The sequence below is a fragment of the Mandrillus leucophaeus genome, unplaced genomic scaffold (genome assembly GCF_000951045.1).
Source record: "Mandrillus leucophaeus isolate KB7577 unplaced genomic scaffold, Mleu.le_1.0 Scaffold205, whole genome shotgun sequence".
In the NCBI taxonomy this organism is placed as follows: Eukaryota; Metazoa; Chordata; class Mammalia; order Primates; family Cercopithecidae; genus Mandrillus; species Mandrillus leucophaeus.
In genome coordinates this window covers 1,466-73,554 of record NW_012102088.1, presented here as the reverse complement: position 1 = coordinate 73,554, position 72,089 = coordinate 1,466, and the positions used below count along the sequence as shown (strand labels likewise).

General features: G+C 43.1%; 1 protein-coding gene and 1 long non-coding RNA gene across 2 annotated transcripts; one reads left to right on the top strand and one right to left on the bottom strand.

The window, feature by feature from the left end:
- Positions 1–14,981: 14,981 nt before the first annotated feature.
- On the bottom strand, positions 14,982–22,432 carry LOC105539391. The gene is made up of 2 exons (XR_001006039.1): positions 21,642–22,432; positions 14,982–15,585 (listed from the first exon to the last, which is right to left on the bottom strand). It is a non-coding gene; the product is annotated as an uncharacterized LOC105539391 (long non-coding RNA).
- Positions 22,433–22,521: 89 nt separating this feature from the next.
- Positions 22,522–52,967, top strand: PEG3 (paternally expressed 3). The gene is given in 9 exon segments (XM_011979637.1): positions 22,522–22,648; positions 27,568–27,654; positions 38,939–39,415; positions 39,999–40,088; positions 40,840–40,923; positions 42,230–42,333; positions 45,287–45,389; positions 46,466–46,558; positions 46,726–52,967. Coding segments are annotated over 7 exon segments (4,767 nt in total). The 5' UTR covers positions 22,522–22,648; positions 27,568–27,654; positions 38,939–39,024; the 3' UTR covers positions 50,628–52,967.
- Positions 52,968–72,089: the final 19,122 nt, after the last annotated feature.

Here is a 72,089-nt window from a genome sequence, read left to right as displayed (position 1 = left end):
AGGTCAGCCAGGTTCGTGGGCTCGCGCCCCGCGCCTCTTCGACACACAGACTTCCCCTCTCTTGGGGAGCTACCTCCGATGTCCTCCAGACGGAAGTGCTGGGGGTTCCAGTCCGCGCCAGGCTGCAGGCCTCGCGCTGAGACCCAGCCCGTCGTGATGAGGCGTTACCCAGGTGACCTGACCATCACAGGCCTCATTCGCCAGACGTGGTCTCTTCTCTGCCGATCCCCACCAACGGCTTCCAGCTTCGCCGCTAGAGGCTTCGAGAAAGGCGAGCAACTTCCGGGAACGGCTGCTGAAGTCTGGGGCCCATTCCCTGACCCCCAGTGCGCCCATTCTACGCTAGCGTTTCTCAGAACTTGCTATGTCCGATTATTAGCATTGATTTGACTGGGAAAAAACCTGTGAGACGCCTAGCACGGAGTATGGGAAATGGCTTTCGACAAGACGCGGTAGCTGGGGTACCCAGCCTCTGTTAGACAGTTTTGTGGAGATGCAGTTTACGTCAAAATGTACCCAGTATACAACTGAGTATTTTTTAGTAAATTTGTGAGTTGTGCAGCCATCACCGCAGTCCACTTTTAGAATGTTTACGTCAACCAATCCCACCATCCCCAGTTCCCTCGAGCCCATTTGAGGATCGGCCCCAGGCAAGCACTCATCCACTTGATGCCTCTTGAGATTTCCCTTTTCTGGACGTTCCATGAAAACGGAATTGTACAATTTATGATCTTTTGCGGCTGGCTTCTTACCTTTAGCGTAACACTTCTGAAGTTCATCCATATTGTAACGTTTATGTGGAGTTTGGTCTTGCCTCTTTTAGAGGAAGATAGTTTTGGTTCAGAACTGCTTTGCTGAGTGAATCGTGGAGACTGTTGACGTTGTTTGAAAGCTGTAGGTATACCACGCACCCCTTTATCCCCTTAAGTTTGACTGAGTTTTGTCAATTTCTTTTTTCCCTGGATTGAGCATGTATAATTAGGATTTTCAGACTTATTAGCTGAAAGTCTGTTACGGATGCCGGGTTTGTTCCCTTGCTAGCTTGGATTTGGATCCAGGCCCTCTTGCTTGTGTGATTTTGGACAACCGTTCAACCTCCTTATGGTCTTAGTCTACAGGGGATACTTATTCCTAGTTTAAATGAGTTATTGCATGGGAAATGTTTAGTGTCTGGCACATAGTTCAGCTAAAAATGTTAGCTATCATTATCTTGCATGGTTTTTTTATTTTTAATGGTGTGTTTTTTGTTTTTTTTTAATGGTGATGAGTTAGAGATGAGTGCTATTGCAACCCAGTGGGCTAGGGTATTAAAACTTGCTAAGTCTGTTTTCTTATGACCCAGATCAATTTGTGGCACATATTTATTTGCTTCCTGGGAGTTGGTAGGAAATTTATACAGCTCACCAAGATTATTTTGATAGTTAACTTTTGGTACTTTATATATTTTCAGTAAATTATGTATTTCCTTATATTTGCAGATTTATTAGATAAAAGTAAATGGTGTGGTGTTAAGACTAATCTCTGGAGGGCAGAAATGAGGGTTAGAATGCTGAGCTCTATGTGGAGCATTGGGCAATTTGTTTAACATCCCGAGGACCCAGTTTCATCCGTGGAATTGGAAAACAATGGCACCCTACCTTCCTGGTTGTCAGGAAGATTAAATAGAAATCTTCTACTTAACCACAGCACCTGGCAGCATAGGGAAAGTTCCATAACTGCCAGCTGTTGTTATTTCCATTCTGCAGAGTTCTTTCCAATTAAAACAGCTTAGGGATTGTAAACCTCTGTGAACCAGTTAATTAAAATGAACTGGGAAGCCCTCCACTGTTTTCTAGGCCTTGGAACACTTTATGGAACGGAGACATTATTTGTTCCTTGAAAGTTGGAGGTTAGTTTCCATTCCTACTCCAGTCACCTTTTGAGGCCATGCTTTCTCTTGCTTTTTCCCGGGGAGGGAGTGGAGGGGGGGACGGTACTTTCTGTGTACTACTCCTCCATTTTAATAAGAGTTTTAAATATGATAACAAAGAGGGTCAGCAAATCTTTTCTGTAAAGAGCCAAACAGCAAATATATCAGGCTTTGTGCGATATACTGATGTCTTGTCAAAATTACTCAGCTCTGTCCTTGTAGTGTGAAAGCGGCTGTAAATAAATGGGTGTGTCTGGGTCCAATAAAATGCAGCCAGTGTTATTTATGAACATTGAAATTTAGGTTTCATTTAATTTGCTCATGAAATATTTTTTTTCAACCATCCATTTTTTTTTGAAACGGAGTCTCGCTCTGTCGCCCAGGCTGGAGTGCAGTGGCGCCATGTCGGCTCACTGCAACCTCCGCCTCCCAGGTTCATGTGATTCTCCTGCCTCAGCCTCATGAGTACCTGGGACTATAGGTGTGGGCCACCACGCCTGGCTAATTTTTTGTATTTTTAGTAGAGACAGTGTTTCACCATCTTAGCCAGGATGGTCTCGATCTCCTGACCTCGTGATCCACCCACCTCGGCCTCCCAAAATGCTGGGATTACAGGCGTGAGCCACTGCGCCCGGCCCATCTATTTTTGATTCAACCGAATTTTTGTATGTAGGCTGTGTGAACTGTATAGAAATACAGCAGACTGGACTTGGCCTGCTTGCTGTAGTTTGCTGACCCCTACCATAGTATTTCATGACATAGTGACTAGTGGTGTGATGTAGAGTCAGAAAGACATGGGTTTAATACAATTTTGGCTCTGATATGTGTTAATTGGGTGTATTTGGGCAAATTAGCACATCACTCAGCCTCATGGTCTTCATCTTACAATAGGCAGTAAACTTACCTACCTTTTTGGTTGTCAGTTGGAATAATACATATGAAGGGAGTCAGTGTGATAATCCACAGTGCTAGGAGTCCAGTGAATCATATATTAGCTATAGCATATTCTTTTTTGAGAGTTGGTTGTGTAGATTTAAGTGCTGGAGAGTAGAGCTAGATGACTTGGTTTTTAATCCTGGCCACTTTCTAGCCATGTGACTTTGTGCCAGTCATCTACCCTCTCTGTGCCTCCCCTTCCTCATCTGTAAAATAGGGATTATTAATAGTACCTACCTTAGATAGTTGTCATGAAGATTTAAGAAGCTAACAATTACAAAGTGCTCAGACACATTCCTGGTACATACACATTCTTATGTCAAAATAAAGTACATTTGGGGTTGAAAATCCATGTGCTTTCTTCAAATGAAACACTTTTGTCTCTTTTTGCGGAAATTACACAATTTATAAAGCATAAGAATTATTTGTTCTTTGGAAATGTGAAGAAAGTTGCCTATAAATGGCAAAGGCTTGGAGAACTTTTTGAGGAAAGTACTCCCCTGACATTTGCCAAGTTTTTATTATCTCCCTTCCTTTCAAGAATGATCCATTTCATTATGGCTTTCAAATGTAATAGCCTAGAAATGTACCTAGTGGTGGTTGAGGGCCGAGGCTCAGGAATCTAACAGATTTGGGCTTGATTTCTAGCTCTGCCACCCTTTAGCTTGTAACCTGGGAAAAGATACCTCTTAAGGCTTGCCTCTCATCTGTAAAACCTGGATGATAATAGCATCTACCTTATTAAGTTGTTATGATAATTAAACATAATAATTCACATAAAGTGCTTGGTGCCAGGCCTTACCCACTGTAAAAGTTTAATCAATTATAGCTATTATTTTTATTATTCTCCGGGGCACTCTTGAATTCAGATGCACTTGGAAGCCATCTGCTAGCTTCTTAAATGGACAGCTTCCCTCTTACTTTAGGTTTGAAATGCTTAATAGCATTATAGGTTGAGTATTCCTTATCTGAAATGCTTGACACCAGAAATGTTTGGGATTTCTGATTTTTTTGGATTTAGGATTTTCAACTATATATGAATTATTTGTTCTTAGGAGGCTGCCTTCATGAACCTGTTAGTCATAAGTTTGTTTTCTAAGAAAAAAGGGGGCCATTTATTGAAGATTTTCAGTGTATTTGCATAGGATTGTGTTGGGAGATAGTAAGCAATATAGACAGAAAAACTCATATTTGAATTCTGGCTTTCTCAACTACTTAGATTATGACCGTGAGTAGATAGTGTCCTCTCTGAGCTGCAGATTTCTCGTCTACAAAATAAGTATATTAGTTTCAGTTTCATTAAGGTTGTTGGGACAATACACCTAGATACATATTTTTAATAACAGCCTTATCAAGATATAATTCATCTGCCTTACAATTCACCTGTTTACAGTGTATACAGTTCAGTGGTATTTAGTATATTCAGAGTTGTATGGCCATCACTGCCATCAATCTGAGAACATTTTCATTACCCTAAAAAAAAACCTTCACTCCTCATTCCCCTCTTCCTCCAACCGTAGGGAGCCATTCACCTATTTTCTGCCTATAGATTTGCCTGTTCTGGACATTTCATGTAAATGGAATCATACAAGATGTGAACTTTTGTGACTGACTTTTTTTACTTAGCATACTGTTTTCAAAGTTCATCTATGCTGTAGCATGTATTAGAACGTTGTTCTTTTCTATTGCCAAATAATATTCTGTTGTTTGGATATACATAATTTATCCATTCAGCTAATGACCGTTTGGGTTTTTTCCCCTTTTTGACTATATTATGAATAATGGTGTTAAGAACATTGATGTGCAAGGTTTTGTGTGAACATGTGCAAGTTTTCTACCTACTAGTAGAATTACTGGGTCATGTGGTAACTCTAACGTTTTGAAGAACTGCCAGATTGTTTTCTAAGTGGCACCCAGATCTTTTATAAAGCACTTACTCCAGTGCCTGGCACAGGGTGAGTGTCCCATACAAGATAGCTATTCTTGTAACACATTTTCATTGTAAGAAATATGTTCTTGAAAGCCACTCTTCTAATTTAGTTCAATGAATTGGCAAGCACTTGTCTTTTTCTTCTTAATGTCCTGGGAACTATCTGTGCAGACTAAGAATAATTTGTTCCTTAGGCATTGGAAGAACACTGCCGGTCAAATAGATTTCAAGTAATTTCTGTTTCCCTAGAAAATGATGCATTTCTTTAAAGTTTTCCAGCTTATTAATACAGAATTAGTGTAGGATAGTGGTTGCAGAGTCTGACTTCTGGAGTTACTTACTGGGTATGCTTCAGTTTCCTTATATGTAAAATAGAGGTGATGAGGTCACCTATCTCAGGAATTGTGAGGATGAGCTGCAAATACATGTAATGCTTGATGCAGTATATAGCACACAGGAAATATTCAATAAATATTAGTTTTATCTCATGGAGCCTGTAGGGGCTAGATTATTAAAATGTACTAGAAAGTTTTAACATACAGGATTCTTTGTAAGAAGGCTTTTCTTACCTTTTTTCCCCCCCATTCCTTTGGCAGTCAGTTTGCTAATTTTTATTTTCCTTGAAAATGTTCCTTTTCATTAAAATTTTCATAAGTACTCATCTAAAATCATACTGAATATTAACTTTTTAAAACTTTTAATAGGTAATATATTTGTGTGGTTTGAAATTCAAAAAGGAGAAAATTCCTGCTCCCCACATCCCATCTTCTAGCCATCAGTTTCCTTCTCTATACATAACCAGTGTCTCAGATGTGTTTGAGTCAGAAAAAGAAAAAAAAAAAAAGATAACCAATGTCAATAGTTTTGTGAATATCTTTCCAGTGTTATTCCATGCATATAGAAGCAAATATGTATACAGTGTGTTTCTCTTTTTATTTAATAAATGAAGTATACTGTGTTTACTGTTTAACACCTTGGCTTTTCATTTAACAGTGTATCTTGGCGGTTGTTCCATAAGATTTTTTGCATGCTTTTTTATCATTGTAGATTTTTCTGTTAAATGTATGTGCCATAATTTATTCATCCAGTCTCCTCTTTGTGAACATTTTACTTATTGTTAGACTTTGTTAAATCTGTATCTCTTACCTCCAGCTGTTTTTCTGCTTTCTGATTCATGTTTTACGTTTATATCAATTATTGCCTTTTTCTCCATTCTTCTTAGGTTTATCTCATGATGGGCCTTAAAAACCAACCAGATAAAAATGCATTTTCTCTATCTGCACGATGATCTGCATTGTGGAAGCCAGAGTAGCTCTCCTTATCATTCTGGTCATGTTCTCAGGCATTGACATGTGAGTATGTGTGGAAATCATGCTGTTTTTCAGGGGACGTGGTTGAGATGTGAGTGCCGATCTCACCTGGGAGAAATTCTTGTAGTGTGCTACAGTTGTGGGTTGTCTGGGATCTCTAGTCATTAAATGGCCTACAGGGTCTTACAAGGTCTGACTCCTCTGCTTCTGTAGCCTTTATCTTATGCCATTCTGTATTCTAGCTACACAGGTTTCTGTATTCCTGCAGCCTCATAACCCTTGTGCACACTGTTAATTAGGCATAGAATGTCTTTCCTTACTACCTATACTGGGTCAGGCTCTCTGATATATGTGTTATAGTACAGTGTTTGTTTCATCACATTTATTGCTTGTTACTTATGTTATTTATATGCTTATTTGATTGTTTGGCTTCATCAGTGAGCTATAGGCCCCATGACGGCAGAAGACTATGTCTCCATTGTTTATCACTGTGTCTCTAGTGTCTGAATGTAGTTGATACTCATTACCTGTTTATTAGGTGGTCGGATAAATGAACGTCTACCATTTTGCCAGTTCAGGGTTAGAGCTTTCTGGCTGGTAAACCAACTTGAGCAAAAAGCGAATGAGTAACCCTGTGTTTTCTACGTGTACTACTTTGGTTACCATGTTATAGCTTGATTTCTGAATGTTTTAGCTTCTTATGAGAAATGGTGCCCAGTGCCCTTTTGGACAGGGACATATAAGCTGAACTTTAGTTCTGAACCTTAATGCTGTCTGCCAGACTTGACATATTTTCCTTTTATCATATCTGATTCATGATGGGAGTGGGCTTTTGCCTGTCTCAAATCCTGTATGTAATTCATTGCTTTTAGGAGCTGTTCTTTTAATATTTGAACTTAGTAGTACTTTCTGTGAAAGGGTTGGTTACTTTAATATGAATGTTTGGCTTTATATTGTCCTGAAACTCCTACTTGAGAGAGTTAAAAAAATAAAAGTTTTCCTTAAGGAAAATTTGTTAGATTTGCATTACTGAGGAACGGTGTACAAATTTGTATATGAAGATATTTATCCAGCAGCACTGAATATATACACACGAGTTCTAAATACTGAAGAACTGGTTTCTTTATCTTGTAAAGTAGTGTTTATTTTAATCTGACTATTCATGTAACAAATCAGCTATGTGTGGAGGACTTCAGAGCTCTAGCAGAGACCTCTCCAGAATCCCTGCTCAGTATCTCCACTTGCTTTAGTGTAAGCATTTTAAATATTACATGTCCCACATAGCTCTTGATGTTGTGCTCTTCCCCTGAAACCTGTGTCTCAGATACTCACCAAATAACACTTCTGTGCACCCAGTTGTCCAAACCAGAAATGTGGAACTCATTCCTGATTCCTTTTTCTTTGCCACACATACACAGATCATCAGCAAGATCTGTCTCTATTGTTTCCAAAGTATATCTTGTATTTGTTCACTTCTCCCTGTCTCTGCTGCCACCATACTAGTTCAGAGCCCTGCCATCCTTTGCTACCCCTTAACTGGTCTTCTTGCCTCCTCTGTTAAGTATCTCCAGTCCCCTAGTTTTCCACAGAGCAACATGAATCATCTTAAAATGCACGGTGTCAGGTCTTATTTAAAAATCTTTAATGGCCGCCATTACATTTAGGATTAAGTTCAAGCTCTTCCTCTTAATCTACAGTTCCTAAAGAGCTGGCTTTTGAATACCTGTACAACCTCATTTTACACCCCTCATTATCCTCTAGCCACTCTGATGTCTTTTCTGTTTTTTTCCTTTATTGTCTTTGTATATTGCTGTTTTGTTCTTTTTTTGTTTTTTGTTTTTTTTCTGAGATGGAGTCTCGCTCTGTTGCCCAGGCTGGAGTTCAGTGGCACGATCTTGGCTCACTGCAACTTCCACCTCCTGGGTTCAAGCGATTCTCCCACCTCAGCCTCCTGAGTAGTAGCTGGGATTACAGGTATGCACTACCATGCCTGGCTAATTTATGTGTTTTTGGTAGAGATGGGGTTTCACCATGTTGGTCAGGCTGGTCTCAAGCTCCTGACCTCGGATGATCTTCCACCTCAGCCTCCCAAAGTGCTGGGATTACAGGTGTGAGTCACCACGCCCTGCCTGTTTTGTCTTTTTGAAATGTTCTTCCCTTCCTCTTCCCCAGGCTGGCTTTTTCAAAATTTAGTCTAAGTTTCTCTTCCTCAGAGATCCCTGACCATTCTGTATCTACCATACAAACACAACCATCCTCATCTCGGCATCCTGGTTTTTGTTTGTTTGTTTAAATCGTTTACCATAATCTTTAAAGGTTTGTTGAATGTCTCCTCCCAGCTGGACTGAAACTCCAAAGACATATTAAATAAATAAGTTATGGCAGGGGCCATTTCAGTTTGATTTACAATGAACCATGAACTTGACCTAGCATTGGGTCTTATATTAAAAGTAATTGCAAAAACCACTATTACTTTTGCACCAACCTAATAAGATAGTAGTCACTCAAATATTTGCTGAAACAATAGCTGAATAAGCACTTATCGAGAGACTTCTGTGTACTAAGCTTTGTGCTAGGCCTTGAGATCATAGTAGTGAAAAAGACAGATTTCCATCCAATCTGCTCAAATAACCCAGACTATTACAGATTTATTGTAGACCAGAGATTCTCAAGCTTTTTGGTCTCAAAACTTACTTACACTCATGAAAATGAGGACCCTAAAGAACTTTTGCTTACGTAGCTTATACCTATTGACATGTATAGTTTTAGATATTTTAAAAACTAGAAATATGGCCAGGCATGGTGGCTCACACCTGTAATCCCAGCACTTTGGGAGGCCGAGGTGGCAGATCATGAGGTCAGGAGTTCAAGACCAGTCTGGCCAACATGATAGAACACCATCCCTACTAAAAACACAAAAATTACCTGGGCATGGTGGCACGTGCCTGTAATTCCAGCTACTTGGGAGGCTGAGGCAAGAGAATTGCTTAAACGGGACCTGGGAGGCAGAGGTTGCAGTGAGCTGAGATCACACCACTGCACTCCAGCCTGTGCTACAGAGTGAGACTCTATCTCAAAAAACAAAACAAAACAAAAAATAAAACAAAGCTAGAAGTAAAGTCAGAGGACTTCAGTACTTGCATTAGTCTGATTTCATACTGCTGATAAAGACATACCCAAGACTGGGAAGAAAAAGAGGTTTAATGGACTTACTGTTCCACATGGCTGGGGGGCCTCACAGTCATGGCAGAAGGCAAGGAGGAGCAAGTTAAGTCTTACATGGATGGCGCCAAGCAAAGAGAGAGCTTGTGCAGGGAAACTACCATTTTCAAAACCATCAGATCTCATAAGACTTGTGCACCATTATGAGAACAGCATGGGAAAGACCCGCCCTCCCCATGATTCAGCTATCTCCCACTGAGTCCCTCCCACAACACGTGAGAATTATGGGAGCCACAAGATGAGATTTGGATGGGGACACAGAGCCAAACCACATCATTCCTCCCATGGCCCCTCTCAAATCTCATGTTTTCACATTTCAAAACCAATCATGCCATCCCAACAGTCCCCCAAAGTCTTAACTCATATCAGGATTAACTCAGAAGTCCACAGTCCAAAGTCTCATCTGAGACAAGGCAAGTCACTTCTGCCTATGAGCCTGTAAAATCAAAAATAAGTTACTTCCTAGATACAATGGGGGTACAGGTATTGGGTAAATAGAGCTGTTCCAAATGGGAGAAATTGGCTAAAACAAAGGGGCTGCAGGACCCATGCAAGTCCAAAATCCAGCTGGGCAATCAAATCTTAAATCTCCAAAATGGTCTTCTTTGACTCCATGTCTCACATTCAGGTCATGCTGATGTAAGAGGTGGGTTCCCATGGTCTTGGGCAGCTCTGCCCCTGTGGCTTTGCCAGGGTATAGCCTCCCTTCTGGCTGCTTTCATGGGCTGGCATTGAGTGTCTGCAGCTTTTCCAGGTGCACAGTGCAAGCTGTAGGTGGATCTGCCATACCAGGGTCTGCAGGATGGTGGCCCTCTTCTCACAGCTCCACTAGGCAGTGCCCCAGTAGGGACTCTGTATGGGGGCTCCGACCCCACATTTCCCATCTGCACTGCCCTAGCAGAGGTTCTTCATGAGAGCCCCAACCCTGCAGCAAACTTCTGCCTGGACATTCAGGTGTTTCCATACATCCTTTGAAATCTAGGTGGAGGTTCCCAAACCTCAGTTCTTGACTTCTGTGCACCCACAGGCTCAACACTACGTGGAAGCTGCCAAGGCTTGGGACTTGCACCCTCTGAAGCCATGGGCCAAGCTGTACCTTGACCCCTTTTAGTCATGGCTGGAGCAGCTGGGATGCAGGACACCAAGTCCCTAGGCTGCACATAGCACGGGGACCCTGGGCCCAGCCCACAAAACCATTTTTTCTTCCTACGCTTCCAGGCCTGTGATGGGAGGAGCTGCTGTGATGACCTCTGATATGCCCTGGAGACATTTTCCCCCTTGTCTTGGGGATTAAAATTCGGCTCCTCCTTACTTATGCACATTTCTGCAGCAGGCTTGAATTTCTTCTCAGAAAATGGGATTTTATTTTCTATTGTCAGGCTGCAAATTTTTTGAACTTTTATGCTCTGCTTCCCTTATGAAATTGAATGCCTTTAACAGCACCCAAGTCACCTCTTGAATGCTTTGCTGCTTAGAAATTTCTTCCACCAGATACTCTAAATCATCTCTTTCAAGTTCAAAGTTCTACAGATCTCTGGGGCAGGGGAAAAATTCTGCCAGTCTCTTTGCTAAAATGTAAGAAGAGTCACCTTTGCTCCAGTTCCCAACATGTTCCTCATCTCCATCTGAGACCACCTTAGCCTGGACCTTATTGTTCATATCACTTACCAGCATTTCTGTCAAAGCCATTCAACAAGTCTCTAGGAAGTTCCAAACTTGCCCACATTTTCCTGTCTTCTTCTGATCCCTCCAAACAATTCCAACCTCTGCCTGTTAACCCAGTTCCAAAGTTGCTTTCACATCTTTGGGTATCTCTTCAGCAATGCCCCAGTCTACTGGTACCAATTTATTGTATTAGTCTGTATTCAAGCTGCTGATAAAGACATACCCAAGACTGGGAAGAAAAAGAGGTTTAATGGACTTACAGTTCCACGTGGCTGGGGAGGCCTCACAATCATGGCAGAAGGCAAGGAGGAACAAGTCAAGTCTTATGTGGATGGCGGCAGGCAAAGAGAACTTGTTCAGGGAAACTACCATTTTCAAAACCATCAAATCTTGTGAGACTTATTTACCATCATGAAAACAGCACAGAAAAGACCTGTTCCCATGATTCAACTATCTCCCTCCCACAACACATGGAAATTGTAGGAGCCACAAGATGAAATTTGGTTGGGGACACAGAGCGAAACCACATCAGTACCTCATTTTTAGTAACGTGTAAATTATCCAAACAGAAAACAATAAGGATAGAGTAGATTTGAACAATACTGTAGGCCAAATGGACCTGACACATATACAGAACATTCCATCTAACTGCAGAAGAAGATACATTCTTTTCAAGCACACAAGGAACATTCTCCAGGACAAATCATATATTAGGCCACAAAACAAGCCTTAACAAATTTAAGAAGATTGATATCTATATGAAGTATCTTTTCTGACTATAACAGTATGAAACTAGAAATCAATAATGAAGAATATTGGAAAACAACACATATGTGGAAATTAACACACTCACTCCTGAACAACCAGTAGGTCAAAGAAAAAATCATAAGGGAAATAAAAAATATTTTGAGACAAATGAAAATGGAAACACAACATGCCAGAACTTGGGATGCAGAGAAAGCAATTCTAAAAGGGAAGTTTATAGTGTTAAATACTATATTAAGAAAAACAAAGATCTCAAAGAACCTAACTTTGCACCTCAAGAAACTAGAAAAAGATGAACAAATTAAGACCAAAATCTAGAGAAAGAAGGAAAGATAAAGATCAGAGCAGAAATAAACAAAATAGAGAACAGAAAAACAATAGAAAAGATCAACAAAACTGGCCGGGCGCGGTGGCTCAAGCCTGTAATCCCAGCACTTTGGGAGGCCGAGACGGGAGGATCACGAGGTCAGGAGATCGAGACCATCCTGGCAAACACGGTGAAACCCCGTCTCTACTAAAAAATACAAAAAACTAGCCGGGCGCGGTGGCGGGCTACTCGGGAGGCTGAGGCAGGAGAATGGCGAGAACCTGGGAGGTGGAGCTTGTAGTGAGCTGAGATCCGGCCACTGCACTCCAGCCTGGGCGGGAAAAAAAAAAAAAAAAAAAAGATCAACAAAACTATGATCGTAATAGTGAAATCTGTTTTTTTGAAAAAATAAAATTGACAAACCTTTAGCTAGGCTAAGAAAAAAGGAAGACTCAAAATTATAAATGGAAGAGGAGACATTACAACTGATACCACAGAAATACAAAGGATCATAAGATACTACTATGAACAAGTATGCACCGACAAATTGGATGACCTAGAAGTGAAAAAATTATTACAAACATGCAACCTACCAAGACTGAATCATGAAGAAATAGAAGTTCTGAGCAGATCAATAAAGAGTAAGGAGATTGAATCTATAATCAAAAACCTCCCAACAAAGAAAAGCCTGATACGTGATTGCTTCACTGGTGAATTCTACCAAATATTTAAGGAAGAATTAACACACAGCCATCTCAAGCTCTTCCAAAAATTAAAGAGGAGGGAAAACTTTTAAACTCATTTTATGAGGTCAGCATTACCCTGATACCACAGCCAGGCAGAGACACTACAAAAATAGAAAATTACAGGCCAATATCTCTGATGAACATACATGCAAAAATCCTTAACAAAATAACTAGCAAACTAAATTTAACAGCTCATTGAAAGGATCATACACTATGGTTAAGTGAGATTAATCACTGGGATATAAGGATGGTTCAACGTACACAAATAAGTAAATGTGATACACCACATTAACAAAATGAAGCATAGAAATCGTGATAATTTCAACTGATGCAGAAAAGCATCTGACAAAATTCAACTTCCTCTCATGATAAAAACTCAACAAATTATGTATAGAAGGAACGTACCTCAAAATATTAAAGGTCATATATGACAGGCCCACAGCTAACATCATTATCAGTGGTAGAAGACAGAGACATTTTCCTTTAAGATCAGGAGCAAGATAAGGAAAAACAGAAGGCATACAAATTCGAACAGAAGAAGTGAAATTGTCTGTGCTGATGATGTGGTCTTACATATAAAAGGCCCTAAAGATGCCGCCAAAAACTTGTTAAACTAATAAACAAATTCAGTAAAGTTGCAGTAAAAACCAATATTGTTTCCAGGTACTACTACCAATAAACTATCCGAAAAAGTAATCAAGGAAACAATTCCATTCACAATACCATCAAATTATTTAGGAATAAATTTAACCAGAAAGAGGAAGGACCTGTTCACTGAAAACTATAAGACTTCGATGAAAGAAGTTGAAGACACAAAAAGGAAAATATCTGGTGTTCATGGATTGGAAAATATTGTTAAAATCTCCATACTACCAAAAGTGATGTGTAGATTCAGTGCAATTTCCTTTAAAAATTCCAATGTGATTTTTCACAGAAATAGAAAAATACTCCTAAAACGCATATGAAACCACAGAATACCCCAAATAACCAAGGAAACTTTCAACAAAAAGAACAAAACTGGAGAGGCATCACACTACCTGATTTCAAAATTGAGTATAAAGCTACAGTAATAAAAACAGCATGATACTGGCATAAAACCAGACATAGAGACCAGTAGAACAAAATAGCCAGAAATATATCCGTAATTTATAGTCAGTCAATCTTTGACAAAAGTGTCAAGAACACACAACAGGGAAAGGACTTTTTTTTTTTTTTTTTAAATAAGTGAGTGGGGAAAACTAGATATCCATATATAAAGGAATGAAATTAGACACCCCATATTACAAAATCAACGAAAAATGGATTAAAGACTTAAACAAGACCTGAAACTGTAAAACTACTGGGAGAAAGCATAACGGAAGAAACTTCTTGTCATTGGTCTGACCAATGATTTTTGGATAAGACTTTAAAAGCACAGGCAGAAAAAGCAAAAAATAGAAGGGATTGAATCAAACTAAAAAGCTTCAAGTGTTGGCAAAGATATGGAGAAAAGGAACCTGTGTACATTGTTGGTGGAAACATAAATTAATATTGCCATTATGGAAAACAGTATGGAAATTCATTTAAAAAATTAAAACTACTGTATGACCCAGCAATCTCACTTCTGGTTATATATCTAAAGAAAATCAGTATATACTTCCATGTTCATTGCAGCATTATTCACATTAGCCAAGATGTGGAATCAACCTAACTGTCCATGGATTGATGAATGGATAAATAAAATGTATATATGTATAATGGCATACTTTTTCAGCCTTTAAAAAGAAGGAAATGCTGTCACTTATGACAACATGGGTAAACCTGGAGGACATAATGGTAAGACAAACACTGCATGATCTCATTTATATGTGGAATCTAAAAAAGTTGAACTCATACAAGTAGAGAGTAGAATGGTGGTTGTCAGGGGCCAGAGAAGATGAGCTGATGTTGGCCAAAGGATGCAAAGTTTCGGTTAGATGGGATTAAAAAGTCCTGGTGATCTGTTGTACAGTATAGTGACTATAGTTAATATATACTTGAAAATTGCTAACAGGGTAGATCTTAAGTGTTCTTCACACACAAAAGTAATATGTGAGGTGATATGTTAATTAGCTTGATATCCTTTTTCAATGTATATGTATATTGAAACACCATGTTGTACACTATAAATACATACAATTTTTATCAATTATATCTTAAGAAAAAATTAAATATTTAAAATGTGTATTTTATTTAAAATAACAGTAGTAAACTTACAGGTTAATGGAAGCAACATTTTTAATGAAAAATAACAATTTTCAAAACCAAAGGTTACTGAGAAGAAGGGCATTGTTTCACATCTTTGTAAATCTCCTTAGCATCTGACTTAATACAAAACAGCTGGATTCTCATCTGCTTCGGCCTTCAATTTGTCATGATATCACACACAGGTCATACAGCCTCAGGCAAACTCCACTCCACACTTGGGAAACAAGTGAAAACTGTTGTAGTTCATAGAAGATAATACTTTTGATTGAGATGGTACTATGATGCTATGAGTTTGTGAGTTCACAATTTACCCTCCTTTTAATATAAACTTGCAATAATAGGAATATTTAAGATATCCATATGGGTCAAAACTTGAACAGCAAAATGCAAGGATATGTGGAATTGAAAACATAAACCTTCTGAACTAATGATCTTGAAAAAGGCAGAGGAAATTAGGAATCTGACTGCTCTTGGGTAATGAGGTTCAGAAGCACCCCATGCATATTGAGGTCCCAGGCTCATTGTGGCAAACAGGCACCAGATTGGGACTCTCCTGACATAAAAGGAACCTGGAAAAACAACAACAACAACAAACAGTGATGGTTACCCAGGTTTTTTACTTACGAGTGGTGGCAGGGGCGTGAAAAAACAGAGCCATGCAGAGAGGATCCAGCCTAAGCTTTAATCTTGCTCAGTGACTAATACGCACCTTTTTTCACATGGCACAAAATCCCCAGTTGACAATACATGATTGTCGCTGGACTATGCTTCTCATGGGTGAGGTAGAGACAGTCAAAAAGACGTGGAGGGAAGAAAAGTTCAGAGAGGAGGGGAAACGATAACCCATAGGAAAAACACTTAGAAACTAAACTTGCAAAGCACTGGGTTAAAGTTAGGAAATCTTAAAATGAACAAGACAGCAAAACCAGCAATCGAGACATGAATTCAGTCCTTTCAAAATGCAATTCAAAATAGTGTTAGTGTGACTTTACGATTTTTGAAGCAATAAAGAATAGTGTCCATGAAATGTTCATCCATTTGAGAAAGGTAGATATTTTAAAAAGGTACCAATTAGAAATTATAGAACAGAAAATGTAGTTATTGTATTTAAAACATCTAGGGAAATGCTATTACCAGATGCCGTTAAAAAGAGGAGTTACTCAGCACAGAAAACAATGTGAAAAATAGAAAGATTGAGACAAATGGAGGATGAATTAAGATGGGTCATTATACTTTATAGGTTGAAAAGAGTAGAAATGGGATGGCAGAAAAGTTGTATTTAAAGACACACTAGCCCAAGAATTCTCCAGAGTGGAAGAAAGACCTTCATTGTTCACATAAATCCTGAGCAGGATAAACAAAAATCTATACATAACATCTATTCTGAAAGCTACCGGGGCAAAAACTAGGTGTTATTATAAAGGAACGTTATGTTGATGCAGACCTCCTCATCAGGTTTGTTAGAAGAGAATGGAATAATATCTTAGGAGAGAAGATAAAGGTTACCTAAGAATTCCATACCTGGCTAAAATGTCATTCAAAAATGTCTTATAAAGACATTTTTAGAAATACAAATAGACTACCTTATACACTTCCTGAAAGATACATTTAAGGATTTATTGCAATGAGAAAAAGTAAACCTAGAGGAACGAGAACTGAGATTCAAGAAACAAGAATGAGTGAATCAATTCTTGAACTAAGCCAGTAAATATAATTAATCATTAACTGTAAAAATGGTTTTCCTTTGTTTATAAAAAAGGTATAATTAAAATTCTAGACAATATTAATGAAGGTGGGAATGGGAAATCCAGTGAATTGCTGATGTGTGCCGTTTGCTTTAGTGCTTTATAGTCTGTTAAAATATATATGCTTGTGTGGAAATTAGGAACTTAAAGATAGACAGTGAAGTAATAAATATAATTGAAACCTCCCAAATAAGCAGAAGGAAAACAAAACTTGATCAATTCCGTAGAATGCAGGAAAGGAGAAAATAAGTGACAAAAAGCGTATTAAACAAATACATCAATAATTAAAAATGTAAACAGATTAACTTTCCTGTGCTTCTCAACAGAGTCATGGCCTTGTTTGCACCTAAAAACATAGCCTTGAAATATATATAAAGCAAAAACTATTAATTATAACGAGTGGTGGATAAAACCATAGGAATATTGGGAGATTTTATTATATCTAGAACAGATAGATCAGGCAGACAAAAAATTACCAAGAATACTAAAAATCTGAACACAGTTAACAAGTTGATCCTATGAACATAAATAGAAATTGATACCTAACAATTAGAGAATACTCATTCTTTTCTAATATATTGAACAATTAAAATTAACCATATCTTAAGGTCACCAAGGATGCTTTGACAAATGTGAATAGTAGCATATGGGCCATACTATATGAGTATAATGCAGTTAATTTGGAAATCTGTATTCAAAAGATAGTTTTTTTCCCCCACGATCTTTGACCCCTAAACACGTTTCTTCATGTCGCAAAGAGGAAATCTACTGGAAACGGAAACAGTGAAATACAGAACTGAACAAGAAAGAACTAGAAAAAGAACAGAAATTAATTACATGGAAAAGAAGGAAGAATATAGTCAACAAAATCAAGTCATTTTCAAAAGACAGAACTGGCAAATCTTTAGCAAAACTGATGGAGAAACCATGGATAGATTAATAATATTAGTAATAGAAAAAGGGGCATAATTCTCAATGGAGAGGAGATTATAAACTATGGTAGAGAAGTAGGATAGCAATCCAAATCATTCTATAAGGCTGTTATAACCTTGGTAGCAAAACCAGACAAGGATAGTGTGATGGAAAAGTGTAACTCAGTAGTACCCAGCTGCATGTGTGTATGAATCAGATCCTCATAATCAAGATCAAGCAGGGTTTAGGAATACAGTTTTCAACATAAAACCTGCTTTATTCACCACATCATCAGATGATGTTAAATAATATAATCTTCCCAGTGGATGCAGAGAAGTCATTATATAAAATTAAACTTATGATAAAAATTTTAAAACCTAGAACTTAAGGGAATTTCCTTAACCCCCAATAAAGAGACTGTACAAAACAAGTTTGCAATGAACGTTTTTACTTCTTAGTAAAGATGAGTATCCCCTTTCAAATAGAGGACAAGACTTGTTCAATATCACCCCAGAAGTCCTAGCCAATGCATTATGTTAATGAAGTGAGATACGATTGTCAATGAAAGTAAAAATGAAGTCATTAATTAGCATGTTAATATTTTAAAGATATAGGAACATTTTTTTCTGTAGAAAAAAAAAAAGTCAACAAGTTCACTGGATCCAAAGTCAGCATATAAAAAGCAATAGCAGGCCAGGTGCGGTGGCTTATGCATGTAATCCCAGCACTTTGGGAGGGCAGGGTAGGCTGATCACAAGGTCAGGAGTTCGAGACCAGCCTGGCCAACATGGTGAAACTCTGTCTCTACTAAAAATACAAAAATTAGCCGAGCATGATGGCACATGCCTGTAATCCCAGTTACTCAGGAGGCTGAGGCAGGAGAATTGTTTGAACCCGGGAGGTGGAGGTTGCAGTGAGCTGAGATTGAGCCATTGCATTGCTAGCTTGGGCGACAGAGCGGGACTGTGTCTCAAAAAAAAAAAAAAAAAAAGGCAATAGCAGATACTCTTCTCAAAAATTCATAACCCAAATCAAGTTGTGAGAAAATATCAAACAAACTGAGTATTCTACAAAATACTGAGAAGCTGTCACAGCCTTGGGGAGCCTAGGGAGATTTAATCACTAAGTGTAATGCTGTGTCCAGACTGAGATCCTGGAACAGAAGGAAGATAGTAATGGAAAAATGGGTGAAATCAAAATAAAGTCTGTAGTTTGTTTTCTGCTAATTATCTCTTCTTTTTGACAAAGTAGCAAGGTTACGGAAGGTATTAACATCAGGGAAAATGGGGTGGGGAGGTTTTGTACTATCTTTGCAACTTTTTTGTAATTCTGAAACTATTAAATAACCAGTTATACAATTAATAGGGGGAAAAAAGGACCTCCTAAAGTCAAATAAGGCCTTTATAGGAAAAAAAATTACAGTGTATCGTTGATGGCCATAAGAGATACGAGTAAATACTGATATAGAGGATGGTCAAAGATGAGAGATCTTGATATAATGTTTTCAGTTTCTCTAAATTGCTGTGTGGATTTAATAAAATGTCAGAATCTCAATAGGATAGTTCATCAGACTTTAAAAGCTGCTTCTAAAAATCATTTGAAAGATGGTGGGCTAAGAGTCGGATAATTTTGAAAGACAAGGTAGGGCCAGACACTTTGAAAAACAAGGCAGGGCAGTCACCCTTTCAGATACCGAGATACTGTAAAGCTGTAATAATATGGTGCCTTAATGCACAGAGATAGAGAGTTCAAGCACAGACCTGCTCATATACAGAAATATGATACAAAGTCAGGGGAAAATTAGATCCCTAACACAGAACATAGGCAAAAATAACCATAAAGAAAACTAAAATGCACAGCTATTTGAGTATCTTTATGACATCAGTGTGGGGAAGAATTTCTTAAATTAGGCATTGAAGGAAAAGATTGTGAAATTTTACAGCACCTATATTTAATTTTCCTCTAAGACAAAAGATAATGTTGGCTCTTCTAATTTTGGGCTTTTGGACTTTAAATGCAGTTGGGATGGGGGGCAGGAGGTCATTCAAGCTGAAACATGACATCTTTTTTGCTTTGCAAGATCACCCTTAATACTGGAGGAAGGGTTTGGAATGGAAGAAGGGTTTTTGTAGGAAGATAATGTTCCTTAGGACTACCATGGAAAGGGAAATCATGGGACAAATTTGGGATTTGCCTTAGATAGGGTCAGCAAGACTTGCTGATAAATTGGATGCTGGTGGTAAGGAAAAAAGGAACGAGAACAATCGTGAGGCTTTTTTGTTTGTTTGTTTTTTGTTTTGTTGGTTTTTGTTTTTGGCTTCAGCAACTGGTACTGTTTATAGAAATGGGGAAAGGGGAAATTAATATTTGAAATGCTTTGAGTTACCTGATAGACATCCAAGGGGATCAGTCAGTTTCCAAGCAAAAGACTGCACTTTTGTGGACCGTCCTGTGACAGAGGATTGGAATTTGGGAACCATTGGTATGCAGGTGGCATTTAAATTATGTGACTAGGTGAGGAGGGAAGGGTTATTACCTAGGGAGTGGACATTGATGGAGAAGACTAGTGACTAAGTTCTGAGGCAAGACCCTCCGGTGTATAGATGGTGAGCAGAGCAGAAGCCATTTATGACTGAGAAGAGACCACTGATAGGGGGGCGGAAACCAGGACCATGTAATTGTCACCAAAAATAAGAGAAGATAGCGTGCGATTTTGTTTTTGTTTGCTTGTTTTAATGAGGATGTTGAGTATTACTGAGAGATAAAGTGAGATTAAGAGCAAGTTTCTTGGTCACATAAGGAATTGCTGAAATTTGTCAAGCAATTTCAGTGGGTTTGGAAGGGATGGAAGACTTTGGGGCATATATGTTAGCAGGGGAGAATGTATGGTAAGACCTTTGAGTCAGCGACAGTAGACTGCTGTATCAGGAGGCATTTTCAGGGCCAAGAGGTGCTGAGCAAAGGAGTGGTAACTGCAGGAGCTCTGAGAGCATGTGGTGTCTGGTGGAAATTAACGATTCAGGATCCAGAGAGAAACTGGTATTGCAGATAGAGGCCTTTGAGGAGAGAGGGGGATGACGGAATCCTTAAAATATGTTAAAATCACCTGCAAAACCTAAACCAGACATTAGGATCCCTTGGGAACCTGAAAAACAAAGATCTCTGTGGGACACTGGGAATCCGCATTGTTTAACGGCTCTCCAGGTGAGCCAGATTTGAAAATCTCTAACCTAAGTCAGGGTACTGCCACAGTCACTTTCAGTCTTCCTGCTGGGAACTTGTTTTGAATGTGTATTTTCATAAGCACAGTGTTTTCATTCGTATATTATGTTTATGTTGCACTGCCGGGCGAAAAGAGACTGTTGATGGTCTAGGGAATCTAAAACACGTAAAGCAGCTTCTCAGTGTAGCAAGCAATCACTGATAACTCCTTGAGTATAATCAAAGTTTAATTTGGGGTATTAAAGTCTGTGTGCTCCTTAGGTAAACAGCTTTTGGTAATTAACCACATCTTGCAGATTTTTTCCTTTAAAGTTAAAATCATACAGCATTTTTATTAGCCACTTAAAATCGCTGTATGTAAATTTACCAGAATACAGTTTAATTCTTTTCTATGGAGCACAGTTTTGGTGGTAAAAATGATGCTCCGTGAATATCTCTGTATAGAATCTTCTGTATATCTCTGTATTTCCTTTGCTTTTTTAGTTCCTTGAAAGTGGAATAGTTGGACCAAAGAGTATATTAGTGAACTTTTAGTAATTCATTGATTTTACTGCCAGAGAAGAGATAAGTATTTCTGCCAAGGAAATTCACAGTATCGATGGCAGAAGGGAAGAATCCCTCTTCCACCCCACATTCCTTGTCCCTAGAAGTAACCCATTAACAATTTCTTGCCTACCCTTCCAGCAGTTTTACCTGTAGTTGGGTTTATCCTTAAAAAACAAATATATGAGAAAACACTTACTTACCAGTTCGTTTCTACAAACTTCAGTAACTTGTATATTTCACTAAATCTATTGAGCATTCGGTCCTTAATAATCCCATCCAACTCTACCTCATTATTTTTATCTCTCATTTTCTCGCTGTTTTACTAAATGGCAATGTAGTGGGCTCACGCAGTGGAAGGTCTGTATTGACGGCTGATGGGAAACAAGTCAGCAGTGTGTGAGACTGCCCGCTCCCACAAACCGCACGTGCCCGGTGTTTCAGGTTTGCATTTCTTTATGCAAATAGGTCGTGATGTTTCCTTCGCAGATCGGCCAGCCGTTTGGATTTTCTTGCGAATTGCCAGTTTTGTCCCCTTTGCCCATTTTTCTGGCTTGGTTTAGTCTTTATCTCGTTGGTTTCCAAGAGCTCTTCATTTATTAAGGAAATTAGCTCGGTGTCTTTCATGTGTCCCAGGCGGAGAAGTCTTGTCTTCCCTGTTGGTCTTTAGACGTTAATGTATATGTTTTTGCGGCAGGATTTTCATTTTTTTCATTTAGACAGTTGTGTACATTTGTCCCTTTATTCTCCGGCGGTTTTACATTTGAGCATCTCAGTAGGGTTTCCTCCATTTCGACCCCCATTTCTTTGTTTGGGGGCTGCACCCCCACCACCCAACCCACCCCCCTTTTCCAGACCCAGCTTTGGGGTCTCTCACGGCCACTCCCTGACGTCAGCCCCCAGCCTTCGCGCCAAGCCGTTGCTGTGGCAACCGCAGCCTGATTGGCACATCACAGGGCCGTGGTGAGGGGGCCCGGAGAGGGCGGTGAGGCTGCTGATTGGCTAGCACAGAAGCCCCGCCTCTGCAGAGAAGCCCTGACAAGGAGGCGTCGAGCGGCACCTCGGTGCAGAAGCCTGGGAGCTGCGGGTGGAGAGGTTTGGGAGGCGCGAGAGATGTCCACCCTGGGCTGGTGGCGCCGCCGGGCGCCAGGCGCCATGTGGGTGCGCTAGGCGGCTGTTCGCGCCCGAGGCTGCGCTGCACTGAGGTGAGGTGAGTGCGCCCTCGGCCGCCCGGTGCACCTCCTGTCCGCCGGACCTTGGTGTAACGACGGTGCTGTGCCGGAGTGGCCGTCTTGCCGCAAGCCCAAGATCCCCGCGGCAAGCCAGCGACCCTTGTGGCAGGGCGGTCCGGCGGACCTGGTACATGGCCGCCCACTGCCCAGTCCGGGAGTGGGCACAGTGGCGGCCGGGCTGTGGATGGTTGGTGCGTTTTTGGGGCAGGGGTGGGCGCAGCCTGGGCTGCTGCGTTGGTGCCGCCATCTTGCGGGCCGGGGTCTAAGGGGCTGCTGCGGGTCCTCCGCTCCTTCCGGACTGGCCGGGGTCCACCGCAGCATCCCGGGGGCATTAGGGCAGACAGCCAGGGGCTCTGTCACGGCGAGTCCAGCAAGGTGGACACCAGTGCCATCCCTGTTGCCGCGGTGGAGTGCGGCTCTCGGGAGCCCTGGGCTGCCTGGACTGGGTCTGGGGGCTGCAAGAATGCCCCTTCCTGCGGGCTGCCATCGGCCTCACGGCGCTGGCGTGCCCGGCTACCCTCTGGGGGCGGGGCCTGTTTGCCGCAGTGGTGGTGGGAGGGGCGAAGGCCGCCAAGGTGGCGGGGCTGAGGGCTGTCCTGCCTGTAAGGGGTTTTCTTTCCCCGCCCTCTCGGGCGCTATCTTAAAGGAGGGCGGCTGAAGCTTGCGGCGCAAGCGCTGCCCTGGTTGGTTGGCGGCAGATGGGGCGGGGCAAGGCTAAAGTGACTGTGGGTGGCGTTGGATGTAATCGTCTGCTCAAGCCCCACCCACTGGGTGACATCTTTTCTGAGGGTGGCTGAGATTTGCCGCGCAGGCGCTGTTCTGGTTGATTGGCGGCAGATGGGGCGAGGCAAAGCTGAAATGACTGGGTTGCATTGGCTGTAATGGTCTGTTCCAGCCCCACCCACTGGGTGCCATCTTTTATAAGGGTGGTTGAGGTTTGCCGAGCAGGCGCTGTAACTGTTGATTGGCAGCAAATGGGGCGGGGCAAGGCTGAAGTGACTGGGTAGCGTTAGATGTAATGATCCGCTCAGGCCCCGCCCAGTTGGGCGCCATGTTTGATGAGGGCTGCTGAGGTTTGCTGCGCAGGCGATGCCCTGGTTGGTTGGTGGCACATGGGGCGGGGCAAGGTTGAAGTGACTGGGTAGCATTGGATGTGACGATCTGTGCACGCCCCACCCGCTTGGACGCCATGTTTGATGGGGGCTGCGGGCCCCACTCTCTCGGACGCCATGTTTGATGGGGGCTGTTGAGGTTTGCTGCACAGGCGCTGCGCTGGTTGGTTGGTAGGAGATGGGGTGGGACAAGGCTGAAGTGACTGGATAACATTGGATGTGACGATCTCAGGCTCCGCCCACCTAGGTGCCATGTTTGATGGGGGCTGTTGAGGTTTGCCGCGCAGGCGCCGCCCTGGTTGGTTGGTGGCACATGGGGCGGGGCAAGGCTGAAGTGACTGGGTAGCATTGGATGTGAAGATCTCAGGCCCCGCCCACTTAGGTGCCATGTTTGATGGGGGCTGATGAGGTTTGCTGTGCAGGCGCCGCCCTGGTTGGTTGGTAGCAGATGGGGCGGGGCAAGGCTGAAGTGACTGGGTAGCATTGGATGTGATGATCTCAGGCCCCTCCCACCTAGATGCCATGTTTGATGGGGGCTGCTGAGGTTTATTGCGCAGGTGCCGCCCTGGTTGGTTAGTGACACATGGGGCGGGGCAAGGCTGAAGTGACTGGGTAGCATTGGATGTGAAGATCTGCTCAGGCCCCGCCCACCTAGGTGCCATGTTTGATGGGGGCTGCTGGGGTTTACTGCGCAGGTGCTCTGATTGGTTGGTGGCAGATGGGGCGGGGCAAGGCTGAAGTGACAGGGTGGCATTGGACCTAGTGGTTTGTTCAAGCCCCACCCACCTGGGCGCCATCTTTAATGGAAGCGCCTGAGATTTGTTGCACAGGCGCTGTCCTGGTTGGTTGGGCGAGGCAAGGCCCGCCCGCCTGGGCACCATCTTTGATGGGGGCAGCTGAGGTTTGCTGTGCAGGTGTTGCCCAGATTGATTGGCGGCAGATGTGGCCGGGCAAGGCTGAAGCGGCTGCGGGTGGCATGGGCGTGATGGTCTCCTCAAGTCCCGCCCACCCGGGCGCCATCGTTGATGGGGGTGGCTGCGGTTTGCCGCCTAGGTGTGGGGTTGTCCACAGGGAGGGGCGGGGCCGCGGCTGCTGTGCTGCCTTCTCTGCGGTGGTGGAAAGCTGTGGAGTACCACGCCCGTTGGGTTGTGTGTGCTGGTCGCCGGGCTGTTTTGCCAGTGGGACTGGCTCGGTCCCCGCATCTGGGGGAGCCAGGAGACCTGCCTAGAGAGTTTGCCGTAGCGGCCGCGGAGCCATTTGTCCTCAAGGACACGGCGACGGTTGTCAGCGTGCTCGCTGTGTTCTTGGCTAACGGTGGCAGAGGCTCACCCCTTCCCCTCTTGTTGCCTGACCAAGACTTTGTTCACCTCAGGATGTGTGTGGCTCCATTTTGTGTCTGGGGGCGGCTTGGCGGGGGAGCTGCGTGGCGGGTTGCGCAGGCGCCCTGCTGGCAGGGCTAGGGGCGGGGGCCCAGGACCGTTCTTCGGGACTGATAGGGCGGAGAGCACCCCTACCTCCACTGCCCCCGCCGCCTCCACGGTACTGTCTGTGCTAGCCGCAGGGGGGCGCCCGAGGTTGATTGCGCAGGCGCCATCTTGAGTGACACCTGGGTCGGCCCGAGGACGGGCATGAGGGAGGGCTGTCTCAGTGACTGGGAGCTGCCGAGCCTGGTCCACTCTGGCGCAGTGTTTGGCTACAGTGGGGCACGTGAGGGCAGTTACACAGGCACTGGTTTGAATGACTGCTGGGTTGGCTGTAGGGCCCGGTGCAGACGAGTGACCCGGGGGCTGCATGGCCCCGCCCACCCTGTGGCATCATCGTGGCTGGTCATTAGGTGGCAGCCAAGGTGTACTGTGCAGGTACCATGCTGAATGACAGGCTGGCTGCAGGTGCGGGCCTGAGGGAGGAGCTGCTTTGTCTTGAGTGATTGAGGGGGGCCATAGCATGTGTGTCTTGTCTGATGGAGCAGCCTGCATTCAATGTGACGGGTGCACTGCAGAGGCGCCATTTTCGAATGACAACTGTGTTGGCTGTAGGAGTGGGCGTGAGCCCCGCCCACCCTAGTACCGTGTGTGTGGGACGTTGGCGGGGGCAGCAGAAGCGTACTGCGCAGGCGCCATCTTGAGTGACAGCAGGGCTGTTGGAGGGGGCTGAGGGGATTTCAAGGTAGGCGGGGCCGTAGAGCCTAGTTCATTCATTCTGTGCCATCTTTGCCGGCTCAGGGGTAGGGCCTGCGCGGGAGCCTTCCTGAGTGACCGCGGGCTGCACTGGCGTGCCAGCTGAGCCCTGCCCCTACCATCTTGGGCAGCGCGCCTTCATGGCTGGTGGCGCCGTAGTTCCTCCAGGGGGCGCCAAAGCCAGGCCTCGGGAAGCCGGCGAGTTCAGCTGCGCAGCCTTGGGACAGTGAGGTCCAAGGCCAAACTCAGAAGTTTTAAAAGATTTGGGGAAGGGTGGGATTTTAAGTGAGAAAATGGAGGAGGTGCACTGTGGGTGTAAGATTTGGGGTCTAGGTGATTTGGAGACTCTGGTGGTGAAGGATTTTCTCTCAAAATCCTACAAGTGGAGCTGGAAAAATTCAGGGCTGCAGGTGGTCCTGAAGGAGGGGCAGTGCCTTGGAACTAGGAGGCTGCCCTGGGCAGGTGGGGGTGTGTTTGAAGGGGCTGCCCCAAAGGTAGGGTGGGTCCTTGGGAGAAACTGTTCATGAGCAGAGCCGCTAGAGGGCTGCACAGCTTCCAAAGCTTAGTTTGGGTGGGGACCTCCCAGCCCTAGCTCTCCTACAAAGTCCTAGAGCTCACTTACCTAGCCCTGGCTCCACCCAAGGAGATCTGAAGTCAGCCCTTTTGTTTTATTTGAGGTAGGGAAAGTGACACATATGACGCTTCCTTCCTAGCCTGTCATCATTTCTTTTTTTTTTTTTTTTTCAGACAAAGTCTCGCCCTGTCACCCAGGCAAGTAGTGCGGTAGCGCGATCTCGGCTTGCTGCAGCCTCTGCCTCCCGGGTTCAAGTGATTCTCCCACCTCAACCTCTCTTGAGTAGCTGGGAATACAGACGCGCACCACCCTGCCCAGCTAATTTTAAATTTTTAGTAGAGCAGGGGTTTCACCATGTTGGCCAGGATGGTCTCGAACTCCTGACCTCAGGTGATCTGCCCACCTTGGCCTCCCAAAGTGCTGATTACAGGCGTGAGTCACTGCACCCATCCTTTGAATAGTTTTTAATAAGCTCTTTAACCTCACCAAAATATGCTCACCTGACTCTTGGAATATAAACCAGCCCCGTAATCATGAAGGTCCTTCCCCCAGCGACCTCTAATTGATTGAACACATACTCTGAGGTGCAGTGGGACTTGAACTATGTCCTACTAGTCCACTGAGAGCATGTTGATAAACCCTAAAATATTTCACATGATTAAGAGTATCATTACCTAATAATAATGATAGGATAGCAGTCCTAACATAGGGATGGCCAGTGCCATAAATGGGGTTCTTGAATTGATTCCTTAATCTAGAGCCACAGGGAAGGTTGTAAGACACCCCAGAAACTGACTTGAATGCTTTTGATGTAACCTTGTTGGAGAAAGTCTATGAGTACATCCCAGGGTGTGACATGGCCTAAGGGGGCTATACCCATGGCCATTCATCCTGGATGGGATGCTATTTATGGTCTCGTTTGACCTGTGCCATCATAGAAGATAAATGTGGAACTGTTGTGCTATTGTTCCCCCCTGAGGAACCCAGCAACTGCAAAATAAACATGGTGAATCACATTTTCTTTTCCTCTACAGCTTTGCCTTCTTGATCTTCCATCCTTCTTGGAGACGACTGGCGAGAGGAAGAGGGACTAGGTCCAAACGCTAGGTGGCTGGGTCCAGGTGAGTTGAATTTCCTCCTCACAGTGCCACATCTATCTTTGAAGTGACCACCGCACTTCCTTACTCTGACACTTTCCTACTGCACACGTGTTCCACATAGCCACCCCAGCACCATTTGTGCCCTCTGAGAATGCCCAGACTCTTCTGGTGGATTTTGTATTCCCTAGAAATTCTCCTTGGCCTCACACCATCCATTTCAGTATCCTCCCTCTTTTTCTCATACTCAGCTACTGCTTCAGGCCTACTCTTTTTCTCTTACCTGGTGATTAAAGAAGCATGAGAGATTCATCCACTCATCTGTGAATATTGACCAAGTGTGTACTTTGTGCCAGGTACTGGGACATAGCCCCCATGGGGGAAAAGAAGTGTTTTCACAGAGTTTTTAGTCTATTTGGGAATTAAAGCTGTGGAAAACATAATTGTTTGATTTATACTTTTGCAAGAGAACATCTGCTAGCAACAGCCGACTTAATCTTGGAGAGGCCACATAGGGGCCTCCCTGAGATGGTCAAGAACGTTAAAGCTGAGCCCTGAAGGAGTGTGAATGGTGTGTGTCATGGGGAGAGTAGTATCAGCAGAGGGGACAGGGATGTTCTTGAGAGATGCAGAGAGAGAGGAACTGAAAATCCAGGATTCCTAGAGCAAGGGAATCATTAAGTGGCATCTGACTGAGGTAGGAAGAAGGTAAGTTGCGGCTTCATTGTGAAGAGACTTGTAATCGTGGTAAGTAACTGGGCTTGACCTAAAGTGCATCAGGAAGCCCTTTTAACCATGGGAGTATCATAATCAGATTTGTGGTTTTAAAAAGATCATCTGGTTACAGGGTGCAGAAGGGGAGGGTGGACGCAGTGGGTGTGAGGAGGCCACCTTGGGCCTGGGTGAGAGATGGTGGCTTGGCTTGTGGTCATATCACAGGGAGGAGCGAAGTGGGTAGATTATTTGAGAGGTACTAGGAGGGAGACTCCACAAGACTCACTTTCTCTGTTCATGGCCTGCTGACTGATTCAGAGCAGACACAGTGAGTCACATGATACAGGGAAGCAAGCACATAGCCAGGGGTTGTCTGTTTATTTGTTAACAAGCACTGATGCTGGGTCTGATCCAGGACAGGATCATGCGAGGCTTGGAGTCTCTAGAAGTGAGTGGCATAATCTCTGGCCTCAGTGTCTACTGAGTGGAAACTACTCCCATCACAAGAAGAATAAGGATGTGTTTACCAAAATAGGTGGCTAAGGTGGTGGTGGAATACTGCTTGGGGAGAAGCTAACATCACCAGGTGGGCCCTTGGGATGGGTTGGTGTATTCCTGGCCTCAGTGAATGCTCAGGATATCCATTATGGTGCTTAACCCTGTGGAGACTTGGAAACCTCCTTTGCCTGAGAGCTCGTGTTGGTAGATCCACATTAACTAAGCTCGAGAGACTTAAACCCATGCTAACATGACTTGTAACAGGATGTTCTTTTTCCCACAATTCTGGTTTATTAATTCATGGTAGGCGATCAACAGTAGCAGGGACCCAGGTACTCAGCAGTGTGTATGATCGGCAGATTCTCTCCCTGTGGGCAGACCTACATGGGAAACACAGCCATAGTGAGAATGTTGCTTGATGAGTGTGGAATCAGAACCAAGAGAATGTGGGTGAACTTTCATAGCACTGGTTTGTAACACAGCCTGGTGCAGCCATGTAGTCACAGTGAAACCCTTGCTTAGGGTTGCCAAGACACCACAAGCCCCTTATCTAACATCCTTGCCCTCCCCAAACTCCTTTCAAGTTAGGTCTGATGAGAGTTGTTCACTATCCTGTAGATGATTGGATGGACCATGCTTTGTGGCCTACTTTTTAGTACTCCCTCCCCTTAAAAAAAATAAGATCAGCCAATTATTGTTATTAGAATATAGTCAAATAATTTCATACTGTTGTGGAAGACATTTTGTCTCTTTTAAAGTAGCTTTATTTGTCTCGAGCCATTTTGTGCTGGTCGTAAGACTGAACTCTTAGATATTATTTCCTCTCTTTCTAAACTTTTGGGGAAATCTCTCAAGGATGGACAACGACAAGGAGATTTTGCTGCAGTGTGGTAAGTGCTAAGCTTAATGTGGTAGAAGTAAGCCCAGGATGTTGAGATTATCTGAGAGAAGCCAGCCAACAGACCAGAGGGTGGAGGTTGTGGCCTTTGAGATGGAGTTGGTGGTCATTTACTCCTTGCTCCCACATAAAGTTGTTCCCTCTAAAGCCCCTGTGTCCCACATGTACCTTATTCATGGGTGATTGGACCAGACTGGATACCTTAGAGCAGTGGTTCTCAAAGAACAGCTCCTGGAGTGGTGGTAGGAATGCTTCTTTCCTGGGGAACCACAGACCTCCTGAGTCATCCCACCTGGAAAGGTAGCTTCGTGTTTCATAAGCACCCTAGGCAACTCTTCTGCACGTCTGAGTTTGAGAACCACTGCCCTAGAAGGAATCAGGCTGTAGCATGCACTTTCATACTGAGAATTTCGATGAAAGGACACTTGCGTGTCAGGCATTTAAACTGGGAGGTAAGGTAGGCCTGGGCTGGGACAGCATCTTACTCCATGTGCATGCTGAAGTAGAGAATGTCGGTCTGCAGAGAGAGGCAGGAGAATGGAGCAAACAAGAAGAGAGAGGCGACCACACACCACGCTGTCCCTGAGAGACGAAGAGAGTAACCTCCTCGGTTCCTGACTTTAAAGTTCTCAATTCCAGCCCCCTTTTAATGAGGTAGGTAGAACGAGTTAGGGGGCTGAATCTAGGTGCACCATGGTGAGGGACCAAAGTAAGTAAATGGAAATGAGACTGAAGGAGACTTGGTGGATTTTCTCCTGCGTCAGATGGGATGTGGGAGCCTGAGGCCAAACTGGAGTCACAGGATTTCTTCTCACACATGGTACCAGACGCTTTCTAGTGCATGATGTGTTCTTTAACTAAGTTCTTCCCTGCTCAGTTGAACACTGACCCATCATTTCTCTGATTAAAGCCATAGATCTTCCCCGACTTGATGGCAAGGATGCCTGATGAGTTTCATCTTTTCATATATTACTTGTGAGACCCATGCTTTTAATTTCTACTCATTTTAATGGAATAGAAGTAAAGTGTCATAAAATATCCAAAGAATGGCATCAGTACCACCATCCAGACTTCAATGGCAGTGCTGTCTTACAGCAGGCTGCGCCAAGCTTATTCTGTATACAGAGAGGTTTCATGTGTAGATACCTAAGGAACAGATCCTTTGGAGATCAAAGAATGCCAGATTCCCAGAAGCACTCTTCCTGCCTGGCTGTGTAAGGGATCCTTTATCAGTGGCCCCATCACTTGGCGCCTCTCCTCCCTCCCCTTGAAGTTGGTGACCTTTCTTTGTCCCCTGGCCCAGTGTCAGCTAGCCCTTGTGTGCTGCTAACTGCAGTTGGCTACTACTTAACACTGAGTCCTGCTCTGAAGAGAGAGCAGAGGGAGATGTGGAAGCTTTAGTAATGAGGGGTGTGTGGGAGCCCACCTTCAAGTCAGGAAGGAGATGGATTTGCCCTGTGGCCAGAGTTCAGTCTTGAGCCATACGATGGCTAGACAGCTGTCAGTGAAGTGAGGATTTGGGTGTGGAGCCTAATGCCTACTAGCCCCTCCATGGTACAGTCACTGGAGAGGGGAGGTACAGATGGTGACCACAGGGTACCCTCGGTGGGAGTGCTCAAGGGTCAGAGGGAGATTGTATTATGGGGACCCCAGCAGGGAAAAGGGAGGGCCTGATGTGCTGCAACAAGCTGGGCAGGAAGGAAAACAAACCCCCTAGGAAACAGTCATTGAATTTACTTCATTTTTATATTTAGTTTTTTTCCTGATTGGGAAATTAAAATAACATTTTAAATAGAGATGGAAAAAGAAACAGAGACTTGTTATTATTAATCATTTATTCTGATAGACTTCCCCTATTTCATAAATAGTCTTAGTACAAGTGTATGTGAGTTTTCTTCCAGTTTAGTTTGTATGTAGTTTAGTTTGTATGTACTACCATATGTTTAACTATTTTTTACATACATGAGATCATGCCATTTATCAAACATTTCACACTCAAGGTCTCCATCTATAGCTTTGCTTTCTGAAAATTGCATTATATTCCATTGTGTGGACACTATCATTCTCTGTGTACACATAAATGGGAATATTTGCAGTAAGAACAACATATGTATAGATTTTAAGATTTATTAACAGCAACAAACTTAATCAGTAGGTGTGGCTTGCAGTTTCTATGGTGAATGTTTTGCAATACCTGAATGTAGTGCTGTGTTTTATTTTTATAATCAGAAAATAAAGCTGTAACATTTCTTGACAACACGACTTAATGGTTATGTAACATTTTGCTAAATACTTTGTTTTCATTCCTTGTTTAATGAAAACTCAGGAGGGATGCTGATTTTTTGGGTGCAGTAACTTACTTAGAACAAAATATGTTTGTCATTGGCCCTAGTGGCCTTAGCTTTCCAGAAATGTGTAGTTGAAATACCTAATTTCTTAGGGGATGCTCCGTGCCAGCAGTGGTTATATTGGCCTTTCCTAACGTCAAAGGCCAACTCTAATTCTAGAAATGCATGCTTGAGTAACCAAACACTGCAGTGTCAGCGGTCCTGTCATGGCCTTTTTGTTAAAGTTACCCTTTGCCATGTAGTTGTAAGAAAGTTCCTAGTTTGTATTTAAATAAGGAGTCATTTTCCAGTCCTTTGTTATACGTTAAGTCCCCATGTGTCTGTAGACTCTCACACAGTTGAATTCTGGACTCTGTTATGTCCCAGTGGTATATTTGTCCCTGTGCTTATATCCTTATATTGGAAGAAACACTTTATTTTCATGTGTTGGAGTCATTTTACAGACAAACCACCTTCCACTCCATATAGGCCTTATGCACGGTTGTCTTGATATTCTTGTACATTTATTCTTCCAGAAGAACTGGATTATCGGTTTGTCAAAACTCCCCACCTCAAAATAAAAAGGAACTTTTAAAATGTGATACACATGTCTTCATGTATTTATTTCAGACTTATTGCCCTTCTGTAATTTTTTTTTTTTTTTTTTTTTTTTTTGGTGATGTGGTCTAGTTCTGTCACCCAGGCTGGAATGCAGGGGCATGATCTTAGCTCACTGCACCCTCCCGCTCCCAGGGCTCCCCCTGCATCAACCTCTCGAGTAGTTTGGATTACAGGCGCATGCCACCACCCCTGGCTAATTTTTGTGTTCCTCTGTAAACTTTTGAAATTTTGTTTGAAGTTGCAGATAACTTTGTTAAACTGATTTATGGAGATTTATTTATTTGTTTTGCTATTAATGGGAATTATTTCTCTTGCTGTATTTACTCATAAGGTTTTGTAGTTCAAAATAATGCTGCCCCCATATTTATACTTTTTTCTTCAGTTGCACTAGCTAGGACTTCCAGGGTCATGTTAAATTGTAGTTGTGATGTAGCTGTCCCTTCCTTGTCCCCACTTCCAGAGGAACACCTTTAGGGTTTAATAACATGCTTGTTTGCATTTCTTTGAGATAAGTATTATGCTTAGATGGTCTCCTGCGTTTACTCTGCTAAGAACTTATGAGGAAAGGCTGTTGAAGTTTGCAAATTTTTTTAACTTGAAATACTGCTCATGGGCTCCCCTTCCCCTTTCATCCTTTGTATAACAGTTTACCTTTATGGGACATCCTCCTTGTATTCCTGGAATAGCCTTTCAAGATCATAGGCTATTATTTGGACTTTGTTAGATTGGGTTTATCAAATGTTATTGCATCTATGTGCAAATGTTTATTGAACACCTATAAAAATACAGAGATGAAAAAGGTAGCAGAGTCCTTGCCCATGGGGCCTTGCAGTGGGGTATAAATACAGGTGCTCTGTAGTTCTGTTGGATTCATACATCTTCAAGCACAGCTCTGATTAATAGGCTACATTTTTACTGATGGCCCGTTTAGGCCATCCTCGGGCAGACTAATTCCTGAGCCTTAATGTTTCATTTGATAGCATCAGACAAGCCTTTAGACCTTTCTTCCTCTCAGCACCTGCAAACACATATCTTCTGTTTTCTTCAGTGGTAGGCGTGGCTGTTGCCATGGAGAAGCTGGCCTGGGGAAGTGGGGGCCGAGTGGGTAGAGCAGTTATGCTTTTGATTGGCCAGACTCGCTGTCACAGAAGGTCACCTGGGATCTGATCTTCCCCAGGCAGGGTAAGGTAAGTAATGTGGCCCTGGCAGGTGCAAGTTCAGCATCTGGCCCCATTGCTAGTTGCCCTTTGGGCGGCAAGTAGAGGATGGGGTGAATCCAAAGCTAAGGGTTGGGTCACGCGGCCAGGAAGGCAGCTAACCTAATTGCATATGGCCCACTTTGTGTCAGGTGGCCCTGCAGGAGAAGGCTGACCAGCACTTCCTCTTCCTGCCTTTGGCTCTGGGTTGCTCTAATGTGACTTGTGTTAGGACTGTGGTTACATAGCAGTAACACAACCGAACACGTTTCCCTGTCAGTCGTGCTCGTCCCTTCCCACCATTCCATGTATAAAATGTGTTACCTGCCATTATTTTGTGCTCGAGGTTTTACCTTTTACAAACCAGAAATTAGCTGTACATACAAAGGTTAAAACATAGTGTGCAGCTGACTTTGTTTTTTGTTGTTGTTGTTTTTTTTTTGAGATGGAGTCTAGCTCTGTTGTCCAGGCTGGAGCGCAATGGTGCAATTTTGGCTCACTGCAACCTCCACCTCCTGGGTCCAAGTGATTCTCCTGCCTCAGCCTCCCGAGTAGCTGGGGTTACTGCCACCACGCCCAGCTAATTTTTGTATTTTTAGTAGAGACAGGGTTTCACCATGTTGGCCAGGCTGGTCTCGAACTCCTGACCTCAGGTGATCCACCCGCCTCAGCCTCCCAAAGTGCTGGGATTACAGGCGTGAGCCACCGCACCCAGCTGCAGCTGACTTTTTAGCTTTTTTTTTTTTCTTATTAACATTTTATCTACTTGGCTATATTTGTTCTTAAATGGAGAATTGCTGGTTCAAAAGAAGTAGGTGGTTTTTTTAGTAGCTTTAAACAGTGGCCAAAATGGGGTCCAGAAATGTGGTTCATGCCTGCATCAGCCAGCTTCTCTACGCCCTCACTAGCAAAAATTTTCATCTTTTAAACATGTGCCCATTCGATAGGTCAAAAAAATGTTTATTGTAATATTTTATATTTCTTTGATTTCTGATGTTAAGTAAGCGGCCTTTATTATCACTAATTTTATGAACTTTGTGTATTGGTGTTGTTTATTTTCATATTGGGCTATTTTTCCTAATGCCAAAAACCTTTTACATTTCAAATATTAACTGTCATCTATGGTATAAAATACTTTCCCCCTCACTTTTTGGTTTGTTTTTACTTTGGTTGGTTTTTATAGTGCAGAAAAGTTGGGCCCATCTTTATTTTCCTGTGTCCCACGTGGTGGCCTTTCAGTGGTCTCTGCCACTGGAATTATGCTTGAGCATTTGCCTGACTGTTCCTGTTCTCTGCTGTTGTAAACAGTGCTTCTGTGAACACACTTTTGAACCGTATGTCTTTGTGCACATGGGCAGATGGGTCTGTGAGTTAGATTTCAGAAGTGGAATTGCCAAGATAGGGGATGGCATTGTATTTATGTACTGACAGTTGATGGGTATAATTGAGGGGTATATTCAGATTGCAACTGCAATATCATAAGTATTTATTGGATCTAAGAGGTTTCAAAGTTGATTCTTTGGGGTTTTCTAAATTGACTTTCTCATGTCCCCTGCAAATGGCCAGGTTAGGGTATGACCATGGATTCAAGCTGCGGATGGTGAAGGGGAGGGGAGGGGAGGAGAGCCTGGGCTCGGCACCAGTGTAAAGATGTTACGGCTGCCTGCACCCACTCCGTGGGTAGCACAACCTCTAAAGGCCTCTACTAATAGTTTTGTTTATTGTTTTAACTTTGAATTTGTTTTTTTGACTAGGTAATACATGCTCATGGTAAAATAAAAATAAAAACAAAAAACAAAGGGAGAATATACAGTGAAAAAGTAAGTTGCCCTCCCTTTCCTGGCCCCTAGTTCCCTTACCCAGAGGCAACTGCTATTAGTCATCATTAATAGTCTCTTATATATCCTTCTAGAAACCGTCTGTGTAAGCACATCTGTTTTTAGTTTCCTGGAATGCTGTATACAGCGCTGTGTTCGGTTTCGCACATAACTATGTTAGAGATCATCTCATATTCATTTATTTAAGGTTGCCTTGTTTTAAAGGGTTTTACAGTAATTCATTGTATGAACATAACGTATCTTGTCTATTAACAACACTTCAGTGAATATATTCTTACACATAGGCCATTACATATCTCTGAGGTAAATTTGTAGAAGTAGAATTTATAGGAGAGGGAGGATATGTGCACTTCTAATTTTGTTAAAATCTGCATTGCCACAAGCAGTATATGAGTGCCTATGTCTTCCCGCACATACAAACATATGTTGCCCAGCTTTATGATTGATTGTTTTGTTTCCAAAGCCCTTTCTTTACTCCCAAATGAATTTCTGCTGCCATGGTGGGAAGTTGCTCAGGTCTGATTTTTTTTTTTTTTTTTTTTAAGTTTTTCTGTTAAAAAAATAACTTCAATTTTTCAATGGCTTCTATTAACCGAGGGCCAAGTTCTATTGGCCTGGTCTGAAAATCTTGAGCATGTTAAATGAAGATTGTGTATGTTTACTCTAATCCTGAATGTCTTGAGGAAAAGCAATGTGTTTTTTTTTTTTTTTGGCACAGAAGTTGGCATCCACCTTGTGACAAGATACATGTGGGCATTCAAGTGGTCACATAATTAATTGTAGGAAGTCCTCCATCTCTTTTCTGTGCTCTGGAATGGTTTTTATGGCATGGTAAATATTTTATTCACAGAAAGTTTATTTGGGAAGTTGCTCTTTACATTATTTCAGCTTTTTAGATTTCTTCCCTAGTGGTCATATTTTTCTCTGCTTCTTGAGTCAGATTCGGCTATTTGTATTTTCTTCAAAAAAAAAATGTTATTTCCTGTTGAACTCTGTAAGTCTACCATTCTGATATATAGCTTTTACCTAGGATACTTTATGCTTCAATTCATGTCTTTTGGGGAGAGAAATTCACATAATGTAGAAGCATATATACGTATATAGATGTTACGTAAGGGAATGTTAGTTTTATCTCTGTGCCTCAGATGTGTGTTTCTTGTCTTACTGTAATTGGGTAGAACTCCATAGAATAATGTTCAAAAATAGCAGCATTAAGACTTTTATTTCTGCTTTCGTGAGTTTGGTTCGTGGTTTCTTAGTGGTATCTTTGTCTTGCGTTTTTGACTTGTTCTGGTTTCATAAAGACAGTTTGAAAGCTTTTTATTTCTCCTGTCTGGCATGGTTTGTATAGCATGGGAATGACCTTTCCCTGAAGGTATAGAAGGCATCACCCCAGTGCTATTTGAGTCCCCAGTCATTTGGGGAGTTAATTCTCTGACACTCCTTCTATATGTCTTTCATATTCTTAGTCTATGTATTTCTTCCTTTAAAACGTCTGCAGGTACCTGTGTTTGGCTCTCTTCCTGTGGATAACTGCTTGGTCTGAAGTTCCAGAAAGGATCCTGTTCCCAGACAGGTGATTACATATCTGAGGCTGTTTTGTTGCCTGAGGATGAGGGCTAGTATCATCTCAGGTACCAGAGTGTTCTCCTGAGCCTGTCTGCCATGTGGCAGAGTTGGGCCGTGTGTCCTTGCCTGTCTCCCTCACAGGCACAGACCTCTGCTCTTGGCCTTTCCTGGGTTAGAGTGACCATGTCTGAAATGTCACACCAATCATCTGGAGCCTGGACTCTCTGGCCTGCTGCCTTCCCTTGCTTTGGGATTCTTCTGCCCAGCAGAGCATTATCTATGTTGTGCTGTCTGTGGTGTCTCAGTCCTATGGAGAAGGGCAGCAAGGGAATAGTCCAGTCGCTAAGGTCTTCAGGATCGAGGCATTTGCACTGGATGGTGCCCAAGCTCCATGGGATAACTTACAAGAGAGAGCGCGGGAAGGCAGTTTGCATAGTGAGGGAAGTGGGAGCCCGTCACTGAGACGAGTAAACATGAGTTTACTACCGCAGTTACCACATTAATTTCCAAGTGATAATGTCTAATTGAGACTCTGAATAATGGAAACACCTTCAGTTTTCTTTTAGACTTTTTTAAATTAAAAAATTTAAACTTGCTTTCCTTTTAAAACAAAGGGAGAAAATTTTTGTTGCATATGGTTTTTTTTTCTTCTCTGGAAGTAAAGCCAGTAGGTAGTTTATGCTCCCAGACCTCGATTTCTTTCCCATATTGCCCTACTTAGTTGCACCAGTTGTGCTGACAAGTCTTAAAAATACGTAATAAAACGTAAATGATAGCACAAATGCTTTAAGGGAAACGTATAGCTTTACTTGGTTACGTAAAAAAGAGGAGAGATTGGAAATCTTTACGTTTATATCCAATCTCGAAAGTTTAAAAAATGGAAGGGGGCAGATAATAAAATAAAGACAAGGAGATAAATGAACTAGGTAAAGAAACAATAAGAAAGGAATGTCAAAACAGAAAGCCGATTCTTTTAGACAGATGAGATCTTTGATGAGATTGATGAAGGGCAAAAGAACATGCAGTAGCGTCAAGAGGCTCAGTGGTCACTTGTCACTGTCTGAGGGAATAATGTCATGTTACCTAGAGTTGAGTACTTTTAATATTTTTGAGTGGTCTTCCATTTTTTACATGTTGTATACTGTGTTTTAATGATTGTGTTAAGGGAAGAAATGTTAGGGGAGGATTTGCCCCAGCTCCTACTTCCCTTTTCATTTTTGCTAATAAATGTGCTGACATCTGAGTGTAGTACTGGCTAGGGCCTTGAACGTTTCTCTTGTGCCTTGCATTGGGCAGTTAAGTCTTTTTAGGTATCTTAGTTTATTTCAGCTTCACAATTCTGAAAGGGATGCAGGTGCTGTTATTCTCGTTTCTCAGATTACAGGGACAGACTCTAGGGCATTAGACAAGTTGCCCACAGTCACCTAACAAGTTAGTAGCAGACCTAACTCCTCAGGAGTAGGTCTATGTGAAGCCCAGGGGTCGTGCTTGTAACTGCTGTGCTGAGGCCAACTTTGTGCAGTTGTTTGTCTATTTCCTGGCGACTCCCATATCCCAAAGCATTGTTGATGCCCCTGGTAGGGTGGCCTTCACTGCTGCCTGGTCCTCAACTTCTGGGACATGTGTATATCTCCTTACGATCTACAGGTCCCTGAGTACTGACGGTCAGGGGCTGCCGCGTCTTTCCCGTTGACTCATGTTTGGTTCCTCCAGTGAAAATTTTACTTAGAGAAATGCTGTCTCCAAAGCACTTGTCTGCCACCACACCTAAGAAGTCCTGGGCCCCAAATCTGTATGAGCTAGACAGTGACTTGACTAAGGAGCCGGATGTCGTCACAGGAGAAGGTCCAACTGACTCTTAGTTTTTTCATCAGAGGTTTCGGAACCTAATCTACGTGGAATTTGTTGGGCCTCGGAAGACCCTGGTCAAACTCCGAAACCTCTGCCTTGGTTGGTTGCAGCTGGAGACTCGCACTAAGGAGATCATCGAGCTCTTGGTCCTTGAGCAGTACCTGACCATCATCCCTGAAAAGCTCAAGCCTTGGGTGCGAGCAAAAAAGCCAGAGAACTGTGAGAAACTCATCACTCTGCTGGAGAATCACAAGGAGATGTACCAACCGGAAGGTAAGAGTTTCCATGGGGTGATGGTGGTCAGTGCAGGCCTCAGGCGTGCCCTGCGGCTCTCAGCCTCCACTCTTCCAACTTGGTCTGGGCTGGATTATTCTCTGTCCTGGGCAGCGGTGGGGGTGTCCCGTGTACTGTGGAATTGAGCCGCATCATGATTTTCTGGGTGTGACCACCACAATTGTCCCCGCACGTGCCCAGGTATCCCCTGGCAGCCAAAACTGCCCTGGCGCAGAACCACCATCCTGAGTCAGGAGAGGGAAAGGAGACACCTCTGTGGAAGGGAGAAAACGTCTTACGGCTCCTGCCCTTTTGGTGTGGCGTGCTAGGAGATTGCCTTCTGGCTTTTTGTGTGAGGTCGGGGTGCTCACAGCCACCATGCTCCCCCCACAGTTTTTAGTATGTCAGGAGTGGTTGGAAGCCACTAAAGGGTTTTGAGCTCAACAATGTCAGGATCAGGTCACTCCAACCATGTGTGTGTGTGACAGGGAGATGCAACTCAGGGATTGGGGGGAACTATTGTGAGAATATGGGCCAGAGATAGTAACCAGGTCGATAGTAACCAGATGATGTGTCCTCTCAGACGACAACAGCAGTGACATGACCAGTGACGACGACATGGCCCGGGACAGAGGAGAGTCCTCACCACCTCACTCAGTCCATTCTTTCAGTGGTGAGTACTCATCCCCTGGGTCAACCATGGGCAGGCGCTGCCAGATGCTTCCAGGTGGAGACACAGTGGGTTGGGGCCTCCATGAAGATGCCCCGCCATCCCCAGGTGGTCAGCTTCACTCAGAGATCTGAGGAGAGGGTAAAGTAATTGATGGCATAATGAGATATTTTTATATCTAAACAGACACCTTAAATACTTAGTTTCATTTTATTCAACGATAAAATATTTAAAGCTATTTGGAATTTGCAGCAGGCTGCTTCCAGCTGTACCCCAGCCTCCCCAGGAAGGTTCATTAAAGATGCTTCAGTGAGCTTTTATAGGGAGCACTGCTTTCAGGGAGGGTGTGTGTGTTGTTTTCCTGGGTTTTGTGTTTTTTTGTGGTAGAATGACATGCACTTTAAGATTGGCTGCCAGACAGTAGACGGTCTGCAATCCATTCTCCTGAATGTGGACTCAGCCCCTTAGGAACTGGGAAGCCAGCAAAGAGTCTGAAGTGGGGGTTAGCTACTGGACTGAGCTTTGGAACTTGCTTGGAAGCAAGCCCCACTTGCGCAAAGCCTGCAGAAACCATGTTGCGGGTATATGATAAAGAAGGGGCCAGATGAGCCTGGGAATCTGGAGCTCTCTGTTTTGGATACATTCCTTGTGGGAAGAGGGTAGCATCTCTTTCCAGAGGGGTGTTTGTGCACATGCAGGGAAAACAGGTGTGTCGAAGTGCTTTGTTAACCACTGGAATGTCTCACCCGCTCAGGTGACCGGGACTGGGACCGGAGGGGCAGAAGCAGAGACATGGAGCCACGAGACCGCTGGTCCTACACCAGGAACCCAAGAAGCAGTGAGTCTTAACCACTTTCTTTCTCAGCAGGAGATATAGAGCATGTGCTGTGCGTAGGTTGAAGGGGAAAGTGCCAGGGCCTCAAAAGTTTCTGCTGCTCCATTTGGGCTCTTTTCTGCTTCCCCAAAAGTTGAGTCTGAGCCTCCTATTTGTGAAGTTCCACTCAGCGCCACCAGCACAGGTTTCACCACATAGACCTGTTGCCATCTGAACTATTTGCTCAGTGTTCTTAAGCTGGTGCATTTTTTTTAAAAAGCTAGAAGTTTCTATATGAAAGATTATGCTACTCTAAAAATTGAAAACTAGGCCGGGCGTGGTGGCTCACGCCTGTAATCCCAGCACTTTGGGAGGCTGAGGCAGGCAGATCACGAGGTCAGGAGATCGAGAGATCAGTCTGGCCAACATAGTGAAACCCCGTCTCTACTAAAAATACAAAAAATAACTGGGCGCAGTGGCAGGCCCCTGTAGTCCCAGCTACCCAGGAGGCTGAGGCAGGAGAATGGCGTGAACCCAGGAGGTGGAGTTTGCAGTGAGCCGAGATCACACCACTGCACTCCAGCCTGAGCAATAGAGCGAGACTCCGTCTCCAAAAAAAAAAAAATTGAAAACTAGTATAAAGTGCCATAGGCAGAAAGCAGAATGAAAAACACATTATAACAATGTTGTTAACTAGGAATGTCTGCAATGACTTCTTGCAGTGTTAGGAAAGTGCAGTGCCACATCTGAGCACCAGGCCTGAGATTTGAAAGGGAATCAATCATCACACCAATGTGGTGTTGGTGTCCATACTGCTGGAAATCATTTCCTCTTCTTCCTGGACTTGGAGAGCACTGCTCTGGGCAGCAGGGCACCCCTAAAATTGATCAGGAGAAGGATATCAGGAGTGAGTGACGTTTAGTGATGGTTCACAACACATTAGGCATTGTTCAGAGACATGACCCTGTGGAACGGTCTCTTGATGCCATCTCCCTGTCACACATTGCAGCTGGGGAGACCCAGAGGTTGTGCCCGAAGGATGAGGCTAGTGGGCACTGCACTGGACCCACACATCTTGGGCACAATCTGAACCACCTGTGAGACTGGGAGCAGAAGGATGAGGCAGGGTCCCTGGCCCTGCTCTGGGTCTGGGTTTTTGTGGGATTGGTTTTATGGGACTCCTCAGAGGCTGCCACAGAGTGCAGAGAAGAGAAAGGCACTTGCTGTTGTACACTCACACCCCAGCCGGCTTCACAGTTGAGTAGGACAGACCTGGGACCTGCAGGATGGACTGGGCCCTGCTTCTTGTTGATGCCTTTTCTGTTCCCAGGGATGCCTCAGCGGGATCTTTCCCTTCCTGTGATGGCGAAAACAAGCTTTGAAATGGAAAGAGATGATGACAGGGACTCCAGGGCTTACGAGTCCCGATCTCAGGTATGCTCAGGTTTCCTCTCTTTCTAGAAAGGCCATCTTCATTTCGTGGCAGAGATGCCTTTCTTTCCTCGGATGGTGTGTTTATTTATCTGCCCCTAGAGTCCCACCTGGGGTGACAGCCCCAGCCCTCCAGGAAGAGCCCAGGCCCATCCCATAGGTGACAAGTAGCCCAGGCTGCTGCTGGCTGGCTGTGTCGTTCATGTGGTCAGAGGAGCTACTGCCCCTCAGCATGTGTGTCACTTGGTAGGTTGGTCACATTGCCGTTCCCTACAGGGCCGGGGAAGCAGAGTGACTCTGGAGATGTTTCTGGTTCTCAAGAGGGAGCCAGGAAAGCTGTGGGTCTGCAGAGTAGACTGGCCAGGGAGAACAAAGGCTCTGGAGCTGACAAGAGCTGGGTTCAAAGCCTGGCTCTGCCACTTGCTAGCTGGCCTTGGGCCATTTACTCAACTAAGCTGAATTTCAGTTTCCTCATCTGTAAAATGAGTATGGTGATTGCTCCCAGAGCTGCTGTGAAAAGTCACTCATACACATACATAAAGTACCTGGCACATGGTAGGCATGCCATTAAATGTTATGGCAGTTGTGGTTTAAGAGGCAGCATGTGTCAGGGAGATTCATGAAGGGAAAAAAAAGGTGGGACTTGAGCTTGTTTTTTAGGAAGGAGGAAAGGGGTCACTTAGACATGGTGGAGTGTGGAGGAAGACCCCAGCACTGACTGGACTCAAAGAAGGGAGGAGCCATTGGGCTGAACCTTGCTTTCCTTCATGTATCAGTGCCCACCCCCTGTCAGATAGCAGGCCTAGGCCCTGGGGGGCACAGCAGTGAGCAACACAGAGAGGGGCCCTGCCCTGAGAAGCTTTTGACAGTTGCACAAATAAATATTGACATAAATGTTGTATATAACTGCTAATCGTTCTCAGTGCCCTCAAGGAAAAATAGAGAGTTAACAAGAAATTGTAACAAGGGCCTTGATTTGGATTGAAGGGAAATGTCTTGGAGGCATTAACAGTTGCCGTTTAGAGCAAGGAGCAGACTGGGTCAGGTGTTGTGGGAGGGGACCCCAGGCATTAGGGAGAGCTCAGCTAAAGTTGTGGGATAGGAACTAAACAAAGGGCCAAGTGACTGGGATACAGGAAGAAGGCTGCAGGCATGTGTGGGCCTGGCCATTGGTATCCTGGTAGTTGGGCTTTGTCTTGTTTTGCTTTTTAAATGCCCTTCCTTGACAATCTGTGAAGAATTGGCATCCAGGCCCCATGTCTGCATAATCAAAATTCTGGAAGCTACTGATTCCTACTGATGCAGTATAGTAGTAACCCCAGCAGCAAATGACAAATTACGTTTTGGAGGTGTACAAAAGAGAAAATTCTCTCATCTTTTAGCATCATGTGTAAATCTCTTAATTGTTCACGTGTATGGATCATGTTGTGAAAATTACATTGTGCCATACTAGCATTGTTTTCAGAACAGCATCTCTTCCGTTGAACTTGATTGCAGTTTGTATACATTAAGATGTCATTGTTGATTACAAACAAAGTGAACAACCAATGTAGGGCTGCCCACTTGCCTAGATTTTAATTTCAAATCAAAGTGTGCTTTTTCTTTCATGTGAGAAAAGAATTTTGTCTGTGAAGCTCTGCTTTGTTCCCTTGCCCTACTTAGTTTTTGTCGTTGTTTTTGCTTTTTTGTGGCAGGACACAGGCAGTGCATAAATAAGGCTTCCCTCTTAAACCCAGATGCCCGTACCTCTTTGTTTTCTTGATATATACCTTATTCAGCAAACCCTCTTTTTTGCTACATTTTTCATGTTGCTCCATGCCTTTTCCCAGCAATAGAACTATGGTGGATTTAATATCAAAACATATGTATTTCCTTTACATAATTTTTCTTAATATTTAAGCAACACATCACATTGCCGAAAATCCTCACCCACAGTATTGCAAAGCAGATAAATGCACTTCTCCCCATTTTACAGGTGAAGAACCTGAAAGAAAGGTTAAAAAAGATTTCTGTTCCCAAGGTTGCACAGCTCATAATCGGTGCGATCCTCCTTTGACCCAGATCTCTGTCCAGCTCCAAAGCCTGTGGGCTTCCCATAGCCCCGTCTCCCTCCTCAAGTCTCTCTCCAGCCTCAGTGCCGTTCTTCCTGGAACCATGACTCCCTGAAACCAGTAGTGTTCTAGTCGGCCCTCTGGCAATAAGCAAAGGTCCTTTAGGGTCCTGGTAGAAGGTTCTCCTGAGTAATTCGAGGAATTTTTAAATTCCGTTTTAGGTAAATGTCCATTAAAACAGAAAAGGCAATTATAAAAATGCCCTCAGGGCTTACAGTTATTCCTGGGTTATTTGGAAATTCTGCAAACTGGAAACTCCCTCAGTATAGCCGTGCTATGCCATGGAGAAACCAGGAGGGAGGTTTAAGTCACATCCTGACCAGACGTCTGCCTGAATGTGTGTGTCTTCTTTCTGTTCCCTGAGTACTCCATGCCTGTTTGATATTTAGTCTGTTTAAGTTTTCCCACCAATCCCTTTCTCTATGTATCATAACCTTACCCGCTACTTAAGGCCCCACCTGCCCTCCACAAACCTTTGCACACTGTTCAGGCCCACCCTGAACTGTCCCTCTACAAAACCCGTTTAGCACTTATTATCTGTACCCCAATTTATTGTTTATTGTTCTCTAATTGTTTCATGAGTCTTTTCTCTCCAACCAAATTATAAGCTGCATGAGGGCAAGGAATATGTGTCATGCGTCTTTGGGATCTGCCTCAGAGTGTAGCACCAAGGTAGGTACGACGTAGGCCCCTAGTAACACTTGACTTGGATCACTCAGAACCCCAATACCGTGAGCACTTACTATATAACTTCATATATGTAGCTCCCATGTCGCCAACATTATTCTGTCTTTGGATATCGGTGGGGACAGACTCCATTGAGAGGTCTGTGTTTGCTGTTTTAGGATGCTGAATCATACCAAAATGTGGTAGACCTCACTGAGGACAGGAAACCTCACAACACAATCCAGGACAACATGGAAAACTACAGGAAGCTGCTCTCCCTGGGTAAGCAGCTGCTTCTCAGTCACTCCCAGTCCAGTCATTGGAGCATTTTGTCATCTTGCTCCTTTTTAAGCTGGATGTTAGAGTCCGACACATTAATATATTTGGACTTCAAGGGTAGTAAGAAATCTATGAAAGATTTCAAATGAGGGAGTAAATGATGAAATGTGTGTTTTTAAGAAATACCTCTGGCTTTGGGTAAAGATATATTGTACAGGGTGGGGACAAGCAGGGAGATGCTTCTTGCCACAAGAGTTGATACCTTTTTCCAGAGCGGTAGCACTGGAGGTTTTTAAGTAGACATTCAGGATGGAATCCTGAGTTCCCATGTGGACTTTCCTGGAAGACATCTAGCCTAAATTGGTAGTGGGAAGTTGGCTGTCCTGCAGGTCTATAAGGCCGTGGGGCCTCAAGGGAGCGGGTGGAGGAAGAGCAGTCGTGAGGTAAGAGGAAGAAGGCCAGTGAAAAAGAGGACTTAAAAAGTGGTTACAAGGGCCGGGCACGGTGGCTCAAGCCTGTAATCCCAGCACTTTGGGAGGCTGAGACGGGTGGATCACGAGGTCAGGAGATTGAGACCATCCTGGCTAACATGGTGAAACCCCGTCTCTACTAAAAAGTACAAAATACTAGCCGGGCGAGGTGGCGGGCGCCTGTGGTCCCAGCTACTTGGGAGGCTGAGGCAGGAGAATGGCGTAAACCTGGGAGGTGGAGCTTGCAGTGAGCTGAGATCTGGCCACTGCACCCCAGCCTGGGTGACAGAGCGAGACTCCGTCTCAAAAAAAAAAAAAAAAAAAAAGTGGTTACAAGAAGGTGAAGACTAAAAGACAATGCACTGATTTCAGGGACATGTGAGGTCTTTGTGCACATTTCTGAGTGGAGTCAGAAGAATTACTTGCAGATTACAATGGATTAGGGAATAGATAGTAGGGAAATGAGACAGCAAATGTCTTCTGACATCCAAGGAATCAGATGTGGGCCACCTCATATTTAGAGGCTCAGTGAAAGATGAAGATCAATTTATGGGGATGAGTCTTGGTCCTCAACTTGAATTTGAGGCACCATATTGTCCTTGTGACCAGGAGTGCAGCTTGCTGAAGACGATGGCCACTCCCACATGACGCAGGGCCACTCATCAAGATCCAAGAGAAGTGCCTACCCAAGCACCAGTCGAGGTAAGCAGGAGGCACATCCCACAGAGGAGCCACACAGCCAGTAAGATGCTATCAAGGAACCTTCTACACTTTGCATTCCTAAACATCACAGAAGGGTGCACCCCTCCAAGTCCCACTGTCCTTCCTGTGGGGACTAGGGAGTATTTACATTTAGGGTTTCTTTCCAGGTCTAAAAACTATGCCTGAAGCCAAAAAATCAACCCACCGGCGGGGGATTTGTGAAGATGAGTCTTCCCACGGAGTGATAATGGAAAAATTCATCAAGGATGTGTCGCGCAGTTCCAAATCGGGAAGAGCAAGGGAGTCAAGCGACCAGTCACAGAGATTCCCCAGAATGTCAGATGCTAACTGGAAGGACGTTTCATTGCACAAGAGGGAGTCAGTGATCCAGCAGAGGGTTTATGAAGGGAATGCATTTAGGGGAGGCTTTAGGTTTAATTCAACCCTTGTTTCCAGAAAGAGAGTTCTGGAAAGAAAGAGGCGCTATCATTTTGACACGGATGGGAAGGGCTCGATTCATGATCAAAAAGGCTGTCCCAGGAAGAAGCCCTTTGAATGTGGTAGTGAGATGAGAAAAGCCGTGAGCATGAGCAACCTGAGCAGCCTCAGCTCCCCGTCGTTTACTGAGTCACAGCCAGTTGATTTTGGGGCAATGCCATATGTATGTGATGAGTGTGGGAGGTCGTTCAGTGTCATCTCAGAATTTGTTGAGCACCAGATCATGCATACTAGAGAGAACCTCTATGAGTATGGTGAGTCCTTTATTCACAGTGTGGCTGTCAGTGAAGTTCAGAAAAGTCAGGTTGGAGGGAAACGTTTTGAGTGTAAGGACTGTGGAGAGACCTTCAATAAGAGTGCCGCCTTGGCTGAACATCGGAAAATTCATGCTAGAGAATATCCTGTGGAATGTAAGAATCAGGAGTGTGAGGAGGCCTTCATGCCTAGCCCAACCTTTAGTGAGCTTCAGAAAATATATGGCAAAGACAAATTCTATGAGTGCAGGGTGTGTAAGGAAACCTTCCTTCATAGTTCTGCCCTGATTGAGCACCAGAAAATCCACTTTGGGGATGACAAAGATAATGAGCGTGAACGTGATCGTGAGCGCGGGGAAACCTTTAGGCCCAGCCCAACCCTTAATGAGTTTCAGAAAATGTATGGTAAAGAGAAAATGTACGAATGTAAGGTGTGTGGGGAGACTTTCCTTCATAGCTCATCCCTGAAAGAACATCAGAAAATCCATACTAGAGGGAACCCATTTGAAAATAAGGGTAAAGTATGTGAGGAAACCTTTATTCCTGGTCAGTCCCTTAAAAGGCGTCAGAAGACTTACAATAAGGAGAAGCTCTATGACTTTACAGATGGCCGGGATGCCTTCATGCAAAGCTCAGAGCTCAGTGAGCATCAGAAAATTCATTCTCGAAAGAACCTCTTTGAAGGCAGAGGGTACGAGAAATCTGTCATTCATAGTGGACCCTTCACTGAATCTCAGAAGAGTCATACTATAACACGACCTCCTGAAAGTGATGAGGACGAGAAGGCATTCACCATTAGCTCTAACCCCTATGAAAACCAGAAGATTCCCACTAAGGAAAATGTCTATGAAAGGAAATCATATGAGAGGTCTGTTATTCATAGCTTAGCCTCTGTGGAAGCTCAGAAAAGTCACAGTGTAGCGGGGCCCAGTAAACCAAAAGTAATGGCAGAGTCTACCATTCAGAGCTTCGATGCTATCAACCATCAGAGAGTTCGTGCTGGAGGGAACACGTCTGAAGGAAGGGAATACAGTAGGTCTGTTATCCATAGCTTAGTGACTTCCAAACCTCCAAGAAGTCACAGTGGAAATGAATTGGTGGAATCTAATGAGAAGGGAGAATGCTCCATTTATATCTCAGACCTTAATGATAAGCGACAGAAGATTCCTGCCAGAGAGAACCCTTGTGAAGGGGGCAGTAAGGATCACAACTATGGAGACTCTGTCATACAGAGTGTATCCCATGCCAGACCTCAGAAAAGTGTTCCTGGAGAGGGATCTGGTGAATTTAAGAAGGATGGTGAATTCTCTGTTCCCAGCTCAAATGTCCGTGAATACCAGAAGGCTCGTGCTAAAAAGAAATACATTGAGCATAGGAGCAATGAGACCTCTGTAATTCACTCTCTACCTTTTGGTGAACAAACATTTCGCCCTCGAGGGATGCTCTATGAATGTCAGGAGTGTGGGGAGTGCTTTGGGCGTATCTCTGACCTCACTGAGCACCAGAAGATTCATGATAGAGAGAAGCCCTCTGGAAGCAGAAACTACGAATGGTCTGTCATTCGCAGCCTGGCCCCTACTGACCCTCAAACAAGTTATGCCCAAGAGCAGTATGCTAGAGAGCAAGCATGGAACAAATTTAAGGAATTCAGACAATTTTTTGCCACCAGCAAAGACCTGAACACATACCAGAAAATCTATGAGCAAGAGAAGTCTCATGGTAAGGAGTCTCAAGGTGAGAAGATCCGTGGGGAGAAGACCTATAGCGAGGAGACCCACGACGAGGAGACCTACGGCGAGGAGACCCATGGTCAGGAGACAATTGAAGGCCCTGTCATTCAAGGCTCAGACATGGAAGACCTGCAGAAGGATGACCCTGATAACGCAATCTATGAATGTGAGGACTGTGGCCTGGGCTTTGTGGATCTCACAGACCTCACAGACCATCAGAAAGTCCACAGCAGGAAGTGCCTGGTTGACAGTCGGGAGTACACACATTCTGTAATTCACACCCATTCCGTCAGCGAGTATCAGAGAGATTACACTGGAGAGCAGCTGTATGAATGTCCAAAGTGTGGGGAATCTTTTATTCATAGCTCATTCCTTTTCGAGCATCAGAGAATCCATGAACAAGACCAGTTGTATTCCATGAAGGGGTGTGATGATGGTTTTATTGCCCTCTTGCCCATGAAGCCACGGAGGAATCGTGCCGCAGAGAGGAATCCTGCTCTTGCTGGGTCGGCCATTCGATGCCTTTTGTGTGGACAAGGCTTCATTCATAGCTCTGCCCTTAATGAGCATATGAGACTTCACAGGGAAGATGATTTACTGGAGCAGAGCCAGATGGCTGAGGAAGCTATCATTCCAGGCTTAGCCCTCACTGAGTTTCAGAGAAGTCAGACCGAAGAGAGACTCTTTGAATGTGCAATCTGTGGAGAGGCTTTCATCAACCCAGCAGAACTTGCAGATCATGTAACTGTTCATAAGAATGAGCCTTATGAGTATGGGTCCTCCTATACTCACACCTCATTTCTTACTGAGCCCCTCAAAGGAGCTATACCATTCTATGAATGCAAGGATTGTGGAAAGTCCTTTATTCATAGCACAGTCCTCACTAAACATAAGGAGCTTCACCTGGAAGATGATGATGATGATGATGAAGCAGCAGCTGCAGCAGCAGCAGCCCAGGAAGTTGAAGCCAATGTCCACGTTCCACAAGTAGTTCTGAGGATTCAGGGGTCAAATGTAGAGGCTGCCGAGCCAGAAGTGGAGGCTGTTGAGCCGGAAGTGGAGGCTGCCGAGCCAGAGGTGGAGGCGGCTGAGCCAAACGGAGAGGCTGAAGGGCCAGATGGAGAGGCTGCAGAGCCCAATGGAGAGGCTGAACAGCCGAATGGAGAGGCCGAGCAGCCAAATGGGGATGCCGATGAACCAGATGGTGCAGGGATTGAAGACCCAGAAGAAAGAGCTGAAGAGCCAGAGGGAGATGCCGACGAGCCTGACGGTGTGGGAATTGAAGACCCAGAAGAAGCTGAAGATGAAGAGATTCAGGTAGAAGAACCATACTATGATTGCCATGAATGCACAGAAACTTTCACTTCCAGCACAGCATTCGGTGAGCACCTGAAAACTCATGCCAGCATGATCATATTTGAGCCTGCAAATGCCTTTGGGGAGTGCTCAGGCTACATCGAACATGCCAGCACCAGCACAGGTGGTGCCAATCAAGCTGATGAGAAGTACTTCAAATGTGACGTCTGTGGGCAGCTCTTTAGTGACCGCCTGTCCCTCGCCAGACACCAGAATACCCACACTGGCTGAAGGCATGGGGTAAAGGTTAGAAAACCTTCACCTAGGACTTGACCCTTACCAAACCACAGAGAATTCAAACCAATCCATGACAATGTCAGTAGGAGACTTAACCTTAGTGTGTTACACACCTGACTTAACATCTCCAAACTCATATTGAAAAGAGAATGAATGTGGAGATTCCAGTCTTAAGCTTTCCCCTTCAGATGTCAGTGTCTGCATGTGGGAAAGCCACAGCACACATCTTACCTTTCCAAGTAACCAGATTGAGAAAACCCTATGAGTATTCCATACTACAAAGGTTGCCCAAACCAACTGTAAATGACACTTGTGTAATGTATATATAGTGTTTCCTGAGGTGTATATAAAATAGCAAATTATGGCAGAACAGTGATCACATAGATTTGGATTTAACATGATATACAGTTACAGTTTACAGAGGTACCTTACCTGGTACTCTGAATTTTTTTTTTTTTTTTTGGAGGAGGAAGAGAGCAACAAATTTGAATATATTTGTAAGTGTCTTAGATCCCAAGAAAGATTTATTGTGCATTATTTGAACCCTGTCAGTATCTTTTTCGAGTAATTGTTTTGTTTCTTACCCTTGAACAGTCTTGTGAAGGTGTGGGCATGATAGATAACATGTCTTTTACTCTTTGCTGTTTGAAAAGAGAAGTACTTTAGCTTCTTTCTGCAGCCATTTCGTCTGCACCAACACTTTGGAACCTAATACTGTGTAAGGCTTTACAATACACGGATTGACTTTTTGTGACCCAAATTGATTGGTTCCCACATCGTTATGTTTGTTGAAGTGGTTGTCATGTAAAAATATTACAAGTTTGTTTTCTGGATTTTTTTTTTTTTTAAACCAACTCAGTATGTGTTTGATGATAGTGAATTGATAAAACCCGAAGCTTTTCCCTGTAAATCTTACATCTTTGCCTTTAAAGAATGGGTTACAACCATCACTAGATCACAGTAGTGCCTAATGAAGGTTGAGAACCGTAGGAGAGGCTCTCATGCTGTAAATAATGATGCAGGCTAATGACCTTTCATCACTTCCTTTGTGCGCTTCCTGCCTTAAGTGACAAGTAGCAACATGGCTTGGGTCCCCTGTGCAGCACCAGCCTATGCTGCCACAAGTCAGTTTGCACCCTAGGTGCCCAGGAGCTAGTATCCTTAGATCTTTCTATCGCTAACTTAATTCTCTTCGTTATTTATCTGACCCTCTAACTCCATGTCTAACTTGCATTAAAAAAAAAAAATTGCTTTCTTTACAGTCAACCCAAGCTTAACATGGACTCAGGTTCCCCAGCAGCCTTAATTTGTTTTGTTAACATCTGTTCCTTCTTTTTCAGCTCTCCTAGAGTATTTCTGAGTGTCGCGTTCATCTAATCTTAGTATTCCTTTTAATCACAAATGGACCTCACAGCTTGAGGTTTCCTGTGTCCTATTCTGTGGACTACCTGTGCTCCTTTGCTTCCCCTACCCTTGCATAATAACTATATTAAGAGTTTTTTTTTTTTTTTTTTGGCCTTGAGTTGGCTGGAAAAAAAAATTTAAAATTTAAAAAATTTAAAAAAAAAAGATTTGCAAAATGTAAGTGTAGATCATTTGGACAAGCAAAATTAAAATACCCACTGGGGGAAATGTGTCTGAATCTTACTCTTCTGGATCTGCAGGATTAGGGCTTGGAAGTATGTCAAAGATGCAGGGAGTGTCAACATTTAGGAAGATTGTAGAGCTGAGAGCTAGAAGCAGAAATGAGTAAGCCAAAGAAGGGAGTCCTAATATATCACCAGATCTAGGAGGGGAGAGGAGACAGACAGAAGAAAACACCAGAGGCAAGAACTGTGGAAGGCCAGGTTGCTGAGAAGGAATTGAGTGGGGTGTCCTGAGCAGTTTGGAAAAGGAGCCTTTGATGGTTTGGTGTAGGTGAGAGCTAGCTGCATAGGAAGACCTGAGGTTGGAACGGACATCGGGAAGGCTGAGGGGCAGTGAGGTGTACTACATGGGAAGAGGACTCTTGAAACGAGAATCAATGTTGATGTCGGGGTGAACTTTGTGGGTTCGTTACTTGGTGTTAACATTGTTGGCAGTGGTAGACCCTTTTCAGAAAGCACCTTGCCGTAAGTAAGGGTGTCCGTTCCAACCTTAAGTTAGTGAAAAGGTAGTAACAAATGGTAAACAAGAGAATGATTGCTTCAGCCTATCTGTGGACACTTAATGCAGCTGTTTAAAAATGGTAATCACGAGTTATGTAGCAACGTGGAAATATATTTACAGAATATTAAGTGGAGAGAGCAGGACATGAAAGTATATTTATACTACAGTTATAACTGTTTAAAAATATATGCTTATAGTCAAAAGCTGTTGTGGTGGTGTTGTAGGCTTATAGTTGAGCATTATTTTCTTAAATTTCTTGAGTGTTCTTTATGGTAGTGTTACTAAAAAGTTTATGATCACATTTCCATTGTGAACATAATTTGAACTCATTATCACACACTTGGAAATTACAGAGAAGTGGAGGAAAAAAAATCATATTCCCACCATCCAAAGACAGATATAGTCTCCTCTATCTTGTTTATGCTTGTTTCTGTGCACAGGTTTATGATTATAACTGTGTCAAAATGTATATTCAAAATAGCTTGTTACGTTACCTTTGTGGAATTATGGTTAAATACTTTCACCTTAATTTTTTCAAATGTTCCCTATAATAATGTCCTGATAACAGTGTATTATGTATGTCTCCATTGTGTGCATAATACATACCCAGAGGAAAAATTAGAAAATACAGTAAATTATTTTTAAAAATTACCTATATTCCCAACACCCAACAACTACTGCTAACATCTTGATCTATTTCCTCCGTCTTGTTTCAGTGCACAAGTTTGTGATTATAACACTGTTAAATATGTGTGCATAAAGTCTAAAATGAAAAGATGTGGAAAATAGCTAAAATAGTGTTGTCGTTGTGGGAACTTGGTTAAATATTTTGTCTCAAATTCCTTAAATAATCTTTGGTGTCTTGGTAATAAATTTTATGTATGTATTTTTCCATTACAAATATAATACATACTCATAGAAAAGTTTGGAAATTCAGTAAAGAAAATTCACTCATATTCCCAACACCCAACAACAATTACTGTTAACATCTTGATCTGTGCACTAGTCTGTGATTATTAGGGTGTTAATGATAAGTTTGCATAAGTGTCAAAGATGGGAAGAAAGATGGAAAACAAGAAATAGTTGTGTAGTTGTTGTGGGATTATGGTTATTTTGTCTCGGTTTTCTTGAAAGGTCTTCATCATTCTAGTGTTTTGGTAGTCCGCCTTTATTACATATATTTCCATTATATATGAAATATGTGTTCATTATAGAAACTTCGAAGTTACAGAAATGTAGAAGAGAACCTCACCCATGATTTCACCATCCAAAGACTGTGGTTAACATCTTGATATATTTTCTTCATCTTGTTTCTGTGCACAGGTTTTTGGTTTGTTAATATGGTTGTGGTCGTTCTATCTATCTGTAATAGTGTCAACAATAAAAATAAAGTTAAAAATAAATATTTGCCAGTCTCTTTTGTCTGTTTTGTGTTTGGGGTTGTTAAATATGTTCTTTTGTTAGAGTTATAAATCCAAAAACTTAGTCCCTCCTTAAGCCTAAAAGTTTTGGTTTACAAATCTTATTCTATTTTTAAGTATTATCTATTTCAATGATTACTTCTAAGGGATTTTAAAATACTGTCTGATGTCACATTTGTAACTGCCCTTATGAAACTAAAACATACGTTCCAACAATGTTTTTAAACTTGATAATGAGCACAAGTACATCTTAGTTACTTGAGTGGGCATTTTTAATTGGAAATGTGAGATTGTCTCAAACATAAAAAAAATCACAGAAAATAATAAACCCTTAACATAAAAGTGTTAATACTATATTATATAATCTCAGGTGTTTATTCCTGACTCTTGCCTGAGGTTAAAAGGTAATTATCCTGAGTGGGTCATCTCGGTACCGGTTTTCCCCCAAGTTCATTAACCATACTTTAACCTGACTTCCCCACCAGAAACATCCCATGCAATTCAGCAGGTTGTCATCCCTGATAGTAATTTTTAAACATGGCTGTGATTCCATAGTGATCAGAGCTTTTCAACCAACTTGCTAACTGGAACGCTGTTGGCGACCACAGTGGGTGGCACCATACCCAATTTGCGACTGCTGTGTCCCCGATTCCATAAGTCAGAGGAGATGATTGTGTATTCATGTCCTTCGTGTCACATGATTGGATTATGCTCTTAAGATATAAAAATGTACTTGCCACTAATTCTAACTAGGGTTTGACAGAGTCCTGCATTCTTTCATGTTCTTAGAACTTTATCTCTTGTGGCATCTGACTATTTTAGTCACAGCTTCCATGGTCATTCTGTGACAAGGGGCATCAGCATAGGTCAGGGTGGGAGGGTCGGGACTTTTTAAGGATGGATTCCCTAAATAATGCGTTACAAAAGGCTGTAAAGGAAGGGAATGAAGTAGGTGTCATTAGGGGTTGTTTGACCAGTCCTTATACTCTGGGGCAATTCCTTCCTCCACCCCACACCCAGTTGAAGGGGTAACTAACTTCCCTACTGCTATGCTTATTCTGTTAGACTTGACCTCTCCCTCGTGTCAGTTGATTGGTGCCCATAGGTTCCTGGTGTTCAGTCAGACTCAAAAGAGAGTGAGGGCTACCTAGGTGGTCATATGGGTTGGGGCTGGGTATACTCATGAACAAACAGACCTAGAAGGAAATAGGCCATAAAGCCAAAGGGAATCCTGGTTCCTGGTGCCTCACCCACCCCAGTGCCTTATGGAGTCTGGCTGAACTGCCTGCCCTTGGGTTTCTTTTACATGGTTAATCCACTTTTTGACAAACCTCTCATGGATTAATGGATGTTGAATCTAAACACTAATTGTTGGGGATCAGAACGTTGCAGGGTGAAGAGCAATGAATATATGCTGTCTGCAGGCTAGCCAGCTCTCGAGTTTAAGTCACTCCTCCCCTAGAAAGGCAGGAGTGAGAAAGAAGCCAGGACTGGTACCATATCTCCCCACCAGCCAGACAGCAGATTGATCATACCAGTCCCTTTTAACCACAGAGAGGGCAGTTTTCTAGCCTTATGGAATAGAGATTCATCCTGGGCTTAGATTTTTCTTTTCCTGCCCGCCAGCCTCTCACGAATGTCTGCCAACTTCCTGCATGCCTCGTACCACTTACATACCATATACAGCAGCAAGGAGTACAGAAAAAATCTGGGGAGACTACTCTCAAACCAAAGTAGTTCAAGAAGGTTCCCCAGGATAATTGCATTGTTTCTTCCACAAAGCCAAAGGGTGAATTGTCCAGGATAGCTCTTCTGTATGCCCAGCACCCACTAAATAACAGCACACTGCATGGTTTTGGTGAACTATCCTGACCCCATTCCTTCTGATCACCATCTCTGCCCCTCCCTCATGCCAGCAAAGGGATAATTATGTGGTTTGGGGTAGACCAATCAGACTTCCTTACCCAAGAATTTGAATCTTTTCAGCAGAGCAATACATGGATTGAAGGTGTTCAAAGCCCAGTCATTCTTATGGCCACACTGAGAAGAGACAGTCTATTATTTCCCCCTAATGAGATTAACGAGTCTTCTCTGATTGCTGTCCTACTAGAAGGACTGATTATTAACTCTTTACTCACTATTTTAAGCCACACAATATTATTCCAGTAAGATTCAGTTTCCCCCTTAAATTAACTTGAATGAATTTATGTTGCTTGCAAGCAGAGAATCCTAGCACAGATGTGGTTTCTTTTTAATTTTCATTCTTTCTTATTTATTTCTTGAGACCGGGTCTCACTCTGTTGCCCAGCCTGAAGTGCAGTGGCACAAACACAGCTCACTGCAGCCTCGACCTCCTGGGCTTGAGTGATCCTCTGGCCTCACCTTTCTATGCAGCTGGGATCCACAGGCAGGTGCCACCACACCCAGCTGATTTTTTAATTTTTTGTAGAGACAGGAGCTCAATATGGTTCCCAGGGCTCAAGTGACCCTCTTGCCCTGGTCTCCCAAAATCCTGGGATTACAGGCATGGGCCACCGTACCTGGCCTAGATGTTTTTTGTTGTTGTTGCCCTGTCAGAGATATTGATGACCATTCCATACTCAAGAATACTTCTTTTCAAGGGAATCTGTCCTATCACAGCTGAACAGATGGAAAGTTTCTATCTGTATAATCATAACATGATACAAATGGGAACTCACTTTCTCAAAAAATTCTGATTTAAGTTCTTTATTCTCTTTTTTCCCCCATCCCATCATGAGGAAGCACATAAAGAAATACATCGGTCATTTGCCTGTCATCCTGAATTAGTCTTCAGGGATCACTGTGAGAGAGGTCAACTTTCATTTTGGTTTATAACCATATTTTGCCTTTATTCAAGAACCATGAGGTCTCATCTCCATGCAAGGTCTTCTTAAAATTTCTCTGACTCTGAACTCTCAAGCCACCTTCATTCACTCAATAATTGATGGGCCATTTGTAAGTGTCAGATACTGTTTGGGGCATTTGGGATTCTGTGGGGGGCAAATCAGACATGGTCCCTGCCCTCATGGAACCAAGAATATGTGTATATTTGGGCTGCCATAACAAAATTTCTTAGACTGGGGAATTTATAAACAACAGAAATTTATTGCTTACAGTTCTGGAGGCTGGGAAGTCCAAGATCAAGGTGCCAGCAAATATGGAGTCTGATGAGGGCTTGCTTTCTGCTTCAAAGATGATGACTTCTTGCTGCATCCTCACATGGCAAAAGAGGCTAGGTAGCTCCCTTGCACATCTTTTATAAGGGCACTAATCTCATTCATGAGGGCTTAGTCCTCATGACCTAATCTCCCCCTAAAGGGCCCACATCTTAATACTATTGGATTGGGGTTTGAACATCAACATGTGAGTTTTGTGGGGACACAAACATTCCAACCACAGAAGTATGTATGGGGAGGAAGGCAGTAGCATTATATCTCCTAATATACACTCTCCTGCTCTTACTAACTGTTGACTGGTTATGTGGCTATTTAGAAGAAGTAAATATTTTCTCAGCTTCCCTTGCAGCTAGATGTAGGCATGTGAGTAATGTCTGGTCCATGAGATGAGCACAGTAAAGGTGTGTGTCATTTCCAGGTCACAACCAGCCTTCTACTCTCTCCTCCCCCTTCCCCACAGGCTGGAATGTAGATACAATGGTAGGAACTGGAGTAGCCATCTTGGATCAAAAGATGGAAACCATATATTGAAGATGTCAGAGTAATGAGATAAGAGCTTGTGTCTGATGATTCTTGACTACTTATCCAGGCTTTTACATGAGGAATATCTGTCATATTTAAGCATCTGTTAATTGAGGACTCTTCATTACAGGAATGAAACAATAAAACAAATATTGGGAAATAATTTAAAGCTCATGGGAACGTTGCAAGAATAGTACAGAGATCACCCATCTTCACTGATTGGGTAACATTTCTCCTATTTGTTTTGTCATTTGCATACTATTCTATATAAACCTAATACATTATTTTTATAACCACTGAGCATAGATTTCACACATCACAAAGCTCACCTCTAAATACTTCAGTCTGTGTCACCTAAGAATAATTATTTTCTCTTACATAACTGAGGTGCTATTATAACCTTTGCACATTTAACACTGACACAATGCTTTTATCAAATCTGTCAATATTCTAATTTTATCAACTTGCTGAATACCCTCCATTTAAACATTCTTTTTTTCTCCAGTACAGGATCCTTTCTAGGGCTAGGACCAGGCCTGTGTTTAGCAGTTGTAAAGTAGCCTCCTTTAATCTGGAAAACCTCCTCAGCCTTTCTTTGGCTTCTAGGTCACACTCTGACACACTTTGGGGTTTGGGGGGCCATTTTCCTATGAATTAGGTTCAGTTTATGCAGTCGTTCCTGGAATACCACATAAGTGATTCTGCGTCCTCTCAGGACCTCACATTTTAACCTACAAGAGATCCATGTGCCATCACTGGTGATGCTAGTTTCGATCCACCTAGTCAAGGTGGTTGCCTGATTTACCCACTGATTACTTTCTGGTTTCTCTCCTTGCAACTAATAAACCATCAGTGGGACACACTTAGATAAAGCAAATAAGGAAGGATTGGGGAATATTCGATTGGTCCATGATGGGTCACATGTCTACTGCTGAACCAATCCACAGCTGGGGGATGTAGGACTCTTATTGGCCCAGCCTGAGTTGCAAGCCTAGCCCTTCCCAGTGGAAGGTCCCAGACTCTCCCTAAAACGAAACAATGAAATTGTGGAGTAAGTCTGTGGTTCTCAAATGGGATTGAACGATTTGCCCTCCAGGGGACATGTGGCAATGTCTGGAAACATTTCTGGTTGTCATAACTGAAGGGGTGATGCTACCAGCATCTCATGGGTGGAAGCTGCTCAGTACCCTATAATGCACACGACAGTGCCCCCACCCCCAGGACACAGAATGAACCGACCCTAAATGTCAGTAGAGCCAAGGCTGAAAACCCCTGGAGCAGAGGAAGGATGGTTCTGCAAAGGAAGGGGCACAGAGCAGAGACCCAACCCTCCTGTCCACTCTGATGCCTCCCAGCTGAAAATGCCAGCCTGGTGAAGCTGAAAGCCCAGACTCTGGGGTTTAACTGCCTGGTCACAAATATTGCCTCTGCCACTAAAAGCTGTGAATCTTGGGTTATTTCCTTAACTATTCTGTGCCTCAGTTTCCTCATCTGTAAAATGGGACTGATGTTAGTACCCCCGTTACGGGGTTACCGTAAGGTTTGAGTGCATTACTTGTACCATTCTTGGGACATGCCTATTTTATAAATGTTTGTGACATAACTGATTGGAAATTTCCACCCTCGGAGGTTAGATGCACACTTCTAATCCTAACCCTCTGCCTGCCCCATTCTAATCATATTGAGTGGGGCAAGTTACTGAAGCTTTGTAGTCTCAGTTTCCTCTTCTGTAAAACGGAGAAATAACAACAGAGGCTACCTTGTGAGGTTTACATGAGATCATAGCACATCAACCATGTAGAAAAGGAAATACTCAACCATCAGATAGGAATAATAGTCTTGACAGAAATTGCTACACCTACTCATTGCTTACCTGAAGACTGTGGTGTCCAGGTAGCATGTGGGTGCCATCTTGTTTCTAGGCTTTGAGAAGTAGCTTCAGTAATGGAAGATATGAATGCTGGTCCCTCAGTTGGATTGACTGAGGCAGCCCAAATCTTGGAACAACTTTCTTTAATAGCACCTTTGCCACCTGATGTGCAGGGTCACTGCAGGTGGCAAAGGTTTCTACCCACCCTGAAAAGGTGTCAGTGAAGATCAGGAGGTATTTAAAGTTTCCCAAGGCTCTGGGCATAACTATGAAATCAACTTTCTCATCTTGCCCTGGACATCTACCTTGGAACTGAACCAGCTGAGGAGCCTTCTGAGTTCCTCTCACCCCTGCTATCCCCCCATGGGGTGGGTATCAGGGGTTATTAACATAGCAGGTGGGATGAGTCCCAACCACGTTTTTGATTGACTTCCTGAAGTTTGGGACAGTCATGCTTTCACAAAACCGGTTATAAAGGATTTTCTCACCAAAGTGGGTGTTAGAGTGAACTTTTTTAATGGCCTGCAGTGCAACTGTTTTTAGGAAAAGAAATTGTCCACGACGGTTTATTAGCCATCCTGGATGGTCAGGATTCTTGGTATAAGCCCATTTGGTGGCCTTTTTCCATTCCTTTTGAGAGAAAACGGGGGTTAAAAGAGCAGGACCCAAGAAGAAAGGCAAAAGTGGCATTTGAAATGTGACCGTCCCTAAAGCTACCTGCTTTGACGCTAGGTTGGATTTATTATTTTCTTTAATTACCTCAATGTCCCATTTCTGGTGACTGCAGCAATGGACTATTGCCATGTAGGCTGGTTTTCTTCCAGCTTCCAATAATCTTAAAATGATGGCACTACCTGTTTATTATGAGTTTAACCTGTCCCTTTCCTTCCAAATAACCCCACGTGGGTGTAAAATGAAATACACGTGCCTGGAATCAATGTATATGGTGAGGACCTTCCCTTCACCCAACTCTAATGCCTGGGTTAGAGCAACAAGCTCTGCTTTCTGTGAAGAACATCCTGGCGAGAAAGCACTGGCTTGTATAACTTCAGTGGGAGAGAACATAGCACATCCTGCCCTTCTCTGTACCTCTTGCAGATTGCTGCTCCTACCAGTGAACCATTTGACTTCCACATTTTCAGTAGGGTCACTTTTAAGGTCTGGGCTACTGGAGTACATGTCACCGTCACCCCTAAGCAGTTATGAGATAGGTAGCCATCTTCAGATGGAAGGAGGGTGGCAGGGTTCAAGCTGTTACACACCTTCAAAGTTATGTGGGGGTCATCAATAAGCATTACCTGTAACTGGAGAGCCCTGCCTTGGGACAGTCCTTCTGCCCCCTTTCTTTTAGGAGAGTCTGGGTATGGTGGGGAGTCCAGACAGTTAACTTTTTGGTCTCTTTTGGAAGGATGGCCATGACCATCCCCAACCAAAGGCAAGGTGGCCATCCTTTAGCAACTGAGTCCAGCTGCTTGGAAAAGTACATCATCACCCAGGTCAGTGGGTCCAATCTTTAAATATGTATTCCTAGGGCAATTCTTCCCCTCTCATGAATGTAAACGTGGAAAGGTTTGCTTAAGTCAGGTAGGGCTAATTCTGGGTCCCTCGTGAGCTGGGTTTTCAGCTTTTTGAATGCTTGATCACATTCTGCCATCAGATCCTCCAGCTTCATGGCTAGGGACTCTCCAGATATTTTGGGGGAGTTTTTGAACACCTGGGTCAACACAGTCAATGTTAGTTGCTGTTTCCTGCCTGTCTGAGGATCCTGCCATTTGAAAGTGAAGAGGGGCTGGGAGTCTGTGGCCAGTGGGATGCAGAAAAAGTCATCTTTTAGATCCAGGTCTGAGTACCATGTCCAACTTGGAGGCAGAGTGGACCATACAGTATAAGGGTTAGGTACACTGGGTTTATGTTTTCTGTGACCTCACTAATTGTCCTTAAGTCTTACACTAATTGGTATTTTCTATTTGATTTCTTAACAGGTAGGATAGGAGTATTGCAAGGGGATTGACAGGCCCTCAGAAGTCCCTGTTTTCTAAGCTCTTTAATCATTGGGGCCATCCCTTTTAGTGCATCTCATTTGATCTAGTTTATATTTTAGGATCTCAATAAAGGGGCTATCTTTTGCCTTCCCTCACATTTCCATAGGCAATTTTGGTGGGTAACCTTATCCTTGGGGGTGTTCAAAACCAAGTAGGTGGCCCCCTGTGTTGACCAAGAAGTCGACAGGCTTGTTCCCCATGCCCAGTGTCAGCCTGGGCTCCTAGCAGGACGGACACCTGGAGGGCCAATTGAGGAGTACCCAGGACCTGTCAATCTTTTTTTTCTACTTGGACCATCTGCCTCTGTGAGGCACCTGGTAGGACCTATCCTCTTCCCCCTCCCTTCAGACATGAAGGAGACAGTACCTTTTCCAGTGATCCTCCCCCTTATAGAGGGCACGTTGGTTTTGTCCTAGTCCCTTAGGTCTTTAGGATCCTTTCTGTTAGTTAGGGGACCAGGGATCACTCACTTCAGTTGTGGTACTTTATGGATAGGTATCCTGTGAGTTTTCCGGCTGGCACTCGAGAGCAACAGCCAGTAGTGGGCTTGCCATTTGTCCTCTCTGTCTTCTTTATGTTCTTTCTCCCTATCCCAGTTGTTGGACACCTTACTGGCCAGGTCTACTAGTCTTGAGATGAGAGCATCGAGCCCTAATTTTACTTTTTGGAGTGTATGTCTAATGTCCACTGTGCTCTGAGAGCTAAAATAGGATTGTTTGTCTCTTCTCTATGGGATTGGTCCACTTCCTCCCTTACCCTTTTGAGAGCAGAGGTATTTTTCTATTTCACTGAGGAGAATATCAAAAGGGATTGAACATCTGCCCAGTTGAGGTCATGGGTCCAAAACTATTCTGAATGAGGTTTTGAAGCCCCTCAGATCTTCCCTTAGTCCTTTAGAATGAGACTTTCAGTTATAAAGCTCTGAAGTTGTGAAGGGAAAATGTACAGCAAACATCTCTCTTTCCCCACTGGGGACCTGCTGGAAGGGGCATCATAGAGTAAGACTGGTAAATGTCCTGCTCCAGGTAGTGGTTGGGCTAGGTCCCTGAGAGGAGTCTGAAGGTGATTGGTAAGGAGGGAGTGTGTTGCCTGCAGAGGCCACTGAGAATAAGGGAGCTATAGGTCAAAGATTATAGAATTAAAAATAAAAAACTCTTACAATTTCATTAATAGTAAATTAACACCATAAAGAGGCCAAGAGAGGTGGCTCACACCTGTAATCCCAGCACTTTGGGAGGCCGAGGCAGGTAGATCACGAGGTCAGGAGTTCAAGACCAGCCTAGCCAATGTGGTGAAAGCCCTGTCTCTACTAAAAACACACAAAAAATTAGCTGCCTTGGTGGTGGGCACCTGTAATCCCAGCTACTCGGGAGGCTGAGGCAGAGAATTTCTTGAACCCAGGAGGTGGAGGTTGCAGTGAGCCGAGATCACACCACTGCACTCCAGCCTGGGTGACAGAGCGAGACTCTGTCTTAAAAAAAAAAAAAAGTAATACCATCAAGAAACCTTGTTTTAACATAGGGCACTGATCTCAGAAATACTTACGAATAATTTCTTATTAATTATAGCCAACTTAATCATATACAAAATTCCTTTTATAAATTTTCTTCCACAGACTTGATCATGACTTTTACAGACCATCTATGACATGCTTGGACCTTTTGATTTGTTCTATAATACCTCTTTTAAAATAATTGGTCATTTTATTTTAGGACAAAACTTTACCACGTGAAATCCTTTTCTTATATAAAATTATTTTCTTTTCTTACCAAAAATATATCTTTATGTCTACAAATCTTTTATCTCTCTCTCTTTCTCTCTCTTACTCGTTCCTTTCTACCTTTTAAAATAAATAACTTTTAAATAACCTCTAAACTACATAAAATTACTGTTTTCTCAATAAAAATACAAGTTACAGAGTTATATATTATTGCAATTCTTACTTTTAGTAAACTTAAATTTTAGTGAAAACTCAGGAAGCAATAAATCTTGAACTGTTTATCAGATGTTAACATTTGATAGCTGAAACCATTCTATAATTTTTAGAAACATGTTTTTTTAATATTATAACCCATTTTTAATTGGAAAACACCCCAACATCTAATGAGTATTCATTATTCAATTCAAAATAATTTTAAGATTTTAAATGATATGAAAAGTTTGTCTACAAGCACTTTTCCCATTTATATGTACTTAGTTCTTTCATTTTTTTTAAGGATTCTTTCTTTTCTATTGTGAGGTCAAATTTACATACATCAAAACATACAAGTCTTAAGGATATTATTCATTGAGTTTTGGAAAATATGTACACCTGTGTAACTCAAATCTCTATTAATATACAAAACCATATTGTCAATCCCAAAATTCCCTCATGCTGCTCATCAATCAGTCTCCAACTCTGTCTCATTAGAGGCAACCACCAATTTATTTTCACCACACATTAATTTTGCTTGTTGTAGAATTAGCATGAATGGAATAACACAGCATGCATTCTTTGTGTAACTCTTCTTTCACTCAGCATGTTTTTCTATATTCATCCATTTTATTGCATGTATAGGCAGTTTGTTCCTTTTTTGCTGAGTAGTGTTCCATCGCATGAACCTACCATACTTTGGTTATCTTTTCTCTTATTGATTGACACCTGGGCTGGTTCCAGATTTTTGGCTATTATGACTATAGCTGCTAAGAACATTCATGTACAAGTTTTTTGTTGGGTTTTTTTTTTTTTTTTTCCATATGTGGCCATATGTTTTTATTTCTCTTGGGTAAATACTTAAAAGTGAAATCACTGGATCATGTAGTAGGTATATGTTTAGGGTTTTTTTTTTATTTCCAACTTTTATTTTAAAGTCAGGGTTACATGTCAGGATGTGTAGGTTTGTTACATAGATGTGTGCCATAGTGGTTTGCTGCACAGATCATTCCATCCCGTAGGTATTAAGCCCAGCAGGCATTAGCTATTCTTCCCAATGCTCTCCCTCTCACTCCACACCCTGCAACAGGCCCCAGTGTGTATTGTTCCCCACCATGTGTCCGTGTGTTCTCATCATTCAGCTCCCACTTATAAGTGAGAACATGTGGTATTTGCTTTTCTGTTCCTGCATTAATTTGCTGAGGATAATGGCTTCTGGTTCCATCCAGGTCCCTGCAAAAGACGTGATCTTGATCCTTTTTATGGCTGCATGTTATTCCTTGGTGTATACGTACCACATTTGCTTTATCAAGTCTGTCATTGATGGGCGTTTAGGTTGATTCCATGGTTTTACTATTTTGCAATGAACATGCACATGTATCTTTATAATAGAATGATTTATATTCCTCTGGGTATATACCCAGTAATGAGAGTGCTGGGTCAGATGGTATTTCTTCCCCTAGGTCTTTGAGGAATCACCACACTGTCTTCCAAAATGGTAGAACTAATTTACACTCCAACCAACAGTATAAAAGTGTTCATTTTTCTTCACAACCTTGCTATCATCTGTTGTTTTATGACCCTTAAGTAATAGCTATTCTGACTGGTGTGAGATGCTGTCTCATTGTGGTTTTCATGTGCATTTCTCTACTGATCAGTGGTGTTGAGCTTTTGTTTTAAAAAATGGTCGTTGCCTACATAAATGTCTTCTTTTGACAAGTGTCTGTCCATGTCCTTTACCCACTTTTTAATGGCGTTGTTTGTTTTTTTTTTCCTGTAAATTTGTTTAAGTTCCTTGTAGACACTGGATATTAGACCTTTGGCAGATGGATATATTGCAAAAATTTTTCTCCCATGCTGTAGGTTGTCTGTTCACTCTAATGATAGTTTCTTTTGCTGTACAGAAGCTCTTTAGTTTAATTAGATTCCATTTGTCAATTTTTGCTTTTGTTGCTACTGCTTTTGGCATCTTTGTCATGAAATCTTTGCTTGTACCCATGTCCTGAATGGTATTGCCTAGATTTTCTTCTAGGGTTTTTATAGTTTGGGTTTTTACATTTAAGTCTTTAATCCATCTTGAGTTGATTTTTGTATATAGTATAAGGAGGGGCTCTAGTTTCAACTTTCTTCATATGGCTAGCCAGTTCTCCCAACACCATTTATTAAATAGGGACTCCTTTCCCCATTGCTTGTTTTTTGTCACATGCGCACACAACACACAAACATCCAAAAGCTTTTACCTCAGAATTTTAGCCATGAGATAGCAATACAAACTCACCATTGTATAAAGATAGCTGCATCCAAATTATTTCTAACAAAATTGGAACCTGTTCACGTGGCTGAACTTTGTTTGCCCTGATAAGTAATTCAGTGAAAGCTGTGGACCAAAATTTTGGGCAAAGCAGTTTTCATGGTAGTTTTGATTGTAAAAACTTCTTTTTCATTTTTTTCTTCAGTTTCAGACAAGTTTCCAGTATTGCCATTTCAATTAGACCATAAATAATAAGTGTTATTTCAGCACCAGCAGCTTAATAACAGCAGATTCAAAGCTGGCAGAGAAGAAAATAAGGAAGATACAGAGCTTTAGAAGACTACTTAACTCTGTAGTAGCAGATTAACCATTTACGCTCTAAATTTTCCTTACTGTGCACAAAACCAATATTGACCATTGCACTCAGGCATCCCTGGTGTCTTATTGAGGCCAGTGGGCATCACTGGCACCCTGTCTCAGGTAGTCTCCCATAGGTACCTTAACCTCATAATGGAGATTTCTTCCAGTCCCCCAAAAGTGATCCCTTAACCTCACAGCCTCTGAATCGTCCTCCTTTTGGTACAGCAGCCAAGGCCACCTTGTCTTTAGGGCCTCAGGGAGGAGGAAGAGGAGGAGGAGGAGGAGAAGGAGGAGGAGAAGAAGAAAGAGGTACTTTTAGAAGTGGAGAATCCAGGTTCCTCCAGTGCATGGAAACTGGCATGTAGGAGGTTTCCACAGGCATAAGAGAACAAACTCTAAGAGGAATAAACAGAAAGAAATAGAAAAGAACACACACACGTAAAAGACTTGCTGGCAGGTCATTTCCTGGTTCTGTAGTCTACACTGTTAACCCTTCAGTTCCTCTCTCACCTTTCTAAGGACAGTTTTCTTTAAATCAATGTAATAATAAATTTTGTCATGCTTTCAGCTCACCCTCACATAGTCACAACTTATTTATTTATTTATTATTTGAGACATAGTCTCACTCTGTTGCCCAGGCTGGAGCGCAGTGGCACGATCTCAGCTCACTGCAACTTCCACCTCCTGGGTTCAAGCCGTTCTCATGCCTCAGCCTCCTGAGTAGCTAGGTCTACAGGCGTGCGCCACCACACCCGGCTATTTTTTTTAAAAAAATATTTTTAGTAGAGAGGGAGTTTCACCATGTTGATTAGGCTGGTCTCAAACTCTTGACCTCAGGTCATCTGCCTGCCTTGGCCTCCCATAGTGCTGGGATTACAGGTGTGAGCCACCATGCCTGGCCGAGCCGCTGTTCCCGGCCTCTTTAAATCAAAAGAGTAATAAATTTTGTCATGCCTTCAGCTCACCCTCACATAGTCACAGCTTAGTTTAATCTTTATGTAGACAAGACTCCTAAAATCTTAAAACAAAGATGGTGTGTTTGTCTGCTTGCTTTCTGATGATGCCCTACTCTGTAATGGAATAGCTTCTAATAAACTTGCCTTTTTCACCGTGCTCTGTGACTTGCCTTGAATTCCTTCCTGTGCGAGATCCAAGAACCCTCTTTTGGGATTTGGATCAAGACCCTTTTCTGGCAATGCTTTCATTTGCCTGCTCTTTGTCCCACTCATCCTGGGCATATGGTCAGCCTCCCTGCCCCTCACTGCCTGGGGGAACCTTTAGTGGACTCACTGAGCAAGCTCGCCTCACTTGCCCATGGGTGAGCAGCCAGATGGGAAGCTTTGCTTGGTCGTTCCTGGGCCTAGAGGACCGACCCGCTGTTCAGTGGGGATCAGCCTCCAGCTTTGAGGTTTGGGCATGAGTGGGACCATCCTGCAGCAGTGGCATCCAGCTTCGGGGGCTCCACTGTTCTGTCACTCCAGCCTGGGTGACAAAGCGAGACGTCATCTCTAACAAAGTTAAAAAAAAAAAAAAAAAGAAAAATTTGGAAGAAAATTCCACCAAGTTCCAAAAACCACAATTTAAATTTGCCATGTGTGCTGCGTACTGTCAAATCCACAAGAATGATGTGTAGGTACTGTACTAGGTAATGTAAGTAATCTAGAGATGAATTAAAGTATGCCTAAGCATGTGCATAGATTATATGCAAATACTATGCCATTTTACATGAGCCTTCAGTGTCCACAAAATTTGATATCCTGGAGGTCCTAAAACAAATTCCCCAGGAATACTGAGGGAAGCCTTACACACATACACATATACATTCCTTCTTCAGGTATAAAGAAACATTGGTGTGACACTTCAGATCAGTTACAGTGGTTACCTATGTTTTTGGGGTAAAATTTTGGTGAATGGTGCACATGTGGTGTGAGGAACGGTTTTCACTGACTACCACATATTTTCAAATTTTTGAAATTATCTAGTTTATTATTTTTTATTTTTTATTTAGTAAACACACTTATCCTCAAGTTCTAAGTAACATATTAACTCTCCAAAACTTACATAAGGTGTTAGTTTTTTTGTTGTTTTGTTTGTTTTTGTTTTTGTTTTTTTGAGACGGAGTCTTGCTCTGTCGCCCTGGCTGGAGTGCAATGGCGCCATCTCGGCTCACTGCAACCTCCGCCTCCCGGGTTCAAGCAATTCTCCTGCCTCAGCCTCTCCAGTAGCTGGGACTACAGGCGCCCACCACCAACAGAAGGCGTTAGTTTTAAGGAGGAAGGTCACAGGAGCGCCCTCCTTCGTCGCCGCCCTTCTCCTCGCGGTCCCAACCCCATCCTCGTGTCTCACAGGGCGCTTGGCTGCGAGCTGCTGCGGTTCCTCAGCCCCCTGCACCGCAGAGCGCACGCGCAAGCCGGCCACGGCGCATGCGCTGCTGGTTTTGGTCAGGGCGTGGAGACGTTCAGTCAGGCCAGGGCGTGAGGCATGCGAGGTGAGTTCACTGGGCCCCGGGGCAGGAGAGCGGCCGGCGCGCGGGCAGCCCAGCCAGCGGCCTGGGCGGGGCTCGAGCCCCAGTGGCCGTGAGGGCGCGAGAGGCATCCAGTGCAGGGCAACGCGCGGCTTCGTGAGGGAGACTCCGCGGCGGGTCCTACAGGGGCCTTGTGGAAAAGCCACTCCAGAGGCGAGGGCTGCGTCTGACTGCCCTAAAATCACTGCCCGTGCAGGGAGGGACCCAGGACGGCCCTGCGCTGGTGGGCCCGGAACTCACCCCAAGGCTGGAGGCTGAGGCCTGACAATCACTTGAGCCCAGGAGGCAGTGATTGCAGTGAGCCAAGATTGCGCCACTGCACTCCAGCCTGGGCGACTGAACGAGATTCTGCCTTCAAAAAAAAAAAAGAAAGAAAAGAAACACCCCAATGGAAAGAAGCACAAAGGACATGAACAATTTATAATTGGCTAGTAAATCCGAAACAAAGAGAAAGCCGTATTATTAATCAAAAGAAATGTAAAATTAAGGAATAAAATGATATATTTTTAAATCTGGCTAATTGACAACAGATTTTGAGGGATGATAATATTCTTGATTGGCGGAACCAGTTACATAATTTGCAGGGCCTAGTGCAAAATGAAAATGTGGAGCTCCTTGTCCAAAAAATTGTGAAAAATTTCAAGAGAGTGGCAGTAAAGCCTTAAACTAGGCCTGTGGGTTTTATGAGAATGGGGCCCTTGTGACTGACCTAATTACAGGCCCATGAAGATGGCACTATTGGCTTGTAAGGTGGACTGAGATGTAATCTTACACATTGAGTTTGGAAGAAGTTGGTAGAAGCCATTGAAAGGAAAATTTGGCAGATTGTGTCAAGAACTTTTAAAAACAGTTTATCCCTTTTGTCTGTGTAATTTGAGAACAAATACTTAGCTTCAGTGATGTTCATTATATTATGATTTATAATAATGGAAAACAAAAATAAATGCTTTCAAATGGAAAAACTGTTAAATTATAGAAGTAAAAGGTGTAAGTTTTAGTGGGGAGAAGAAAAGAAAAAAATGTTTCCCCCAAGTGGCATCTTTGTTCATGGTTTCTTAGAGTGAGTGTAGCCTTTATGGAAGGTATGTTTTATTTATCTGATTACAGAAGAAATGAAGGTTTGTTGTAGAACATCTTGAAGCCAGAAAATAGTTTTGACAGAGAAAGTACAAAATCACCTGTAAAAATTACTTATAATATTACTGTTCTTCCTTAACCCACTGGCGCAGTATTTTGTTTTACCGCCTTTTCTGTGCTTTATATGGTTAAGCGTATAGTGTTATGTACAGGTTTCCTTTTTCCACTGATACTATGACCTTGACGTTTTCCTACAACTGTAATACAGCTAAAAAATGTTTAGCGACATACACATACGGAAAAGAGCACAAACCACAAATACGTAGCTCAGTTTTCAGAAAGTGAATACACTGTGTCCAGATCATTGCTAGGTTTCCAGAAGCCCTCATGCCTGGTTCCAGTCATTACCACTCTTCCCCCTAACAGCAGCCACTATTCTGAATTCTAACACTTTAGGTTTATTTTGCCTGTTTTTGACCTTTATATAAATGGAATCATATAATATGGACCTTTTTTTTGAGTCTGGTTTCTTTCATTCAACAGCAACTTACATTCGTATTTTTTGTTTAGTATTCCAGTATACAAATATATCAGCCTACTGTGGCTCTATCTCCTTGCCAACACTTGGTATTGTCTGACTTTTTCATTTTGGACGTTTTGGAGGGTATGTAGTGTTACCCTATTGGGGTTTTAATTCCTATATCTCTGATAACTAATGAAGTTTAGCCTTGTTTTATGTTGATTGGCTATTTATAGCTGTTATCTTTTGTGTAATACTTGCTCAGATCACCTCCACTCCACTGTCTAATCATAACTCTGCAGGCTAGTTGTAAGTCTCTACATAATTTCTGCAGTTCCTGAGGTTTCTGTATCCTTTCAGCTGATACAACTCTGCCCACCATCTTCCACAGCATTGTGTACCAGAGCAGCCTGCCTTTAAGAGTAGCTCTGTCTTGTAAAGGGCCAAGGTGTAGAGATGCCGGATGTGACAGGAGTTTTGGATATCTTGAGGAATCCCTAAATCTTTTGTATGCGTGGTCAAGAGAAGAAACTAGAAACAGAGACACTGAAAGTTTCTCCTCAAAAGTTTGGGGATTTTCAGTACCTGTTAGTGAATAGGCCTTATCAAGCTGTGAGCCAAATCCAGGAGTTCTGCTTGCAATGGCTGCAGCTGGAGCTCCTCACTAAGGAGCAGATGATAGAGCAACTAGTGCTGGCACAGTTTCTGAGCATCCTGCCAGAGGAGATTCAGACATGGGTTAGGTCAAAACAGCCCAAGAACAGCAAAGAGGCAGGAACCATGGTGGCAAACTTTATTCAAGCATGTGAGAAGGAAGGTGAGAAGGAGGAAGCAACTGGCTGCTTCTGTTTATTGAATATCTGCTGTATGCCTGGCACATAACGGGAGCTGAATAGAAATTTGTTGAGTGAATGAATGAAATAATGCATTTTATACATTCAGTCTGATCTGCCTAATCTCATGTGAGATGAAAGAAATTTGGGGTTTGGGTAATTTTTAAATTTTTATTTTAAGTTCAGGGATGCATTTGCAGGTTTATTACATGGGTATATTGGATGATGCTGAAATTTGGGCTTCTAATGATTCTGTCACCCAAGTAGTGAACATAGTACTGGATAGGCAGTTTTTCAACCTTTGCCCTCCTTCATCCTTACCCCCTTTTGGAATTCTCCATGTTTATTGTTCCCATCTTAGTGTCCATGTATACCCAATGTTTAGCTCCCACTTAAAAGCGGAAACATGTAGTGTTTGGTTTTCTCTTTTTCTTTTTTTTTTTTTTTTTGAGATGGAGTCTTGCTCTGTCACCCAGGGTAGAGTGCAGTGGCACGATCTGAGCTCACTGCAACCTCCACCTCCCGGGTTCAAGCAATTCTCCTGCCTAAGCCTCCTGAGTAGCTGGAATTATAGGCGCCCGCCACCACACCTGGCTAATTTTTGTATTTTTAGTAGAGACAGAGTTTCACCATGTTGGCCAGGCTGGTCTTGAACTCCTGACCTTGTGATCCACCCACCTCGGCCTCCCAAAATGCTGGAATTATAGGCATGAACCACCGCAGATTCTGTATTAATTTGCTTAGGATAATGGCTTCGGCTGCAACCATGTTGCTGCAGA